A 70,559-nucleotide genomic window follows, 5' to 3' on the forward strand; every position below is an offset into this window, starting at 1 on the left:
GAAGTCGTCTCCTCTGATGACTTCTCCGAAGTCATCTCCTATGATGACGTCTCCGAAGTCGTCTCCTCTGATGTCGTCTCCGAAGTCGTCTCCTCTGATGACGTCCCCGAAGTCGTCTCCTCTGATGACGTCTCCGAAGTCGTCTCCTCTGATGACGTCTCCGAAGTCGTCTCCTCTGATGACGTCCCCGAAGTCGTCTCCTCTGATGACGTCCCCGAAGTCGTCTCCTCTGATGACGTCCCCGAAGTCGTCTCCTCTGATGACGTCCCCGAAGTCGTCTCCTCTGATGACGTCCCCGAAGTCGTCTCCTCTGATGACGTCCCCGAAGTCGTCTCCTCTGATGACGTCCCCGAAGTCGTCTCCTCTGATGACGTCCCCGAAGTCGTCTCCTCTGATGACGTCCCCGAAGTCGTCTCCTCTGATGACGTCCCCGAAGTCGTCTCCTCTGATGACGTCCCCGAAGTCGTCTCCTCTGATGACGTCCCCGAAGTCGTCTCCTCTGATGACGTCTCCGAAGTCGTCTCCTCTGAAGTCGGCTCGTCTGATGACGTCGCCGCCACCTCTGAAGTTGGCTCGTCTGATGACGTCGCCTCCTCCTCCGAAGTCGTCTCCTCTGATGACGTCCCTGAAGTCGTCTCCTCTGATGACGTCTCCGAAGTCGTCTCCTCTGAAGTCGTCTTGTCTGATGACGTCGCCGCCACCTCTGAAGTCGGCTCGTCTGATGACGTCGCCGCCACCTCTGAAGTCGGCTCGTCTGATGACGTCCCCGAAGTAGTCTCCTCTGATGACATCCCCGAAGTCATCTCCTCTGATGACGTCCCCGAAGTCGTCTCCTCTGATGACGTCCCCGAAGTCGTCTCCTCTGATGATGTCCCCGAAGTCGTCTCCTCTGATGACGTTCCCGAAGTCGTCTCCTCTGATGACGTCCCCGAAGTCGTCTCCTCTGATGACGTCCCCGAAGTCGCCTCCTCTGATGACGTCTCCTAAGTCGTCTCCTCTGATGACGTCCCCGAAGTCGTCTCCTCTGATGACGTCTCCGAAGTCGTCTCCTCTGAAGTCGGCTCGTCTGATGACGTCGCCGCCACCTCTGAAGTCGGCTCGTCTGATGACGTCGCCGCCACCTCTGAAGTCGGCTCGTCTGATGACGTCGCCTCCTCCTCCGAAGTCGGCTCGTCTGATGACGTCTCCTCCTCCTCCGAAGTCGTCTCCTCTGATGACGTCCCTGAAGTCGTCTCCTCTGATGACGTCTCCGAAGTCGTCTCCTCTGAAGTCGTCTCGTCTGATGACGTCGCCGCCACCTCTGAAGTCGGCTCGTCTGATGACGTCGCCGCCACCTCTGAAGTCGGCTCGTCTGATGACGTCTCCGAAGTCGTCTCCTCTGATGACGTCCCCGAAGTCGTCTCCTCTGATGACGTCCCCGAAGTAGTCTCCTCTGATGACATCCCCGAAGTCGTCTCCTCTGATGACGTCCCCGAAGTCGTCTCCTCTGATGATGTCCCCGAAGTCGTCTCCTCTGATGACGTCCCCGAAGTCGTCTCCTCTGATGACGTCCCCGAAGTCGTCTCCTCTGATGACGTCCCCGAAGTCGCCTCCTCTGATGACGTCTCCTAAGTCGTCTCCTCTGATGACGTCCCCGAAGTCGTCTCCTCTGATGACGTCTCCGAAGTCGTCTCCTCTGAAGTCGGCTCGTCTGATGACGTCGCCGCCACCTCTGAAGTCGGCTCGTCTGATGACGTCGCCGCCACCTCTGAAGTCGGCTCGTCTGATGACGTCGCCGCCCCCTCCGAAGTCGGCTCGTCTGATGACGTCGCCTCCTCCTCCCTGGGAGAAGGGAAATCAACAACCTGTGGAAACCCCAAATAGTTGTCAAATTATCATATTTAATTATTTTCTTCCCAGCTGTGGACATTTTCTCTTTTTAGACATAAACTGTTCAACTGTTACTGGCAGCTCGTTCAAACAGGGGCCAGCTCTAGGCTGAAAGGTTCTTTTCTCATCTAGGCACATGTTCCATTTGCCGATTGGTTCTTTAATTGTTCTCCTCTATTTTCCGTTTTCTGATTGGATTTTTGTTACTGTCACTTTCCATTGACATTTTTTATTATTCCACAAAAATGTTGATCAATAATCATCATCATTTAGCCTTTATTGTAGAATAAAATAGCTTAATTAATTTAAATCTCATTTCATTTATATTTGTTTCATTTATATCTGCATATTTTCACTCAAAAACGAAAATTTCGTCAACAAAATTATGGATGTGGTTTCTCAGCATTTTCCAGCTCAGTATATTGAAAGTTTCTTGCAGCTTTTAAAAATAAAACATCTGTCAGCAGTGCTGCGTTTGACCAGATGATCGACCTCATTTTCCCCTCCCAAGACATTTACCTCAGACATGTGAGTCTGATAATCTATAATTGGAGGTAAAGAGCGTTTATTGCAGCATCTCCCATCATGGATCCACGTCCCCCAGCTGCATGCATCCTTTGCCCGCTCTGACGGCCCTAGATGGGAGCTCGTTGAGCCTATTGCACCCGCCACCTCTTGGCCACCGGCGCTGCAGCATGAGACAGCTGAGCGCTGATTGGTCAGAAACGCTCGAATGATCGGTCCAGAGTTTGTTCTGTCTGAGAGGATGAATGAGACGATGACTGCAGCCTATGAGGAAAGCCAGTTGAAGGATGGGATTTAATGTGCTTCTATTTGAATCGAGTCAAAACCGAACTGGAGCTCAGAATGAGTGTGTTCATGTGACAACAGCCGAGTTACCGAGATAAAACCAGGATTATGTAAGTTTGTAAACATGAAAACTATTCAAAATGTATTTTTATTAGATAAAACATTGTTTAATCAATGAGCTCATTTGATTTGTTAATGATTTCATTAATTTTGCTTCTTACAGTTCGCTGGATGTCGGATTTCAGCATTAAATATTAATACATTGCTGCACTTGTGTTTCTTTTTAATTCAGTGAGTCACGCTGAAAGCTTCGCCCAATACTTTCTGCAGACGGTTTGAGGCGCGTTTTGTTGCACCAAGGTGTGAGACTTTGGAGCGGACAGGTCCTTTTAGAGCGCAGAGATCCGGAGAGGATGGGGGGTGGAGGTCAGCAGAATGACCCGGATGAACCGGGCAGCGCGAAGGGGACAGGTGTTTACACCTGGGAGGAGGTCCAGAGACACTGCAGCAGGAACGACCAGTGGCTGGTCATCAACAGGAAGGTGTATAACATCACTCAGTGGGCCAGAAGGCATCCAGGAGGGGCTCGGGTCATCAGTCACTACTCTGGAGAAGATGCTACGGTAATTAAATTTAATTGTTTAAAAAGAGAAACCTAATGCTATTAATTTGCATCATGCATATTTTTTCTTTTCAAGTTTTACACCTGAAATAACAACTAGAACTCCAGTGAGTCATTATTTAGTTAACAAAACATCTGCAGGTCTTTAACCTGCAGTTGCGCTACGGAGTGAACTAAACAGAAAAATACCAACAAATCTAAAATTTGTGGTAAAGTTTGAATAAAAGGTTGGACATTATTATCACATCATTATTACTTTATCGTTGTTGGTATTGGCACAAATGAATAACTAATACAAGGATGAAGAACATGGACATATGAGGGTTAAAAAAGACAAACAAAAAAAAAACCTCTGTGGGGTTTTTTCAGCACCTCTCAGCCTCCCACCAAACTTTAGGAGGAACACTGGTGTTTTCTTACAGGTTTGTTGCCACCTGCAGCCATTCATTTATGAACAGATGTCAATCCGTTTTTCTTCCAAGGAAAACATCTGGCTGAAGTTTCAGACAGATGAAACTCACACACAACTGTCATTGTTGGCGTTTGTGTTGTGCGACTCTTTGCTTGTGGTCCACCTGGTCATGTTAGTCTGAAGTTTATTATGGTGCTTGTGGCCGTGCTGGTGTTATTGTGTACAATGTTCATACATCCATATACCGTCGTCATGGTTCTAATGAGCTGATGTGATGAGGATCAGGTGTGTTGGATCAGCAATGCCTCACCAGGCTCCTCATCATTTGAGAGCATGAAGGTCATTCTTTGTTTTGCACACACAGCTTCTGCATCTTAACTTTCTGTTAAATAAATGATGAAAGTGTAAAATATCATGTGTTGCCGTTCAGCCAAGGCTATTGACCTAATTCTTAAAGCAAAGGATCTTATTTGAGAACCTCTAAGATGTTGTGTGTGATATTGTTATTAATAGACACTTTTGAACTGGGCTGCAATTTAATTAAACAAAGAAAATACAGATATAATATAAAATATTATTTGTATTCACTTATACAACTGATGTTAACTGGACAAGTGTGATCTTTGACCAGTCTTTACGTGTAACTTGAGTGTGACCTGTAATAAACAGATCACCCCATAGCACAATATTATCTCTAAATGTCATGATTTATTTCTACTCCTGTTTATTGTCTTTCTGGATAAGAATAATGCACATTCTGGTATTTATATCTTAAAATAAAACCAGGGGATGTTTTAAATTTTAAAATAGTGCCATAAGAACCTGGTGAAAAGGCACAAAGTGCACACCATGTCCACTTTTACAGGTTTAATCGGTTAAATGTTGCTAGAATTTTAGTTAGTTCAATGAAAATAAAATGAAAATTGTAAAAAAAAATCATGCATGAAGCCTGTATTTTTTTCCAGATGTTTTTCTGTATTTCTAAAATTACTGAGATTTTTTATGTTTCACAGGAGGCTTTCACTGCTTTTCACCCTGAACTGAGGTTTGTGCAAAAGTTTCTGAAGCCTCTGCTGGTTGGAGAGTTGGCAGTGACCGAGCCAAACCAGGATCGGAATAAAGATGTGAGTTTTTGCACTCATCTCCTACGTAGACAGGAAGTCAGATAGTTTGCTTAACCCTCTGGAGGCAGGCGTTGCAGATTTGCGACGTAACAACCTACCTACCAGGTTACTCCACATACGTATTTAATGAGCATTTTTAAACTCAGAAGTACCCCTGAAGGACTTAGTTGTTCGTCCTTTTATCAAAACTTATTTTGAGCCTGAGAGGGTTAAACCACAGGATCCTGCCTTTGGTGAATAATTGTGAATGACCTGGTGACATTTAAACATGCAGAAACAGGCTTAATTGTAAAAAACTTGACATGTTGTTCAGACACTTTGTTTAAAATAGTAACAACAAAATCTACACAATTGTGATAAAAATGATCACAATTTGTTAAAAGTTACATTTGGCCTATGTGTTCCTTTAGTTCCAATCAGGAAGTTTTCAGCTTTAGTTTGTTTCTTCTTCTCTGCTTCCAGGCAACAATCATAGAGGATTTTGAACATTTACGAGCTCAGGTGGAGAAGGAGGGTCTGCTTCAGTCCAAGCCTCTGTTCTTCTGCCTCCATCTGGGTCACATCCTGCTGCTGGAAGTCCTCGCCTGGCTGATGGTCTCCTACTGGGGGACAAGCTGGACGCTGACATTACTGTGTGCAGTGATGCTGGCAACTGCTCAGGTAGCATAAATAAAATTCATGTTACTCAAAAAACATCAAAAAATGTCATTAAAAATGTCTAATGATCCTTCATCGTCTGCTTCATCAGTCGCAGGCCGGATGGTTGCAGCATGACTTCGGTCACCTTTCTGTCTTCAAGAAGTCCAAATGGAATCACCTGGTGCACAAGTTTGTCATCGGGCATTTAAAGGTAACCCTTCTAGATTTCTGAAAGTCTGTTTTTATGTCAAACAAAAACTGATTATTTTTCAGGGAGCTTCAGCCAACTGGTGGAACCATCGACATTTCCAGCATCACGCCAAGCCAAACATCTTCAGGAAGGACCCTGATGTCAACATGTTGCATGTTTTTGTGCTTGGAAACACCCAACCTGTGGAGGTGAGTAGCACAGGCATCTTTACCATTACACACAGCTCACCTGCTGATCTAACTCTGAACTCTCTGTTACAGTACGGCATTAAAAAGATCAAACACATGCCCTATAATCACCAACATAAATACTTCTTTCTCGGTAAGTCTGCTTGAAGTGAAAGATAAAAGCACTAAAATAAAAGTAAAGGATTTCTTGGAATAAATCACATTTCCTTTGCAGTGGGACCGCCGCTGCTCATCCCAGTTTACTTTCACATTCAGATCATGCAAACCATGATTACTCACCGTCACTGGGCGGTAAGATTCCAGTTCAGATGCAACAAAACCTTGATGCTGGTTATTATTTCAGATTAGCATTTGATGCACTTATAATTGTTTAAATATAAAATGACTGTGACTAAATGAACTCAAAACTGTATTTATTTTTTATTTATTTTGAAGGATTTGGTTTGTTCCCTGTCGTATTACTTCCGCTATTTCTACTGTTACACTCCACTGTACGGCTTCTTCGGCTCGTTGGCGCTCATGACCTTTGTCAGGTAAATAAGTAAAGGAATTATACTCTTTTTATATTGCCTCACTATCATTTAAGACCATTGATGTGCTATAATAAAATAATACTTATATTTGATTTTGGGCCTGTACTTTTCAGTCACCTGATGTATTTGTTGAATGATTGTTTTTGTTTCTTCAACAGGTTTTTAGAAAGTCACTGGTTTGTATGGGTGACTCAGATGAACCACATCCCAATGGAGATTGAGTACGAGAAGCGTCAGGACTGGCTGACCATGCAGGTACCTGCTTCAGTCTGGTAAAAGTTAGACTTGTTGGTCATGAAACAGTTCATTCAGCTGCTCCAAAGAGAAACGTTCAGTTGGATTGAAGATTGATTCAGCATCGGTTACTTTGTTCTTTTGAGCTCTACGTTCCTGTCTTATCTCCATTTAGCTGACTGCCTGGGTCTTGTGTTTGCTTTAATGTTCATCTTTTTATTATTTTCTTTGGGTGATTTAGGTCAAAATAAAGTTTGGTGATTTTATTTTAAAATGTTCTGGATCTGTTTTTTGCAAATCAACCCTTCATGCATCCCCACATTTGCACTACTTTGTTCTTTTTCAGCTACAAGCCACATGTAACATTGAGCAGTCCTTCTTCAACGACTGGTTCAGCGGACACCTCAACTTTCAAATCGAACACCAGTAAGTTTTCCTGAAGCGCATTGCATTTGTGGTGGAATATTTTGGCCATCTGGTGACTTTAGAGTTGGAGTAATCCCCTTAGTGGAATTATCAACTTTATTTGATGGAAGGGTTTGAATATCACCTTGATCCTGGGTGTTGTCTGGGGTGGCAGCCCCTGGTGGAGTCTTCTATGGCAAGGATAATAAATGAGTCAAAACCTTTGATGAAGCCACGGCACAGTTCAGTAAAGTGATGGTGTCCCTGGCGATAGCGGGCAGTAAATACCTAAATCATTGCAAGTAAGCTGTATATCTGTATTAGAGTAAGACCTTACCAACATTAGGTCGGGGGCCATTAGGGTCAAAAATCCCAGGAGCACAATTTTTGGGTTTGGGTTAGGGTCAGATCACTCTACCTCCAGGACAGCAATGAGTGAAAGATAAATGTGTAAAACAACAACTTTTATGAATGACAACGTTTTGTAACAGCTTGCTACAAATCAGTAAATGTGTTTTGTCCTCACGGGCTCCCGTAGAAGGAAACATGGTGTTTAATTTGGCGTCGCCCAGAGACTTAGAGCCGCTCTCTATTTTAGGCCCTGTTTTTATGGTTATATGTTACGAAGCCACCAATATTTTTCAACAACTGGGCATCGTTTCATTAATTTTCAACAACATTTTGATGGATATTTCCAGATATTAACAGTAAAAACTACATATTGTCACTTTAAGGTGGAGTGCAGAGTACATCAGGATGAAGATAATGTTACATGGAAGGGTTTGATTATGAGGAAAAGCCTTGAACATATAAGTCCATGTCTGAAATTAATACCAGAGGTTGTTGAACTAGATATTAGTTATAATTTGTCTAATAAAACATACAGGATAATACCAAAAAGAGCTGTAAGATGTAAGCTGCTAGAACAAGAATTCATAAAAACGTGAACCGTAAGATCTACTTTTCAACATAAATCCCAAGGAAAATTGACTGGTGTTACATTTACGTAAAACACATTTGATTTTTTTTTCTCCCTGTCAAGTTTGTTTCCCATGATGCCGCGCCACAACTACCACCTGGTGGCCCAGAGGGTCCGTGCCCTGTGTGAGAAACACGGCGTTTCTTACGAGATCAAAAGTTTGTGGCGAGGAATGGCTGATGTTGTCAGGTACTAACTCACTGGCAGATCGAGAAACAGAAAGGAAAAATACACGAGTTAACATAAGCTGAAGTCTATTTATACAAACAAGGATAAAGATGTTGTTTCATCGTCAGATTGTGCAGTTAACTGATATTTTATCCACTTTTGCTTGCTTATTTTTCAGTTCATTGAAAAAATCGGGGGATCTTTGGCTTGACGCGTATCTCCACAAGTGATCAGCTGCAGAGCAAACATCTGATTCTTCTTCCTCCGTTCTGAATGAAAACTGATTGTACTGTACCTGTGTGCCTCCAATCATATGAAATGTATAAATTCTTTGTTTGTTGAGTTGATTTCATTCATTTATAGAGTAAAAAAAATTAAAAGTAGCATCATGGTTCGAATAAAACTGACAAATATGGTAAAATATTTATTTAACTGGCTGTTTTTCTTTTATTGTGACAGAATTCTAAAACTAAGTATGTTAACAATCATAAATTATCTGTTTACCATAAGTTTATTTTATTATTATTTTTTTCTGTTTATGTATGAAATGTCAATCTTCATGCACCCTACAAACTGGGGGTTTCTGGACAAAACATGATGCTATAAAATATTATATAGACCAAAGGGTTTTAACCATGGTAATGTATTTTATTTTATTGAAAGGTCCTGATTTAGCAACTTTTGCCTGAACATCATCCTTGTTTCTGTGCATTTTTGTATTTGAAGTAAAATTATAAATATTTTATTGCTATCATAGTTTGAGCGTCATAAAAAATAATGCTGCATACATTTTATTGATAGCATCTTTACTTAAAATGACCCAATTTCACAAAATGTTGCATTGCAGGTTTTTATGAATGTCTACAATCTGTTAAAAAAAATCTACACATTTGCTACTTTTTACAAAATGCATTGAGGCTTTTCTGATATTTGCTCTCAGTAAACACATTTAGTTCTGAGTTTTGATTCAATGAATTGAAGCAAAAAGCTGAGAAGTAACAACAACAAGAACATCATCCACAGTACTTGTACAGATTTAATGTGTTTGGTTAGATGAAACTACGGGGTATTTCTTTAAGCTTAAACATAAAAAGTAATAAATAAAGTGACAACCATGTGTAGTTGCTGTATAATGACATTTCATCCATTAAATTAATTATCCAGGTTGATCCTGCGTGACTTTTATTACTCTTAGATCACCAACTCTATCTTTTTTACATGAACGTTTTCTTGTTTGACGTTAGCTTGAAGCATCATCTTGCTACATGAAAAAGTTGTGACCTAATTACGTTTTTAAAGGTACAGCGTGAACTCACCCTAGCTCAGTTAGTCATTAGTATACATTTTCCGATAGAAAACAGCCTCAGGCTGTGGTTTAAAAGCACAAGTATGTTTACTGTAGTTTTGTTGTTTTCTTTGATCAATGAAAAAAAAATTGTACTCCAATAAAATATATTTTTGATCTCTGAATATTTTGATGTCAGACTGATTTTTTTAGTGTTCGGAGGCTGGATGAAAACCCTCACACACTTTTCTTGCATGTCTTGAGGTGCAGAAATTATTCAGACTCCCGTCAATTTTTCACTATGTTATGTTGCAGCCATTTGCTAAAATAGATTAAATTATTTTTTTCCCTCGTTAACGTACACACAGCACCCCATGTTGACAGAAAAACACAGACTTGTAGAAATTTTTGCAGATTTATTAGAGAAGACCCTTTGCTTTTACACTATATTTAACTCAGGTGTTTCTTCCTGAAGATAGTCAAACACCTTCATTGGAGTTCAGCTGTGTTTGATTTAAATGGTTGGACTTGATTAGGAAATCCACACATCTGTCCATATAAGACTTTACAGCTCACAATGCATATGAGAGCAAATGAGAATCATGAGGTCAAAGGAGCTGACTGAAGAGCTCAGAGACAGAATTGTGGAAAGGCACAGATCTGGCCAAGGTTACAAAAAACATCTGCTGTACTTAAGGTTCCTATAAGAGCACAGTGGCCTTCATGATCCCTAAACCGAAGACGTTTGGGATGACTACAATCCTATCAGGCTGTCTAGCCAACCCTCCTTCATTAGCCATGGTTAATAGGCAGCTAGTGATGTCCATCTCCGCCGTGGCTCACACCAGCTAGGAGCCACAATTAGCTGATGGCTAAATCAGCATTGTTTACTTGATCTCCACGGTGTGTCCCCGACTCGCCAACCCTCCTTTGCTAGCCTTGGCTAACATGCAGCCAGTGATCACTTCATATCCGTTAGCTGGTAACGGCAGTCAGCTTGTTTACAACTCTGCTCTCAGATCCACGTGAAACAGGTGTTGTGGGAAATTATGTTCCCCTGAAATATTCTGTTTTCCTCAGGCAATCAAGAGCAAATATTTCCTAATTCACACAACTTATTGTCCATTATGAGGACTAAACAATCTCAAATAAAAAATGGTTCAACTGAGTGAGATTACATCCTTTTACATAACTCTCAAAAATTATAAGAAAAGAGTGAACAAGAATGTTTTTACTGTACCTTTTATTGTTTTTAGGAGGACATATAGCTAAAAAATACATCACAAGTATGACATTATTACATTACATAATTTTCCCATAAAAGTCGATCACAAATGTTGTGAAGATAGCCTGAAGTGTGACCTCCCGACACAGGGGAACAGAATATTTCACATGACCTCCCGGCTGACGTCACCCCTCCTCCGTGTGTGAATCGTGACAGCTTCAAGGTCAAAAAGAACTGTTTGGGTAGTACTGTTTAAAGGCGTGGTTAACTGAAAAAAAACATTTTGTAATCATTATTAGGCCAGAGCAGATTGCAGCTGTGAAGGCCTATTGTTTCTGCTTATTTATGGTTACCATGAAAATAGTCTCCTACACCTGTCTCCTGCATTAGCTTCTGATAGAAAATAAATGATGAACCTAGGATTAGAAACACTGTCGCTTAACAGTCATGGACTCACCCATCTTGACTTGTGACTGGGAAGGCTGTTGTTGGTTTAGGCATCCAGGAAACAGCAGAGAGCGTATCGACTGGTAGAAGCTTACAAAAAAGTTTGCATTAACAACTCCACCACACGGCAGAACTCCTCCAGGCTTATTTCTGAAGATAAAACAGCAACGTTGCAGACAGTGGTGGCTCATCCATGGGGGGTGCTAGGGCACCGCCCCACCAGTCTCACAGGTAGAAGAAGAAAAGAACCACTAGATATATTTAAAAAACAAACAAACATTAGAATTAAGATAAACGATCTACACATCGTACAAACTATAAGTGCTGCATGTAATCTGCATTTAAGTGTAGTTTAAAAATGTTGTCTCACACTCTGAAGACAACTGAAACGTCCCATTATGTATTTTCTGTTCCTTTTCTGTCATAGCAATCTTTAACATAGACCTATGCTAGAACTGGTGCATTCGTGCTGGATCCCCCCTCCATTACAAAGATTAGGATAGTCTTTGTTTGTAGAGGTTTGCAACCGAAACCGGGCAAAGTCTCAGCTCAGCTCTGGATCTTCACCTGAAGCTCTCCACAGTTCATCTCTCTCTCTTTTTTTTTTTTAGCTCACTGTTCTTTGTTTGTTTTAGAGCAGCTGAGTACACCTCGTGGAGATTTTTATTACGGAGAACCACAAAATGATGGAATGTGGTATCAGAGATTTGTTAACTCTCTCCGGGAGATAAAAACACCCAAGAATCTGCTTAATGTGACGTTGGGACAAAGGATTACACAAACCGAGGAGATTTTTTTTTACTATAACACAGATTATAATGACCATAAACCAGCAAAGTTCAGACTGAATTTACCCTTTTGGCTTCATGATCTTAGCTTTGTTTTACTTTTCATTTGGCAGCTTATTGTTGGCATTTGGTGTTGAGGAAGAAAATGTGGATTCTATTGTTAAGATACGCCTCTTCCCATTAAGTACGTGTGCAGTTTGCATACATCAGAGAATATTAAGCAAGTATTTGGAAATACTTTGCTGCTGGAAATTCTCGTGGACCTGCTACCAGATCCGTCGGGTTCACTGTGTGATGCATGAGAATGGTCACGTATGTTCCACCCTCTAGTGGTGATATGTGGTTAGCACATCTGAAAACAGACGGGAAACATTAGCCCAACCCAAAAAAAGTTTACTAGCCACCACTTGTTGCAGAGCAAACAGAGTCAGTTGTAGAGTCGCATTGCTGTTAGCCAGTCTGAGAAAATATGTCCAAATATCGGGACGTAAGACTCCAGTCCAAATCCTGCAGCCGGAAGCTCTCCTCTGATCTGAAAATTTGCTAGTGCCTGAAAATGGTGCACCATGGCTTTTTCCCTCCAGATTCCCACTAGAGACCACGACAAAAGATGTGATTAAACGAGTGTCTCACACCTTTAAGATGTTTATAGAAAGAGAGCTAAGCTACAAACCAATGTGTTAGATTCCTTTACCAGTAAGTAGCAGAATATTTTATCCTCCTGAGTTTCTGTTCGAGTTGGTAGCTTTTGTCTGAGTTCTGCATAAATCTTTAGTTTGTATTCTTTCTTTTCTCCTCATTAGGGTTAGGGTTAGCCACAGATAGAAGCCTATAAAGGTTACATGCTAATCTGCTGCCATATGCATGCTGTTTGACAGGCATCATAGCTGCTTTAAATAAACTTTCCTCTACTTTCATCGAAACTACTGGATAAAAGCCAAAAAAGCCCCTGACCTTTGAACACAGGATGTGAATGCAGAGTAAGATTCGCTGGCGTGTTTTTACCACACGTGGTGAGGGGTAAGCCAGGTCATCCCAGCTCTAATGCTGTGGCCATGGATGGCGCCGTTGTTTTCACAGCTGTGTTGATAAGCGATAGTGTCTCTTCTCAGAGTTTTACTTGTTATCTCTGGAGGTTGTGTGAACTTAAATGTTTTAGACAAGACTGTCTCTTTTTCCCAGTCTTAAGCACCGATTTTACTGCAATACATTTCTTGGATTTGGTCTCAGTTTTTGAGCTGATGGACAAGGCGGCCCAAACATAAGTGCACACCCTGTCATGAGAACGCATGACAATAAGATGGTGATACGAAAGTGCCAAAAAAAATTGAAGGAAAATTATCAACAAGAAAGAAGGACTAATAAAATCTCCACCGTGGACAAAAAACACCAGAGGATTGAAAACAATAAGCTGCTGTTCTGACAGAAGTCTTTGCTTTCTAAGGAACCACCAGCATCTCCCTCCTAAACCTGGTGAGTTATTTGTCCTCCAGCTGGTTGTTTCCTTTTGGTTGCTCAGACAACCTTGTGATGCTCAGATGGGAAGCTCACTGAGCCTATCTCATCACCACCAGTGGTCCAAATATGAGACAGCTGAGTGCCGATTGGTCAGAAACGCCCAAACGGCTTGATGGGAGTTTGTTTTGTCTAAGAGGATGAAAGCAGCCTGGAAGACAGACAAAGGAAGAGTTATACGATGCTTGAAGCTGGTCTGTGGTGAGCAGCAGCATACAGAGGTCACAAGGGAGAGTTACCAAGGCAACACCTGGTTTATGTAAGTGAGAAATATCAGTGCCTTTTATTTACTTTATACATGTCACCTATTTCCTTTAGTTTTCAGTTTGTTCCAGCTGCTTAATTTCCTGGCTGTTGGATTTCATAGTTAATGTCTAATTTAATTTTTAATAAATCTGTGTTCTGTGCCTCCTCTTTTTTTCAGATCATGTTCACAGATTTAAGGACATTTCTCTTTTGTCACATCCAAGCGTGAGATTTGGGAGCATACTAGTTAATTGGAGCACAGGCAGATCCAGGGATCAGAGAGGATGGGAGGTGGAGGTCAGCAGACTGAGCAGGGAGAACCAGTGAGCAGGAAGGGGACAGGTGTTTACACCTGGGAGGAGGTCCAGAAACACTGCAGCAGGAACGACCAGTGGCTGGTCATCAACAGGAAGGTGTATAACATCACTCAGTGGGCCAGAAGGCATCCGGGAGGGGCTCGGGTCATCAGTCACTACGCTGGAGAGGATGCTACGGTGAATATACAACTTTTACACACAGAGCTACACAAAATCTAGATCCTCAAAAGAACATTATTAATTTATCTAAAACAAAGTAAAAATGCATTAGTATATGCAATAAATATTTACAAGTGGCTCGAGCAGGCTGTTTTGTTTTTAAAGAAAGGTTTCCTTCTGATAACCTTTGATTTCAACAAATCATTCATACAAATTGTGAATTATGTGCTATAATAAAACTTTAATGCATAAAATGCAGATTAAGGCCTGTAAAAGTGAACAAATGTTGGATATTCTGTAACTCGCCGTAAATCCTCCGGAACATCCACTTGCAACTTTATTGAGTTGGATTATGATTTTTCAGATGCCAACTTAGTCATATTAAAGATCTTCATTCATTTAAAAACTGCCTTATAATTCTTCTCAGTGTGATTTAATGGATATAAGATATTCACACATAGTGAAATCTTCATATGAAACCATCAGTCAGCCACAAGCCTCAGTTTGAGTTGATGGGATGAAGATCCAGCAGGATTTCTGGATAATGGCCTGAGTCATTTGGGACCAAAGAGGTCATTCTTCGCTTTACACACACACACACACACACACACACACACACACACACACACACACACACACACACACACACACACACACACACACACACACACACACACAAAGCTTCTGCATCTTAACTTTACATAAACAATGGGTGAGTATAAGATATGTTAATCTGAGTTGTGTTGACCTTTAAACATCAAGAAGATGTTTGTGGTGTTCTTCTGTATAGTCTGTGAGTTAAAGAGCGGATTCTATTCATTCTACTTTGAAAAAAAAATTAAAAATCATGAATTATGGATGTTGATCATTATTATTATTACCTCACATGATATTTCTGTCGTAGGAACCAGAGTTTCTGATGTTAGGTGGATGAGGGTGACCTTTGACCAGGAGGCTTTACGTGTAACTGGCTGTGACCTGTAATCAGATCACTCCATGTGATTATCTCAATGTCATTCTGACCACATACGGTTTATTTATGCTCATGTTTATGGCTGTTCTGGTTAATAAGAATAGTTTAGACACAAGAGATACGTTTTATGAACATCTAAAATTTTCTTTTCATGAATATTTATCTTTGAAGTGTTTTGGGTTTATTTATCTAAGGACGCCAGCTGATGTGATTGCTGGGTGGTAGTTACTGTGGTGTTCTTTTATTCAGATGAGTAGATACTGAAGCTTTTCGAAGGTCTTCCAAAGATTTCCATGCAATTTATTATCTGATCTGTCCTTGAATCTGCTCAAGTTTTATGTTTGTGAACCTACTTCCCACTGATGCATAAACAAATCGGATTAAAATACAGCTGACATCATGAGGTTAATCAGTTTGACAGATTAGTAAATGTTTTAAACACTCAGCTTTTTACATCTTTGGTGTGTTCCTGCTGTGTTGAGTTTCAAATTCCATCTTTCTGTTCTTTTTAAAACACAGAAAAGGTTTATTTACCTGCAACGTTTCGTTTGCGGCTGCAAACGTCATCAGGCTGGCGCCGATGGTGGCATCACTTCCTTCATTTATCCATGTGCAGTACGTCCTCTGCTGCCCACGGATAAACGAAGGAAGTGATGCTACCATCGGCGCCAGCCTGACGATGTTTGCAGCCGCAAACAAAATGTTGCAGGTAAATAAACATTTTCTGTGTTTTAAAAAGAACTGAAAGATGGAACAATCAGCTTTTTGATTAAAAGTAACGGTGACATTTTTGTTGCAACAATGCAAAATTCTAATAATCCTAATGATCTTTCTAAATAAAAAAAATTATGTATGAATATTTTTATTTTCCAGGAGCCTTTCAGTGCTTTTCATCCAGACCTGAGGTTTGTACAGAAGTTTCTGAAGCCTCTGTTGGTTGGAGAGTTGGCAACGACAGAACCGAGCCAGGATGGGACTAAAAATGTGAGTTTTCTTAAATTCACATAAAAAGTTAGAAATTTCACTTGCAGGAGAGATTTCTGAAAATCTAGATTAGTTTTATCATTTCAGCTTAAAAATGTTCCTTTTATTTTACTTCCAGGAAAAAATCATGGAAGATTTTGAACATTTAAGAGCTCAGGTGGAGAAGGAGGGTCTGTTTCAGTCCAAGCCTCTGTTCTTCTGCCTCCAACTGGGTCACATCCTTCTGCTAGAGGTCCTCGCCTGGCTGATGGTCTCCTACTGGGGGACGAGTTGGACTCTGACTCTACTTTCCTCCTTGTTTCTGGGAATAGCTCAGGTGATTTCATCAAATGAACTCATTAAATGGGTATTTATGCTTATTTAAACTTTCCAATGCACAGTTATTTCTTCCCCATCAGTCACAGGCTGGATGGTTGCAGCATGACTTTGGTCACCTTTCCGTCTTCAAGAAGTCCAAGTGGAATCATCTGGTGCACAAGTTTGTTATGGGGCATATAAAGGTAATCTTTACAGGTTCCAGATGTGCCTTTTTACAAAGTTTATGTAGACGATCTCTGTTTTACAGGGAGCTTCAGCCAACTGGTGGAACCATCGACATTTCCAGCATCACGCCAAACCAAATGTCTTCAGGAAGGATCCTGATGTCAACATGTTGCATGTTTTTGTCCTTGGAAACACTCAACCTGTGGAGGTGAGAAGTTGATAGAAACCCAGATTTTAAATCCTTTAATTCAGAAATATCAAAACTGAGGATTTGAGTCGGTCAATATTTATGTTTATATTATTAAAGATGAACTGAACTTTTCTAAAGGCATCTCATAGAAATGTCAGAATAAAACAATTTTAGAGATAAATTTTGAAACGAATGACACAAATATTAATTTATTAGGCCTTCCCATTTATTTCTAAAGAAAATGCTATCAGTGCTTCACTAAAGATGAATTATTCCAATAAAATAGTTTTAGTTTCAGTTATTGACATACTGTCAGGAAATTAAAGTTAAAAGCTGGAATGAAGAATGTGATCACGTAAAAAATCAAAGCAGCAGTAGCCTTGACGTGATCCGACAGAAGCTTGTTGGGCTCTAAGCCAATGATAACTTTCTTAATGAATGTGAAAAATATTTGATCAGTCATGGATATCTCTTTGATTGTCCTCAGTATGAAGAAACAGAGATTAGTTCTGACTGGAGAAGTGAGCTTCTACTGCTAATCACCATGAATGTAAATAACCTAACTCTCTGTTACAGTACGGCACTAAAAAGATCAAATACCTGCCCTATAATCACCAACACCAATACTTCTTTCTTGGTATGTTTGACTTCAATCTTTTCAAATCATTCAAACAAAATCAACAACCTAAAACTTTCCAGTAATGAAACATATTTCCTTTTGCAGTCGGACCACCTCTGCTGATGCCTTTCTACTTCCAGTTTGAGATCATGAGGGCCATGTTTTCCCAGCGTGACTGGGTGGTAAGATTCGAGTCCCTGTGTGGCACTATGATTGTATAAATAAACCCTCCATTCCATTCCACCATTCCAGTTACAAAAATATTCATCCCTTCAGAGATGTCATGATGGTAAACTTGACCAATTAAACCTGAACAGTTTTTTTATCAGACTTAAAAACATGTTTACTTCTGCTGTGAAGTTGGGATTTTTAACATGGGAGTCAATGGAAACTTGCCTCATTTTGGAGCCAGCCCCTAGTGGATGAGGGGGGAACAGCAATTTTTGTCAACTGCATTGGCTTCACTCTAGCAGTTTCCACCTGTGTGGCACAGTGAAATTTATAATTATTATTTTTTATAGGACTTCTAAAAATGTTTAAATGTTAATTTAGTAAAATAAAAATTGAAATGATTCTCCTTTCTTTTTTAAGGATGTGGCTTGGTCCTTTTCGTACTACTTTCGCTTCTTCTGCTCTTATTGTCCACTGTATGGCTTCTTTGGCTCATTGGCACTTTTGACCTTTGTCAGGTAATTGTGCTAAAACCATCATGTGAATTTCATCTTTATTTTGGTTGTAATAACTGATCAGTTCAATCAAGATAGACGATTAGCATAAAATAATCATTCACAAAACATTTTCTGCATACTGTTAAAAGATCAAACACTTGGATTGATTATTTTGGTCTAACATTTTACAGATTTATAGACAGTCAATGTTTTGTGTGGGTGACTCAGATGAACCACATCCCAATGGAGATCGAGTATGAGAAGCGCCAGGACTGGCTGACCATGCAGGTACCTGCTACAACATAAACATATGATTTTTTTTTACTCTTTAATGAGAGTCTCACAGATGAAGTCATGGTTACAAATGTGTGCAAACAAGTACACTGTAAGAAATGAAATGCTGGATTTAAATGGTAAATGGCCTGTATTTGATATAGTGCCCTCTAGAGTCCTGGAACCCCCCAAGGCACTTTACAGCACAATCAGTCATTCACCCATTCACACACACATTCACACACTGGTGGGGATGAGCTGCGATGTAGCCACAGCTGCCCTGGGGTGCACTGACAGAGGCGAGGCTGCCGAGCACTGGTGCCACTGGTCCCTCCGACCACCACCAACAGGAAACGTGGGTTAAGTGTCTTGCCCAAGGACACAACGACAGCGACATGCTGAGCGGGGCTCGAACCTGCAACCTTACGATTACGGGGCGAGCACTTAACTCCTGTGCCACCGTCGCCCACTTACTTAACCAAGCTGGTCAACTGGCTCTACAAAACCTAGTTGCCTTAATGTAAAAAATAATATCCATTTACTTTAAACATAACAGCATATAACAATGTATTTTACTCTTTGCTCTCAGCTAGGTTTAGTGGAACCAGATGACACAACTTGTTTAGGTAAATTCAACATTTCATTTCTTACAGTGTATGTTTGGTTGGTCGTCATTGGTCCTCTGTGCAGTTGACTGCTCCAGTGTGACACAGTTATGTGCCACTTTCTCTGCAGTCAGTTCAAGGCCATCAGCAACAGTCTTTAAGTGCTCAGCTCTGAGCTCTGATTTATCAACCATCAAAGATAAAACCTTATCCTCTATAACAATAACAAATTTGCCTCCTTTTGAATTTCAGTTGAAAGCTACATGTAATATTGAGCAGTCGGCGTTCAACGACTGGTTCTGTGGACACCTCAACTTTCAAATCGAACACCAGTGAGTCTGATAGTTTAGATGAGAACCCATAAACGTCCATGTTTTCTGACAAAACTGTCTTTAAGTTTAAAGTCAGGAAGTAATTTTCAGCTCGCAGCAGTGACACATGCTTTATTTTCTCTTGCCTAAGTTTGTTTCCCACGATGCCGCGCCACAACTACCACCTAGTGTCACAGAGGGTCCACGCTCTGTGTGAGAAGCATGGAGTTTCATACGAGATGAAAAATTTGTGGAGAGGCATGACTGATGTTGTCAGGTAATAGCTGTTAGGATGAGAAAAACAAAACCTAAATCCAAGGTGTAATAAATAAAAAAACAGAAGTTTAAGAACATATTTTAGAACCAGATTAGGTTATTTACTTTCCACTTTTCTCCTGGCTTCCCTTTTCAGGTCACTGAAAACCTCGGGGGATCTTTGGCTTGATGCGTATCTCCACAAATGATCAGCTGGACACCAAAAATGTGATATCTCTCTTCACTTTCCAGCAAAGACTGATCGTATCTGTGAGATTTTATACTTCCATGTTGGTTTTGATTTCACATTAGAAAGTCAAAAAGGATGTAAGAGTGTTTTGATCAACAGTAAGATGATTATTTTTTGTTAAATTCAGTGGAATGCTAGAATATTTTTCATTTTAAATGTGAGGTGTGAACAACAAGCTAGAAAAACAAAATTAAACGTGTTCAAAGTGTATAATGTTGATTGAATTACCCTCTGAGTAACGTTTTGTACTGCAGTGCTGCATTTCTTTCAGGTTTTTAATAAATTGTTGACTGTTTGTGCACCTCTGGCTCTGTTGATCTAGATTTTAACAAAATAAAGAACGTTTACCAAAGTTTTTCTTTATTATAATGTTTTCCATAAATACTCTACATTTAGAGTAACTTTAATTTCTACTAGAGTAGTTTCTTACTTCATCACAATGCAGCTTGAAACAGAAAGAATCGTTTTATTTCTGAAAACAACCTCATTCAGCTGAACTGTTGCTCGCTAAGATGTAATAACTGTTGAAGTCTGATAAGAAGTATCAAGAAAATGTATATTTTATCTGAGACTGATAAGAACGTCTGAACCAGGCCGAGACCTCACCTGATTTATGTTATCTAACTCATTGTGTTTTAGTATTATTCCCATTAAATAAAGAGAATAGGTGCTGAAATATGCAGAAAAACACACGGATTCTTTCTATTAAACTTCTGCTAAATGAGACAGTGAGAATGTTTGTTGTCAGATCAAATGTCCTAAAAACCTGAATAAATGTTATAAATCTTGATAAATGAAGTGGACTTCACATGTAGTGTAAGTGCTTCCATAAAAACGTTCCACAAGGATCAGGTGATGGTCTGACTGATTGTACAGCAGCCTTATCTTTTGCCTTCCCAGAGGATTGTACACACACAGACGTGGCTGAAGTCATCATCTGGCTGCATGACTACATCTCTAAAGTTGCAACATGATGCTGCAGGATAGTTTAAAGCGCCTGAGGTGGGTCTGTCTTGGACTTTGTAAAGGACTTTGTAAAGTTCACCAACAAGCTCCACTTAACGGATCACTTTGAACCACTTTGCTGTTGGGCTTTCTACGTTAATTTCGATGTTTGACATGTTTCTTTAATTGGTGTGGGCATTGAATAGATTTTTTGTGTTTAAAGAGCTTCAAACACATTAAATTGAATGAAAAAAGAAGTGCGTGTGATGAAGAGCTTAAAGGACATTTGAAATGGATTTTATTTTGTAAACGAAGCCCAAATTGCAGCGGCTAAGAATGCAGAGTGCAAGAAAGGCTGATTACACCCCATCATGGCCAGTTCTCTGTTTCACGTGACGTTTTTTCTGCACAACAAATGGGATTTCGCGCGTGGAAAGGAGCGGCAGGAGTTGCTAGAACAAAAGTTATTTACTTGTCTTTTACTATTATTTATTTTCTCTGAGCGCCACTCTCCTCCTGATGATCGCTCAGACAAGACTAGACTGGTGAGCAGCTCCTGCGGCCACCAGCACCCCGAAATCCCCACTGCTGCGCTCTGATTGGTCGGAAACTCTCGAATGATCTGTTCGAAGTCCGTGCGCTCGGAAGAGGTGAATGCTCAGAGCCTATCAGAGGCGTCAGGGTGAGGATGGCTTTTATGGTCTGCTCTTTTTCAAACCGGTCTTCACGGCGACAGAGAACAGCATCATCCGGTCTGCTGCTCTGACTGAAGCCCGGAGAGATCATGTAAGTAGAACTGTACCGGAAGTAGGTATTTATTTCTCATATTTGTGTTGCATTTACTGCTGGATGATGGATTCCAGCATCAGTGTTGTTTTGCTCATTTTTATTCTACTGGCTGAATAGACTAAACTCTGTTTCTGCAGATTCAGACACGTTCCTTGCATCTTGTGTGAGATCTGAGACAGGAGCATTCCTTTAGAGTTGAATCGGAGACAAGCAGCAGAGAGGATGGGAGGTGGAGGTCGGCAGACGGATCTGGTAGAACCAGGAAGCGAGAAGGAGACAGGTGTTTACACCTGGGAGGAGGTCCAGAGACACTGCAGCAAGAACGATCGATGGCTAGTCATCAACAGGAAGGTGTATAACATCACCCAGTGGGCCAGAAGGCATCCAGGAGGCTCTCACGTCATCGGACATTATGCTGGAGAAGATGCCACGGTATCAATAAGCTTCTTGTCTTTATTAATAAGCTTGTTTTCTCTTCCCACATGGGTTTCTGGGTTTAAAACATGTCTATGTACCTCAAACTAGATGCAAGAAAATGTTTTTGTTATGAGACTCGTGCAGTTTTAACTCTGGTGTGTTTATAGATGCCTTTGAATAGATAATTAAAATTGACAACAGGCACACACTTGTATTATTTTAGCATCTCAGATGCGTCATCCATCTGATTTTCAGATTGATTCCTTTCAGTCCAATGTGCTTTATCCATGGAAGTACTTATTCTGTTTTCAGACAGAGACTCAAAACTCCTGTTTTTGATCTTATTAAACCATCCATCTAAGCCCCTCCCCCCACCCCACCCCCACTTCAAAGCTTCAAAGATGGAAAAAGCATTGTGACATTTGACCATATTATGTGGCCAGTAATAAAAACATCACCTCATACCGCTATATCACAAATCTACATACCGTACATCTTTCTCATCACCAAACAGTTTAAAGTGATGATTTGTGTTTTTACTGACTGTTGCAAACAGGCACAAATTATTTATAATACATCAAATGTTTCTTTTTGAATCAAACCTTTAAGGTCATGGTGTATGTTAAAATATTGTCTTTTATGTGTAATTTTAATGAATTTGTTGCTAAACAATTTATTTAGATATTTTTGTGCATCATGGAGTTTATTATCTATAAATGCATTTAGCTGAATCAATACTTTCTTTATGTGTCACAGGAGGCTTTTACTGCTTTCCATCCAGATCAAAAGTTGGTGCAAAAGTTTCTGAAACCTCTGCTGATTGGAGAGTTGACAGCAACAGAGCCGAACCAGGACCGCGACAAAAATGTGAGTTCTTATATAAATCTCTTTTGTACGTTCTTGCTGTGTTTGTCTTCAAATTCCATTTTTGGTTCTTTTTTAAACACAGAGAAGGTTTTTTTTTTTTTACCTAGCTGATGTTTCGTTTGCGGCTGCAAACATCCTCAGAGCTGAAGCTGATGGTGGCGTCACTTCCTACTCCGTTTATTCGCGAGCAGCAGAGGACGTTGTCGCCCTCTGCTGCTCGCTCTCCCCTCTCCGATGATGCAGTCCCATGCGCGATCCAAAGAGTAAACTCCATGGTCTCTGTTCATGGTCCCACATCCACGTCTCCTTATCTCTACAGCTTCCTTCCAGTATACAAACAACTGGAAGGTGTCAAGACGTGCTGGTGAGTGGAGCGGAGGTAAGGATCCAAACGCTGGGGAGGAAGCAGGCTGGCAGACAAACTAGAAAACTCAAATGGTTCTTTAATGATAACTGGACACAGGACATGGAAACAATGAGGCAACAAGAGACACAGAACTGGAGGGGTTTAAATACAGGAGGGCTGGGAGCTTGGGTGATTGGGAAACGAGAGGCAGGTGGAAGCAATCAACAGAGACACAGGCTGAACCAAATGGGGAGACAGGACAGGGTGTGACAGTACCCCCCCCCCCCAAAGGGCGGCTCCCAGACGCGCACAGGAACACAGAGCAGGGCGGGAGGAGGGGGACCCAGAGGGAGGGCCAAGAGGGACCGAGGGGCCGATGGAGAGGAGGCAGGGACCAGCAGAGTCCGGGGGCCTGCGTCTAGGGCAGAGGAGGCGATGACGACGGGCTCTTGGGGGCCTGCGTCTGTGGCAGAGGAGGCGGCGACGACGGGCTCTTGGGGGCCTGCGTCTGTGGCAGAGGAGGAGGTAACAACAGGCTCTTGGGGGCCTGCATCTGCGGCAGAGGAGGAGGGGAGGACAGGACACAGGGTACTGAAACACATGGGGCACTGGAGACTCTTGAGAGGACGGAGACTCTTGAGACTGGAACTCTTGAGAGGAGGGGAAGACGTCATCTTCTTGGACTGGAGATGTCGACCCTTTGGATGGATCTATGGGCATTGTCTCTGTAGGCTGGACCGGGGACAAAGTCTGCCGGCTGGACCGGGGACAAAGTCTCTGCAGGCTGGACCGGGGACAAAGTCTCTGCAGGCTGGACCGGGGACAAAGTCTCTTGGACAGGGGACAAAGTCTAGTGGACAGACTGGACCAGGGACAAAGCCTCTTGGACAGGGGACAAAGTCTCTTGGACAGGGGACAAAGTCTAGTGGACAGACTGGACCAGGGACAAAGCCTCTTGGACAGGAGACAAAGTTTCTTGGACGGGCTGGACCGGGGACAAAGCCTCTTGGACGGGCTGGACCGGAGACAAAGCCTCTTGGACGGGCTGGACCGGATCCTCGTGGACGGGCTGGACCAGAGCCTCGTGGAAGGGCTGGACCGGAGCCCCGTGGAAGGGCTGGACCAGATACGGTGCAACCTCCGGAACCACCGCTGGAACTGGAACTGGACATGGTGCGACCTCGGGGACCACCGCTGGAACTGGACACGGAGCGACCTCGGGGACCACTACTGGAACTGGCCCGGTGGCGTCGACCTATGGCCCGGGGGCGTCGACCTCTGGCCTGGGGGGTGTCGACTTCTGGCCTGGGGGCATCAACCTCTGGCCTGGGGGCATCAACTTCTGGCCTTGGGGCGTCAACTTTGGGCCTGGAGTTGTCGACTTCGGGCCTGGAGGCATCAACTTCGGGCCTGGAGGCGTCGACTTCGGGCCTGGGGGCGTCGACTTCTGGACTGGGGGCATCGACTTCTGGACTGGGGGCATCGACCTCCATCGACTTCTGGTCCGCCGGCTTCTGGACCGCCGGCTTCTGGACCGCTGACTTCTAGACCGCCAGCTTCTGGACCGCCGGCTTCTGGACCGCTGACTTCTAGACCGCCAGCTTCTGGACCGCCGGCTTCTGGAGTGGAGGAGGAGTTGCTGCAGACTGGACCACTTGGACAGGCTGGACTGAACGCGGTGCACCTCTGGGACCACCGCTGGAACAGGATGCGGCGCGACCTATGGGACCACCGCTGGAACTGGCGCTGACTGGACTGGTGGCGCGGGACCTGGTGGAGCCGGTAACTGGAAAAGCAGGGAGGATAGATTGTCCAACTGGAACTCCAGGAGACTGAGGATCTGACGGAGCCAAGCCAGCTCAGCTCGGAGACCAGCGAGCTCTGTTGGGTGGACTGCAGGCTTGCTCCTCTGGTTCTGAGACAAGGGAGACGCTGGCTGGAATGGAGGCGGGGCCGCTGGCTGGACAGAAACCCTCTCCTGGAGATACGGAGAGGATAGGGTGTCCAGCTGGAACTCCCGGAGGCTGACGAGCTGACGGATCCGGCCAAGCTCCGCCTGGAGATCGGCGAGCTCTGTCAGCTGGGCTGTAAGCGTGGTTCCTCTGCCTGCAGATGACGGAGGCGCTGATTGGACCAGAGATGGGACAGCTGATCCGACTGGGGGCGGGTCCAAACCGGCGCGCCGAGCCGGGGCAGCTGCGAGCTCGCGGCTCCGTCCGGGGACAAGGGGTGACGGTGGAGCCCGGTATCCTTCCAAACGCTGTGGGTCAACTCCGGGGGAGCACACAGCCAGTCTGGTGCCCACATAGCAGGAGCGGTCCATCTGCGCCTCCCCGTCCAACTCTCCTTCCGGCTCCGGGAGGGTGGAGAGGATCGCCGAAGCCCGGGTTCAGCGGCGGCGTCCGCGGCGAGGCGATGCCGGAGGAAGAGGAGCCGGCCGGTGGTCTGAAGGTAAAAACTGGAGCAGGCACTCCCAAGGGAGAACCTCCCTGCTGGATCCTTTACTGGGTTGCCTCATTCTGTCAGGACGCGCTGGTGAGTGGAGCAGAGGTAAGGATCCAAAAGCTGGGGAGGAAGCAGGCTGACAGACAAACTAGAAAACTCAAAAGGTTCTTTAATGATATCTGGACACAGGACATGGAAACAATGAGGCAACAAGAGACACAGAACTGGAGGGGTTTAAATACAGGAGGGCTGGGAGCTTGGGTGATTGGGAAACGAGAGGCAGGTGGAAGCAATCAACAGAGACACAGGCCAAATGGGGAGACAGGACAGGGTGTGACAGAAGGCTTCGCCATGGGTAACCCGTTATCAGCCACCCTGTGCAAGTTTTTCGTGGAAGATCTAGAACAAAAAGCCATAGCCACTGCCCCCCAAATTGCTAAATTAAATTATGGAAACGTTACGTAGACGACATACTGGAAATCATACCAAAAGGACAAACAGAAACACTAACACAACACTTGAATAACACTGACAACACAGGCAACATAAAGTTCACGTGTGAGTCAGAAACAGAAGGAAGTAAAGCATTTATAGACATGAAAATAACCAGGCAGGCCGACAGGACCCTAAACATGAACACATATAAGAAACCAACACACACAGACCAATACTTATTATGGACATCAGAACACCCTACCATACACAAAATGTCAGTAATCAGAACATTATATCACCAAGCAAACATGGTAACAGAAGAAAGAGACTGTAAACAAGAGGACAAACACATACAACACGCTTTAAAGACCTGCGGATACCCGACATGGGCAAAAAACAAAGGAAAACAACAAACAACAACAGAAAGAAAAGAACAGCCTAAGCAAAGAACCAGAAACCCAGAAAGACAAGAACCAAAACCAGTGATAACCTTACCATACATCAAAGGCATAACAGAAAAAATAATAGCAACAATGAAAAAACACAACATAAACACACCAACAAAACCATACACAACAGTTAGAAACAGACTAGTGCACCCGAAAGACAAGATACCAGCTGGACTTAAATGTGGAGTCGTTTACGAAATCCCATGCAAACTCTGCAATAAAACACACATAGGAGAAACCGGACGCCAACTCAACACACGAACAATAGAACATAGAAAGGAGTGTGAGAAAGAGGCAAGTCGAAAACACACAAGAGCAGCAAAACAAGAAGCAGAAAGCACAATAAAGAAGTCAGCCGTAACCAGGGACGAAATTTTGATTTCAGAAGTGGGGGGGACACAGCAGGCTTGTGCGGATTTGGGGTGGGGGGTGTTATGTAAAGACCCCTTGACACGTCACATGCCCATCTCAATAATTTTTCCATCCTCTATATATATATATCAAAGTTAAAAAATGTACAACTCTATTATTATTTTTATTTATTATCATTATTGAAGTGCAGTTTTGGCTGTTGACAATGGATAGGCCATTGTATTTATTGTTTTGGGTCTTTTTTATTGTTTTTGGTGCAACATTTTCTAACAGGGAGTGAGATTCCTTTTTTATTCAATTTTTGTTTGTTATTTTTATTCATTTAGAAGTTCTGGTTCTGGACATTTCAATGTTAAATTAAGTTTTATTTGTTGCATTTTAAAGGGTGTACTTGCATTATTATGATATATTAACATTATATTAGTGGTTATTTTGGTCTAGATAATGTTGACAATATCGTTTATCATCAACAATTTGTTGGACAAAATATCGTCCAGCAAAATTTGTTACTTTCCCAGGCCTAGTCAAAAGTATAAAAATTATTTATACATAAATGGTCCTCCTGAGATCTGGCCGTTTGTTCATTTGCTGTGTTAGAGGACATGCTGAACTAATGTTTTACACATGATCATCACCCTAACATTTGAGTGTATAAAAACATATTAAATATGTTATTTCCCTTAAAAGTGTTTAAACAGTTATTGCATTTCAACACACAAAAAATAAATGGAAAAAATAAGATAAATCTAATGAAAAGTGTACATCTTTGACATTAAGCTTAAAAAAATCTGTTGACGATGATGATACTGTTCATTTTTCAGAGCTTTTTAATGTGAAAATATACATTGCAATAGATAAGTTTACAATAAAGTTAAATGATAAAAGTTTTGAAGTTACACTTCTACTACTAGTAGTAATAATAATTATGATGATAATAGTAATAATAAAAAAATAATTATTATAATAATACGAACAAATTGTGTCTGAGGAGTCAGTTATGTGGAGGAGATGAGTTTGTAAAAGTTAGTTTTGAGTATGTTTGTGAAGGAGGAGGTGAGTCTGAGCTTAATGCAGGTCTGTCACATGTTCCAACTTACGTTTTGACTTTGAAAGAAGTCTCTTATATCCACTTTTCGTTTTCTTGACATGCTGCCTCCTGGCTGTGCCTAACTACCAAAGACTCACAAATGAACACTTATTCTAATGTTATGTAATGGAAGCTGAGCTGAGCTCTGATATTACACAGCGTCTAGTTGACGATGTGACTCAGTACCGGTGTTCCCTAGCGGCTCCAAACTAGCAAAACAATGTGAGCACGTTCTGACTGTTTACAACTTGAGTGACAGCAGCAACAGCCAATAATACGTTAGCAAGTATCAGCAGAGCCAATAGATTAGCTTTTGGGCGGGTCTAATAGGAAACCGGTTTCCGTTTCGGTCCTAGTGCTCAACCAAATCCATTTAATGGAGCGTAACATTGTTTTTGGACGGAAAAAAGTGCAGGGGACCAAAACTGCCTTTTGAAAAAGTGGGGGGGACATGTCCCACCCGTTCCCCCCCAAAATTACGTCCCAGGCCGTAACCGATCACTGCACAAGAGAAAACCATATAATGGACTGGGACAACACAAGGATCATAAACACCGAACAACAGAAATACAAAAAATGGATAAAGGAAGCTATAGAGATAAGGAGACGTGGATGTGGGACCATGAACAGGGACGATGGAGTTTACTCATTGGATCGCTCATGGGACTGCATCATCGGAGAGGGGAGAGCGGGAAGCAGAGGGTGACAACGTCCTTTGCTGCCGACGGATAAACGGTGTAGGAAGTGACGCCACCATCAGCGTCAGCTCTGAAGATGTTTGCAGCTGCAAATGAAACCGTCAGCAAGGTAAAGAAAAAATCTTATCTGTGTTTAAAAAGAACCAAAAATGGAATTTTATATAAATGTTGCAAAAGGTGGAAAGTTTGTTTATTCATGTACTTGGTATGCATGAACAGAAAAAAAATCATCATACTTTTATTTAGTTTCCTAAATCTTACTTTTACTTTGCCAACAGGCAACAATCATAGAGGATTTTGACCATTTACGAGCTCAGGTGGAGAAGGAGGGTCTGTTTCAGTCCAGGCCTCTGTTCTTCTGCCTCCATCTGGGTCACATCTTGCTGCTGGAGCTCCTCGCCTGGCTGATGGTCTCCTACTGGGGGACAAGCTGGACGCTGACATTACTGTGTGCAGTGATGCTGGCAACCTCTCAAGTGATTTGAACAGAACTCATTTGGTTGTCGTATTCCTTTTTAATCTATATATTGTTGAACTGCAGAAAACCTCCTCTCTAAATCTATGCTGATGAAGGCTCACAGTCATCCAGGTCATGGTGATCCAAAGGGTTCAACAGAAGGCAACTGGACTTCTTTGATTAATTAAAACAACCATTTAACACAATAGGTCATAATGACTTTAATGACTCAATGGGGGTAGGGAGGAGGGGTATTCATAGGCAGTTTCAACTCGTTAAGAAACAACTGACAGCTACAGTTTATAAGCTTGACTCTTCTATGTCACAGTCAGAACTGACAAAGCTCTTTGGATGAGAAGCAAAACATTTTTAAGAAACCAACAAGGTCCAGTTGCCTTCATTTGAACCTTTTGGGTCTCTAAATCTAACTAAATCTTTTCTTCATCAGTCACAGGCCGGGTGGCTGCAGCATGACTTCGGTCACCTTTCTGTCTTCAAGAAGTCCAAGTGGAATCACCTGGTGCACAAGTTTGTCATCGGACATTTAAAGGTAACCCTTCTAGATTTTAGATGTTTGTTTTCACGCTAAATGTCTTTCAGATCTTAAAAGCCGTTTTTCATAGGGCGCTTCAGCGAGCTGGTGGAATCATCTGCATTTCAACCATCACTCCAAACCAAATGTCCTGAGTAAGGATCCTGATGTCAACATGTCGGGAATCTTTGTCCTCGGAAACGTTCAACCTGTGGAGGCGAGTTAAACTGAAAGAAAAGGTGTTTCCAAACCCAACCGGATCACTGACTTTGTTCTGTTCTGCTTGTTTCTTACAGTACGGCATAAAAAAGATCAAACACTTGCCTTATAATCACCAACATCAGTACTTCTTTCTCTGTAAGTTTTGTTAGAGTGATTGATTAAAGGAAAGTGAACTTTTCCGGGTTAATCAGAGCATCTTTCTGTTTCAGTGGGACCACCGCTGCTCATTCCAATCGTCTTCAACCTGCAAGTACTAAACGTTATGATTTCTCGTCGCAACTGGGTGGTAAGAAGCCAGTCTCTGCTTTCTACATAAAGTTACCTTTCCTGGTTTGGGATTGTGTTGTAGTTTAAAATCTGAAATAAGGAATGGGATTTTCAAACACTGACGCTGAGCTTGTTGTTGTTTAAAGGACCTGTCTTGGTATTTGTCTTTCTATGTTCGTTACTTCTACTGTTACGTCCCTCTGTATGGCCTGTTTGGCTCTCTGGCACTCATCCTATTTGTTAGGTAAAACATTTGCAAGCATATAAACACAAAAACAATACCTGTTGCTCTCAGGCACACAGTTTAACAATCTTTTTTTCCAGGTTTTTGGAGAGTCACTGGTTTGTGTGGGTGACTCAGATGAACCATATTCCAATGAACATTGATTATGAGCGGCACCAAGACTGGCTGACCATGCAGGTATCTGATTTAGGATCAGAGTTTCTCTGCTGTGACACAGGCGTGTCACGGTTATGAGTTTATTCTGTTTTCATCAATAAGTCTCCTCCCCTTCCGGTCCGCTCAAGGGTCCCCGGAACAACGAAAAAAGGAATGCAAGTGAATGAGGCCATAAAAGCTATTTTATAATCCGTTTTGACTTACTCTCTGAATTAAATGAAAAGAGATTATGTGAGTTTCGACTTATGTCTCACGTATTTTGAGATTTGTTAGCTTGTAAAAGTTTGTAAAAAAAATTACTACGAATGAGACGTCGCTTATGACTTCACCCAGACTCGGGGAAGTCAAGGGGAGGTGGCGTGTGTTTAATGGTGAACAGCTGCTGGTGCAACAACGTGAGCGTTGTTCCTCTTACACATTCCTGCACACCAAATCTGGAACTACTGTCCATCCTGTGTCATCCTTTTTATCTTCCCCGGGAGTTCACATCGGTCATAATAAGTGCTGTTTACATTCCACCACAAGCGGACACGGACGCTGCCTTATGCGAGCTGCATGAGGCATTTACACAGCAGCAGACACAGCAGCAGGACGCTGCGCTTATCGTGGCGAGACTTTAATAGTGCCAACCTCAAACGCGCAGAGCTGAACTTCTACCAGCACATCACCTGCTCCACCAGGGGTGAAAGGAGACTGGATCACTGCTACACTACAGTCAAAGACTGTAAGTGTAGGCATAAGGCACAATTTCGTCCACCGTTTGATAAATCCGACCATGCCGCCATATTCCTCATGCTGAAATACAAACAAAGGCTGAAACAGGAAGTTCCGGTTTAGAGGGAGGTCGCGCGCTGGACGGACTCGAGGAAGCAGACTGGGACATGTTCAGAAACAGCTCCGATGATGTTAGTGTGTTTACAGAAGAGGACATTCATTGGATTCATTGGGAAACTAACGGATTATACAGTGGAGAAAAAGACTATCAGAACGTTTCCCAACCAGAAGCCGTGGGTGGATAAAACCATCCGCGACGCTCTGAGATCTCGCACTGCTGCCTATAACACGGGACTTGTGTCGGGGGACATGGAACCGTACAAGGCTGCGTCTTATAACGTCCGGAAGGCGGTAAAAGAGGTGAAGCAGCGCTATGGGAGGAAACTAGAGTCACAGCTTCAACAGAGTGACTCTAGGAGCCTGTGGCAGGGATTAAGGATAATCACAGACTATAAAACACCAACAACCAGCATGATGAACGAGGATGCGACTCTGGTGGACGAGCTGAACACCTTCTATGCTCGCTTCAAGGCTGCAGCTAAAGACGCTAGTGATGCTAATGCTAGCGGTGGTAACAGCTGCAGACAGGAAGGAACTGCCGGCACCGGGAACATGCTCATCATCACCGAGCATGACGTGAGGAGAGCCTTTAAGAGATTGAACACCAGCAAAGCAGCAGGACCAGATGGCATCTTAGACCGTATTCTCAAAGCCTGTGCAGACCAGCTAGCACCTGTGTTCACAGAGATATTCAACATTTCTTTATCTCACTCCCTAAATCAACCTTCCTGTTGATGACCAGCCACATGTGATCCCTACATGCTTTAAAGAGTCCATCATCGTTCCTATTCCAAAGAAACCACATCCTGCTTCTCTCAATGACTATCGCCATGTAGCCCTCACGTCAGTGGTGATGAAGTGCTTTGAGCGCTTCATCACTACTGCAGTCTCATGCGCATCATCGGAGAGGGGAGACATCGTCCTCTGCTGCCTGCGAATAAATGGAGTAGGAAGTGACGCCACCATCAGCGTCAGCTCTGAGGAAGTTCGCAGGCGCGAACGAAACTGTCCGCAGCAAGGTAAAAAAGAAAACTTTTTTGTGTTTTAAAAAAGAACCAACAATGAATGAGCGGACATGTCTCAGCCTCACTCACTCTCAGCACTGGAGCTCCCCAGGGTTGTGATCTGAGCACCCTGCTGTACTCTTTGTACACCCACGACTGCGTAGCCACTAGCGACTCCACCGCCATCATCAAGTTTGCTGACGACACTCGTGGTGGGCCTGATCACCAACAACGATCAGTTGGCCTACTTAGAGGAGATTGGAAATTTGGAGAACTGGTGCCAGAAGAACAATCTCCTCCTAAACGTCAGCAAGACAAAGGAGCTAATTGTGAACTTTAGTACAAAGCAGGAGATGAACTACCAGACCCCCGTCATCAACGGGAGCCCAGTGGAGAGAGTGGACAGCTTCTGATACCTCTGTGTTCACATCACGTAGGACCTGTCATGGTCCTGTCACATCAACACTGTGGTTAAAAAGGCCCGACAGCATCTCTACCATCTCAGATGCATGAGAGACTTCAGACTGTCCTCCAGGGTGCTCAGGAATTTCTACTCCTGCACCGTAGAGAGCATCCTGACGGTAAATATCTCTACCTGTTTGGAAACAGCACCATGCAGGACAGACGAGCTCTACAGAGGGTGGTACGATCAGCTGAGCGCGTCATCCGCACCTGCACTTGATCTACAGCAAGCGGTGCTGGACCAGAGCCAGGAAGATCATGAAGGACCCCAGCCATCCCAACAATGGACTGTTCTCTCTGCTGCGGTCTGGGAAGCGATTCCGCTTCCTGAAGGCCAACACAGAGAGACTGAGAAGGAGCTTCTTCCTTCAGGTGATAAGGTCTCTCAGTCACACCACCGCACAGGTCTAATAATATCTTTTTAAAGTTCTAACGTTGAAATTGACTGGACAATCATGGACACATTCATACACACTTGCACTATATTTTTATATATTTGGACCATTGCATAAGTCACTTTAATAAGTTGCTTTTCATGTATGTTTTCACAAACCACTGCCACTTTCAAATCTTATATATATACATTTTATTTATCTTCTTCTATATTTTCATATTTGTAATATTTTTATCATGCCCTTATTGTACAGTTTAATTTACAAGTTAAACTGGTTGTCTGTAGTATTTCTCTTTTTTAAAGTCACTGGCGGTCGTATAAGCATTTCACTGCATTTCTTACTGTGTTTGACTATGTATGTGACAAATAAAATTAGAATTTAGTAAATTTTTTATTTTTGAATCTCACTTACCACATGGCCAGATTGTTTGCTTTGGTTTTCCCCACATTTAATGCTCCTTCTGTCATCCTGGAAGAAAGATTCAAAGCTGGCAAAAAATCTCTGTCATTTTGTTCTCTGTGTCTGGTTTAATTGCATCAATATGATGAGACGAACATTTGTAGTCCTGTACATCTTTTCACACAGAACCTAGAATAACTTTCATCACCCTTTGAAAATAAGCACTTTCTTGGCATCAAAATGTGTCTTTAAAATTCACGGACATCATACAAAATCCATGGCACATAACAAACAGGATTATAAACTAGCTTTTATAGCCCCATTGACTTGCATTCATTTTTATCTTATTTCTGGGGCCCCATGGTCCAGAAGTAGATGGGTCTGTGTGTGTGTGTGTGTGTGTGTGTGTGTGTGTGTGTGTGTGTGTGTGTGTGTGTGTGTGTGTGTGTGTGTGTGTGTGTGTGTGTATTGATACATAACTTATGTGTATTTCTTCCACTTATGACTATCAGAATCTTTTTTCTTATAAAAAACAAAAATGTACTTTTAAAGGTAATGTGATTACTGGAGATCAGTTCTAAACCCTACTTGTTTTTTCATAACTGAAATTGGAATCCCATTCCCAACATTTGGAACCAATGTCCCAGATTATAAATTTGAACATTCACTCAAACGCATCTGATCAATGTCATTCACTCCACTTTGTGAAAAGTTAAGTGGAGCAAACTTATAAAATATAGATCATTTACAAAAACAGAAACATACTGTTACCGTTTACCATCTTCTCTTCCAGCTACAAGCCACATGTAACATTGAGCAGTCCTTCTTCAACGACTGGTTCAGCGGACACCTCAACTTTCAAATCGAACACCAGTAAGTCTGATGGTTGCTTCTGAAAATTACGAAACAGCAAAACATAAACAGTAAAACAACAACAAATCTTATTTTCTAACTAATAAATATGTCATGTTTATGGTTTTTGAATAAATACAGAATAAAACAACTGATTTTTGAATTTCTGCTTACAAGCTAAAAATATTCTGGGAAAAGAATAACTGCTCTAGAAATCAGTGCACTCATTATCAGCTCTATCAGAGTTAGAGGTCAGTGGCTATTGATCCTGTGATTCCTGGGAGGAGGAACCATCTATCAAGGCTTCCCCTGAAAAACCATGATCTCATACATAACTGATACTTTGATAGGGTAACCTGTTCCTCGTGACCCTGGATGGATGGTACTTATAAGAGCCTGAATAATAAGGAGACTCATACTAACTCACTGAAGCGACTTGCCCCCATTCGTTTTACTGGTGACCCTTTACCTCGTGGATGAAACTACTGGCAAAAACAGATTGGTACCAAGTCCAGCAGGGAAGCTTCACCGTCCTATAGGTGCTTTTCTATTTATTTATAGCTTTCAGCAAACTTGACATGTTTTTAGGCCATAGAAAAAAGTGAACCTGTATATAATACAAACACCAGAATAAAAATGCAACATGGTTAGTCAAAAAAAAGCAAATGTAATGAAATGATGGCAAAACTGTAACATCGTATGATTTAGGAACCACACAAATCCATTATTTTACTTCAAGTAGTTTAGGTGTAAATTCATTATTTAAAGGTTCCATATCATGCTATTTTAAACCTCTGAACATAAGTAGACACAGTATATGATAAAATACTACTGTTGGCTCTACTGAGATGTCATTTATCTTAAATACAAGTTATTTCGTCAGCCTGAATTTATACCTGAAAATAAAATGCTTCATTTCAGGGAAACTCCACCTATGGTCGCTCCGTCAAAATGTGCCTACAACAGCGTGTTAGGCAGGTACATAATATTGGCTATGCTAGTCCAGAAATTAAGATATCTGCCTGGTGACTACTGGACTACGAAGTCTTCTACACTACACAAGTCGCTTAAGTATCTTTTACTGGCAAGGGAAGACAGGTTTAAGACCAGAGACTAGCTTCCAGGAGATGAGCAGGGCCAGATGACAAGATTAGTTTCCATTGACGCTTGACAAGATTTTCAAAATTAAACTCAACATTTGCAGCTGAAATGGAAAAAAAATATGAATGCAGCAAAAAAAGGGTATATTATTTTTTTCATGAGGAAATAACAATATCACATGGTAAAACGCTCCAAAAGGTGGATTTTCCATTATATGGCCCCTTTAACTCTTGAATTTTTATGATTTCTCATTTTTACTGTATTCTTTATTTATTTCCATTAGCATATTTTGATTATTATGTGTTTTTTTTATTATTTTTTTTACTTTCTTTTCACATGTTTGAAATAAAGGCTCAATAGTGAGAAAAAAAGAGGCTCTTTCTTTCTTAGCAAACTGCTGTGGCACTAGTTTTGGGCTCAAATGATAACTTTGATCTCTTTTCTTTGTAGTTTGTTTCCCAGGATGCCGCGCCATAACTACCACCTGGTGGCTCCGCGGGTCCGTGCTCTGTGTGAGAAACACAGGATCCCCTACCAGCTGAAAACCTTGTGGCAAGCCATGACTGATGTTGTCAGGTGATAACTCCGAGGCACATTTAAAACTCCTTAATCCAACCAGGCTGAGAAAAGAAAACATTCATTTCGTTAAGACATGAATACAACTTTCTCATGAGGTAGTTTGTCTTCTGTCATTCCAGATGAACTGACTGTTGATAACCTATGTGTTTGTTTTTCATTTGTCCTTTCAGCTCACTGAAATCCTCGGGGGATCTCTGGCTTGATGCGTATCTCCATAAATGATTAGCTGTGATGAATTCTAGGTTGCATCAAAACAAGACTGATTTATTTTACTTTGAAAATCTATTTAGAAACTTTTGAGCTAGAAACTCTTTTGAGCTCTCGGTTTTTGAAGTAAAACTGGTGCATGATTTGTTTTAAGAAATTTGTCCAGTTAAAACATTTCAATAATAATGCCCTTTTTAAATGCTGATAAAGAAAAACTGTAAATGAGTACTAAAAACGTTGTTTTTTCTGCATTATAATAAAAAACTAACTGATTGTTTTGCATTATTGGTTATACTGAAGCAGTCACAATAAATTTTCATAAAATGTGACATAAACCCTTACAAATTTGATCTTGGAGTCTTGGAAAGTAGAGGATGATGGAGGATTAGTTTGACAGGTGAGAGTCCAGAAGATGCGGGAGTGTTTCTGGTAGAGCTTGTTTTACTTTTCCATGGGGGATGGAGGCAGTGTGGCAGACAGGTACCGTAATTGGATCCAGCACCTCCTGACTCTTGTTGTAATGATGAAGACTGGGAAGGTGGAATTCCATGTGTGACCCAAAAAAGGCAGAAAAATATCAAATACTTTTATATTTTTTTGAAGCTGTAACTAATTTCCACTTAGTGAATAAAATCAGAATCGAAATTCTGTGACATGAGCTTTGGAGACAAAGTTGTTCAAAAGAAAAGAATAAGAGCAGTCTTCAGGTTATCTGCATTGTTGGGTCAGATGTCTCTCGTCTTCCACAAGTGACTAAAACTGCGGCTTTTGTCCCTGATAGCCTAATCCTTCAGATGAACCTGTAGAAACCTGATGTTTGACTGAAGAAAGATTATGTTTAGACAACACAAAGCAGAGAAGAGCAAACCTTTCTGTTCGATGCAACACCGGCAACCTTTCATTTCTGCAGCACCTAAATGTTTTTATCTTGCAGCGCTTTAGTGAAAAGAACAGGACAAAAACTCCCAAAGGAATGTTTGCTGCAGGAATTTAGGTCATGCTGCTGCTGACTCCAAAAGTCCCGCTGACTGTAAACTTCTCCTCTTACCAACTCAAGAAACAGTTACTGCTCAGAATGTTTAAAACTTTATAAAAGCAACTGATCCCCTTCTCTGACAAGGGTTTTACTTTCTAAAAACATGTTTAGAACTTGTCATGTAAGATAAGTGTGGATCTAAATATCACAGTAAAACGTATGAAGGAGAAAGTCCTGTTTGTGTTGATGCAGCATGAAAATCACAGACTTAGGAGACTTATAGATCAGATATCTAAATAAGAAGTTGATAAAGTGCTATAAAAGCTCTGTTGTGCACAAGACAAGAGTGAGAAGTGACTAAAGAGTAAAACACAAACAGCTCAAAATGGACCTAAAGTTACTTTAATAAACCAAAGACACAGCTACACTATATGCAAAAAGTTACCATGATGCAAACAAGAGACACAAAGTTGCATCAAAGCAGCATGCAGTTCCCACAGAAATGTTTCGTAACCGGAGAGAAAACAGATACTTCCTATCTGTACATGACACACAAATTTAGGAAGTAAAACAGCAGAATCTGGTAGATAAACTGAGGAAAATTAATTGAAAGTCAAGAAATGATTGAAAAAATCCTATGGTCAAATTTGAATATCTCTCACAAAACTAAATTTTTAAATGAATAAAAACAGCAAAGAAAGAGAATTACCATGAAAACAAGAAAAATACTGACAAAAAGTGGTCATAAATGTGAGGTGATTTTAAATAACACACACATACACACACACACACACACACACACACACACACACACACACACACACCTACACACACACACACACACACACACACACACACACACACACACACACACACACACACACACACACACACACACACACACAGAAAATTGAGAGGATATTCCATTCAAAATTAAAATTATGTCTGTTGACATATTTCCCAGCATTAGATAAGTCAATTAAAAAAATAGTTTTAACCAGCCCAGTCAATTCTCCTGAACCGGCTCCTTTAGCTTTCAATTCTCCTGAACCGGCTCCTTTAGCTTAGCATAAAACACAGTAAGTGAATGGATCCAACTAGCATTCAGTAAAAAGTCCTTAAAATCACCCAGTAGTGATCCCAAGTCTGCATGCTGTGGTGACCTGAATAATCAGACTGACCGCAGGTGAAAATAATTAGTAACATAAAGGAATCACAGGTGCCATTTTCGACTTAGGACTACATTATGATGAAACACAGCTGTAAGCCTTGGCTGAAAGATGCCAGGAAAGAAACCTGATTTCATGGACAGATGCACAAGTTGTTAGCAAACCGCTATAAACACATTTCCCTTTAAGACAACTTAGTGACACTGAATGATTAAATGTGGTCTCTGAATGCCAAAGAGGTCATGTCTGATACTCATGTAAGATCTTTGTCTCATTAACAAGATTAGTACTTTCCTCAAAAACCTGTTGGATGCAAAAACTACAAATGTATTCTGCCCTCTAGTGGAGGAGATTGGTGCTGCAGATTGCAAGCGCAAATGTGTGCCCCTTACATAACTAATCAATAAATTACTTTCTCTGTAGGAATCTGTTTGGGTCCCAAGTTACCTGTGATTTATTTTTACACAAACCAGTACAGCTGAAAATAAATAAATAAATAAATAAATAAATAAATAAATAAATAAATAAATAAATAAATAACTCTATTACGTGGTAGTGGGTGCTAAATGAAAACGTGGCTGTCAAAAGGTGAAAAGTGTCATCAGCTCAGAAGCAAGCTGTAATCTGCATCTTATGTAAGAGGAAGCAAACGTTCAGAACAGCATTTCCTTCTCTAAGAGTGTTCTGCTACAATCCTGTAGGTTCTGATCAAGTAAAAAATCAAGTCTAAAATAATCTGTGTAAAATCAGCAGAATAAATGGTGTCAGGAGCAGCTGGAGCAGAGCAGCTGAACTCTAGTGACCCATTGTTCCTCTAATGTGACCTGCTTCCTTCTCTCTGAAACCAGAAGCACTTTTTAATCTGTAGGCGGGCTCTACAGACTGCTTCCCGTTTGATTAATATTCAGATAAAGCATCTTGTCCAGCAGAGGCTGCAGTCCAAAAAGCCAGACCTGCTGCTCGCTGATTGGCCAGAAATCCTCGAAAGATCCGCTCGAAGTTCGACGGGACGGAGGGGGCGAACCGACGAGGCCTATCAGGGAGGTAGGGTTTTATGAGAGCCTGCTTGGTTTTTATAAAGGGTCCGAACCGAGCCAAGAACGACCGCGACCCGAGCTGTATGAGACGGAAGTCCAAGGAGAGGAGTCCGAGTCTGGATGCTGTAAGTGTGAAATGTTTGCGTCACAAAGAGCAGCCAGCCCTTTGTCTCATTTTACAGCTGATTCCTACAGCTCGGGTTTCACTGATGTATGATCACTCCTTTGCATGAAATAATTCGTGCAACATTCACGAGAAGCAGACTTGTTTTCAGTTCCGTGTTTTTGCATCCAGGTTTGCGTCTTTGGAACGGACTGGATTAGAGTGCGCGCGGATCCAGACAGGGACCAGAGAGGATGGGAGGTGGAGGTCAGCTGAATGACCCGGTTGAACCGGGCAGCGCGAAGGGGACAGGTGTTTACACCTGGGAGGAGGTCCAGAGACACTGCAGCAAGAACGATCAGTGGCTGGTCATCAACAGGAAGGTGTATAACATCAGTCAGTGGGCCAGAAGGCATCCAGGAGGGTTCCGGGTCATCAGTCACTACTCTGGAGAGGATGCTACGGTGAATATAGTCCCACTCTCTAAATAAATGTCCTGATACAGCTTTAAAAATGCATTTATTCCTTTTATTGTAGTTTTGTTGATAAAACTGATTGTCCTGCTGTTTTACCACATGCGCATGTTTGGCTTAAGTTTAAACATACATTAAATACTATATAAATACTGCATCTAAAATATCAGCACATTCTACCTCATTAAGATTTCTAAATCTTTCTCCACAATTCCCATGAAGGTTCCAGCCAGATGTGTGGCAAGCCATTTCAACACTTATTAGCCAGACTGCTCATGCATTATTATGGTGAATAATTCAAACTTTTCCTTACCAAACATATCACAGAATAAGTGTTTAATGTCTCACATCCTAAACTTATTTTTTACTAGACAAATCACATTTATCAGCTGTGTAAAGCAACCTTTGAACAGGTTTATTTGCAGTTTAGACTATTATACTCAATACATTAGTACTCAGAATCTATCACTCTACATAGATTTTGCATATATGGAAGTAAACGTAAGAATAAGTTATACATAATTTTATGTCTAATAGCAAAGTCATAATAGATATCTGAAACTGCACTGTGACCTTTGACTGGCATTTTTACATGTAATTGACCTTCAATAAACACATCGCTTTCTGCAGTGCATGGCAGAAATCTTTAAAGTAACTCTGATAACTACTTTCTGAATAAAAAGAACATATTTTTGACAAAAACAGATATTTGAAATGTGACTAGATTTTGTAAAAATGTTGTCCTAAAACTAAATATAATTAAGTAAATGTTAAATAATGTCTGTACATGGCCATCTTTCTGTGTTTATTCTTGACTTTATTATTGAATGAGAGTATTTGGATTTGTGTAGTAACAGCTTGTATAGTGATAGCAATCCCAAGTGGGTATTTTTGTGTGTCCAAAAAAAAAAGATTCAGTTGTGTTTCTTTGCTAATATTATGCCAAAAAACAAAGAAAATCTGACTGAAAATGTATTTATTTTTGACATTTTTCTTTTATTTTTAGATTCATTGATTGTTTTGTGTTTCAAACCACCAGAAACCACAAAATGACCCAAGTAGGTATGCTCCATTTTACACAGACTCAACTTTGATTCAATACAACAGCAAAATGCAACTTATAAAATAAAAAAATCATCAAAACATTCAATAATCAGATAGGAAACTTTAAAGGAACACTTGTACCGTACATACCGTTTCCTCACTTGGTAAAGTTTTGCTTCCTAATTATTTGAATAGCTCAGAAAGCACTTTAACAGCTCACTGTGACACATAATAAACCCCCTCAGTGAAATAGTAGAGTAAATTAATTTGTGTAATGGTAGAATGAAAATGAAATGAAAATGAAAGAATGAATGAAAAGCTTTATTTGTCCCAGGGAAGGGAAATTAGAGTTTCAGTACACACAATTCAGAGATCAGACATACTGGGCAAGACACATGACAAGAATTGGTGACTGTGGTCATTCGCAACTGAGTCGCGCTACCTTAATAGAGAGAGAAAAGGATAACACGAGGAATGGATTCGGGAGGAGGGGGGAAAAAGGCACTTCACAGCTACTCTCCCCCCAGGAGGGCAGCTTTGCTCTGCGGAAAAAAAAAACCCACCTCAACAGACAAGCAACAGATAACACAACACAACATCACAAGAGGAAGGCAGGGGGGGGCTGGGATCCTGGTTCCCCCAGCGAGAGCAGCCATGTACGGCATGTACGGCGCTCAACCACTGTAGACCACAGGTGGGAGGGAGATCTTGGGAGGAACGCAGAGCACATTGACCCTGCAGGTTGATGACCTCGCTAGGCAGAAGTCCACAATCTGAAGGCGGGTGGGTTTCACATCATCTGTGCATTCCTTCCTTCGTGGGGGTTGTTGTTGTTGGCATCTTGAAGGCTGCCTTGGCATCAGATTTGGATAGCAAGACTTTGTTTGGGTCAGGCAGAGATAATTTTCCTCTCTGCCTTCAGTCTGTAACTGGTCATTCCAGTCCTTCAGTGAAGCCAATTTAGGTTTTAAACATCTCCACACCGTCCGGTGACCCTCTCCGAAATGACATCCGTTTTGCGCACTAACACCGGTAACGCAGCTAGGACATTGTCCAGCTTACGATTCACCTTGAGTAACGTCCCAGTCTGTGAGGTCGCCGCCCGTGTGGTGCTTCCCATGGTTGCGGGTCGCCCTCCAATCGCTCCCGTCTTCCCAAATTTCCAGAAAACCAGATATCCTCCCACTCCAATCAGAAGAAATCCAGTCATCATCAGGCCAAATATCCACATATCTTCTACGTCCTCAATGGACAGCTGAGAGAGACATACGATCCTCCACACCTTCCAGGAATCGAGCGCATATCCCGCTGCGTGTGTCCCTTGCGGGCAATTGGGAGCCCCCTCCTCCGTTCTCATCGTAGAAAAAAATCGTATCAATCACGTTGAATGACCAATTAATTAAATCCATTTCTAAAAAATAGGGATTTCCAGAAGAAATGCAGAGAAGCGCTCTGTAGGCCGACAGGACAAAGAGCCTTGGGAAAAAAGATAAGGGAGCAAAAGCAGAAGCGTCTGTACTCTACGAGTGCCGGAAGAAGAGAGCTACTAATTATAGCAGACAGGTTAGCCCAAACCTGGTTCTTCTGCAGAGGCCGTTTGTATTAACCATATGGGCAACTGGGCAATTGCCCAGGCGTCCACAAACTCTAAAGGGCCCAGGCCCAGGGCAGCAAGGGCACGAGCAAAATACTGTATCTGTAATCTCCATCTTAATGTAGGGTGACCATACGTCCTCTTTTCCCCGGACATGTCCACTTTTCACTCTCTGTCCGGGGCGTCCAGGGGGGTTCTTGTATTGATGAAAATGTCATCCATGAAATTTTTCATCCAGGAGCAGGGATCGAATTATGGGGGAGCTGGATATCCTACACATCCAGGGAGAGCTGGAAAAAACGTTTCTACCTATATTACATCATTTATGGACTCTCAGCTACCAGGGGTTCTTTTGAGCGGAGAGCACAGAGAGCGGCAGAGCTCTGTTCGTTGGTGCACTCCAGGCAGCTGCATCCAGCGCACGGTCCATAAAGTGGCGCAACCCAAAAACTATAATTAACACACGATTGTTCATGTCCGCACATGTTCTCTACTTTCTGTCATATTTGTGCCTGAAGCGCTTTGCTACTGCGGAGCTCATCACCTGTGCTGCGGTGATGTCACCTCACTGACGCAGCATCAAAACACGCTCTCCGCTTTGCGGTCAGGAGATCCCTTTGATCTGCTCAAAAGTAACTGATGAGGTGAAAAAGTAAGAATCCAGGCAGAAGATTTTCTGGAGAGTTTAGAGGAGATGCAGGAAGATGAGGGACAGACAGGACAGGAAATTGTTAAATAAAAACAAGAAAACTAAACAAAGTTTTGAAAAGTAAAATGTAGGTAGATTTATCTCCACTACACGTTTTTACTCGTATAAAAACAACAAGTTATAAACATGTAATATTTATACATTTGATACAACTAAGATCACCTTCAAAACTCAGTCACACAGCCAGGGCCGTTTCAAGGCATTTTGGGGGACAAGGCATAAAACACCCCCCACCCCTAAAACTGAGCCCCCAGAAGCCTCTGTAATTCCTACCCTGTCCAGGAGTATTAGTTATACAGTGTTTGTAAAAGCCCCTCAGACATCACCGACATGTTCTAATATTATCAGATGAAAAACTAAATGATCAGACATGCTGTCTCATCTGCTGCTTTTCTAAACTTGCAAAAAATAACAAAACCATTTGAAAGCCACTATTTGTGTATTCTCTGAAAGTTTCCATGGAGTCTGTGACAACTTTTTTCATCATTGACCCTATCGTCTAATCTCACAGCTGAAACAAGCTTCCTTAATAATCTGTGCACAGGAAGCTTACCAATGCTGTGGTAAAACAAAAGGTATAATAATTTATTATTAATAAAACCTTGTTGCAGCACCAAAGCAGAAAAAGTAGATTTTGCAAAAAATATGCTAAATATTTACATATGAATTGTTTTAGAACCCTTTTATTGGCAGAAGCTGATATTAATTTTAGTTCTTACAAAAAAATGGGTCTCAACGTGGTTTGTGTGGCGTTGCCATAGTGTGACATCATAGGCACAGATCCCCTGTCACCTTTTTTGGAAATGGAAATATGATCACCCTATATTAAACAAACTGTCCACCCAGGCTTTTGCGCTGCACAGAGACACTTTGCTGCCTATGACTTTGAACGTCAGCTGAGAGTCAGTCTCATGCAGACCAACCAATGAAGAAAGGGCCTCAAGTTAAGACCCTCTCCTCATTGGTCAGTCCACACGAGGTGGGTCAAAGGTTACCCTGAGCGGGTTACGTGACGTCAGGCATTCAAGTATTGCGCATATTTACTGCATATTACAGTAAAATATTCTGTATGTGACCATATTATGGTGATCCTTGGGTCGTGTTGATGGGGCCCTTGAATACTGTTGCCCAGGGTACAACAGTGTTAATCTTGACTTCCGGACGGAGCGGACACTGTCGTAAATGGCTGCTGCTGCTCACCGGACCCTTTGAGCTTTGATTGTACTGGCTCCTAGATGTTGTGAGTCCACAATAAATCTTCAGTGTCAGGATCGACTCTACGACTCTACCACCTGGACTATCTGGCTTTTAACATTGATTTTACAACCTTCCCACGTTGTAACTCAGCCACCTGCTCTACCACACCCGTGGACCCTGGAGACACAGTGATCAGCCTACCTGCTGCCCACCCAGACTCCAACCGTCTGTCGGATCGAGCCAACCGTAATGTGGGCCATCAAGAACGCCGTTCTGTATGTCCTCCTCTTTGCCCTCCTTCCTGACTGTTTTCGTCCGGTGACTGGCCTGTATCAATACGTTCCCCCTGAGTTCTTCCGACTCCGGGCCTCCCACGCCGGGCCTCCACCACCTGTATTGCTTCAGTGCCCCGACATTGTCCTACCTCCCCGGCGGAGATACATACACCGGGGCACCCGCAGAAGTCACAACCTCAACGGTCATAATCCTCCTCACTCTTTCTGGTCTGCAACCCATCGCCCTCCAAGGAGGCCTCCCCGCTGCGTCAACCACTCTGCGTTAGCCTACCCAGCTAGGACGGCTAATGCTCCAGCTGGCCTGCAGCCCTCCTCCGCCGCCAACTTTGGCCTGCTCAATATCCGCTCCCTGACGAACAAAGGCCATCATATCCACGATCTCCTCTCGGACAACAATCTGGATTTTCTCTGTTTGGTCGAAACGTGGCAACATCCCGACGACTTCTCCTCACTGAACGACACTACTCCACCAGGCTATGTTTACATTTCTAAGTCCCGCAGATCACGAGGAGGTGGTCTCGCGGTTATACACCGTGAGACTTGGAAAGTCCTCCCTGTGCCTGTTCCTGCGCTCAGCTCTATGGAATGCCTGGCGTTCCAGCTCCCTGGACCAATTCCCACCATTTTGCTGTTATTTACCGTCCACCTAAACCCTATCCTGACTTTCTGTCCCAGTTAGCTTCTCTACTCATCCATCTCTCCACTCTATCTTCCAAATTAATGTTGCTGGGAGACTTCAATATCCACATGGACAATTACACTCTCCCCATCACCAAAGACTTTTCTTCTTGTCTCCACAGCCATGGACTTCTCCAACACATCGACACACCGACCCATACTAAAGGACCTATTGTGAATTTAATCTGCTGTTCCGGTCTCACTCCTCTCGACTTCTCAGTTACTGATCTCCATTTATCTGATCACTTCTTTCTTTCCCTTTCTGTTCAACTCCCTCTCTGTCATACCAAGACTACCCATCTTATTCACTTTAGGAAAATTAAGGACATTAATCTGGACACTCTCTCATCCCAACTCTTATCCCTTAGCTTTTCTGATAAACTTCCCTGTCCTGATGAACTGACTGACCACCAGAACTCCAGTCTACTTAACATCCTTGACACCTTGGCTCCATTAAAAACCCGTTCTGTCAGTTTCTCTACCTCTGCCCCCTGGTTAACCCCTGATCTTAGGACTTTGAAAGCTGAAGGCCGACGGCTGGAGCGTTTCTACAGGAGAACGGGACTTTTTGTTCACAAAGACATGCACACTGCCCACTTAACCCGCTAAAAGGATTCTATCACCTTCTCTAAGTCAGCTTACTACTCTGGTCTCATCTACTCCAACAGTGGAAATTCTACAACTCTTTTTTCTCCCCTCCACAAAATCTTTCAGTCTCCTCCTCCCCACCTCCCACCCAACCCCACTTTTATTCTACTGACACCTGTAACAGCATTCTTTCCTTCTTTAACCAGAAAATATACAAAATCCACCAGAGTCTTAGTCTAACCAACCTCCACTCACTTCTCTCTGATGATTGGACCTTCACTGAATCATTTTCCTGTTTTTCAGTACCTGATGCCTCCACTATCTCAGACTTAATTTGCAAATCCAAGCCTTCCACCTGTCAGCTCAACCCACTCCCATCCATCCTGGTTAAATCTTGCCTCCCATCCTTGCTACCCTTGATCTGCTCCATCATCCACGCCTCCCTCCAGACCGGAATTGTACCCTCAGCCTTTAAAACCGCAGCTGTCACTCCATTTCTCAAAAAAGCCAGGTTCAGATCCTAACAATTTCAATAACCTCTGCCCCATCTCCAACCTACCATTCATTTCCAAAATTCTTGAGAAAGTTGTCGCCAACTAACTTCATTCTCATTTATCCCGAAATTGTCTCTATGAAGTCTTCAAGTCTGGTTTTCGTCTTCAACATAGCACCAAGACAGCTCTGATAAAAATCAGTAATGATCTCCTACTAGCCGCTGATTCTTGCCAAATCTCCATTCTCATCCTACTTGATCTTAGCGCAGCATTTGACACCATTTCACATCCAGTCTTACTCCATAGGCTCTCTGCAATCGGCATTTCCAAACCTCCCCTAACCTGGTTCAAATCATATTTATCAGATCGCACTCAATTTGTCCAGCTACGCACCTTCCGCTCCAACCCCTCCCCAGTCACATCTGGTGTTCCTCAAGGGTCAGTCTTAGGCCCCCTTCTCTTCATAATTTACCTACTTCCACTCAGCAAAATCTTCCATAAATTCAACTTCAATTTCCACTGCTACGCCGACGATACCCAGCTCTATTTCTCTACCAAACCCAACACTCCGCTCCCCCTTTCGTTTCTTCTCGGTTGTCTCTCTGAAGTTAAATCCTGGTTCTCTTCCAACTTCCTTCAGCTTAACAGTGACAAGTCAGAAATCCTCCTCACTGGCACCAAGTCCTCCCTCTCCAAGATGAGTTCATTCTCACTTAGCTTCGATAACACCACACCTTACCATTAAAGGCAAGAGCTTGGGCGTCATTTTGGACAACAACTTATCATTGATCCCTCACATCAACAATATTACAAAAACTGCTTACTTCAATCTCTGCAATATCAATCGACTCCGCCCCTCCCTCAGCCAACACTCTGCTGCTATTTTGATTCACAGTCTTGTCACCAGCCGCATGGACTACTGTAATGCCCTCCTCTCCGGTCTCCCCCCAAAGTCACTCAATAAACTTCAGCTAGTCCATAATTCCACTGTCCGTATTGTGGCAGAGTGAGCGTCCTGTCACAGTGTCCCAATTGATCATGCGCCCTGGCTACTTGGCCAAGGAGATGTCCCTTTGGCTGACTGGTAAACACGCATGACTCTCACCCGGGAGTCTGGGGATCGAATCCCACCCAGGCCCTCGTTTCTCCACCTTGCCACATTTGGCGTTGTCGGCAAGATCCATGTAGTACTGTCAAGTAGGTCAATGGATGTGAAGTTTGTGGCACCCTGCGTGGGAGCACGAGGACGTGCTTGTAGAAAGAGCGGGGAAGATGTGGCAGAGTGAGCATCCTGTCACAGTGTCCTGATTGATCCTGTGCCCTGGCTACTTGGCCAAGGGGATGTCCCTTTGGCTGACTGGTTAGCGCACATGACTCTCACCCGGGAGTCTGGGGATTGAATCCCGCCCGGGCCCTCGTTTCTCCACCTTGCCACAGTATAATCACCAAGACCTCCATCTACAATCACATCTCTCCTGCTTTGCACCAACTTCACTGGCTCCCTGTTAAATACCGAATTGACTTTAAAATTCTTCTGTACACTTTCAAAGCCATCCACAATCTTGCTCCTCCATACATTTCTAATCTCATCCATGTTGTCACTCCCGCTCGCTCGCTTCGATCATCATCCTCCATTTCCTTATCTGTTCCCCGTATTCACCTCAGTAACACTGGAGCGAGAGCCTTCAGTTTCTCAGCCCCTAAACTTTGGAACACTCTCCCGTCTGACATCCGCAATATGAACTCATTTTCAACCTTTAAGTCCCAACTCAAAACTCATATGTTCCGATCGGCTTATCCACCATAACTATGCTCCTTCCTCTACCCTTCTCTGGCCTATAGCAACCGAAATGCCCCGATCCTACATTTTTATTTAGTCTTAGCTCCTTTATTTTATCTTGATTATTTTATGTATTTATTTGTATTGGTGTTTTTTTTCTTGTATGTACCTGCACTTGTAAAGTGACCTTGAGAGTCTTGAAAGGCGCTTGAAATAAAATGTATTATTATTATTATTATTATTATTATTATTATTATTAATCTGGCCCTGGTAATAAAGGAAACTGAAGAGCGTCTTTTGTAAGTTCATTCTGTAAATTTCACAGCTGTCACTCTCGTTCTTTAACGTGAAACAACGTTGTGTTTTTATTCCAAGTAGGATCACGCAAGATGAATGGTTTTACTTCTGTAATGTTTCTTTTGCTGCATTATTTGTTTCTTTTTCATCCCACAGGAGGCGTTCACTGCTTTTCATCCAGAACAAAAGTTTGTGCAAAAGTTTTTGAAGCCTCTGCTGGTTGGAGAGCTGGCATCAACAGAACCGAATCAAGACCAAGACAAAAATGTGAGTCTTTTCATATAATTTACACATCTGCTGGGTTCAGCGGAGGCTCTAGACTAACATTAGTGGGGCGGCAGGGCTGGGGCCGGCTGCTCTGTTCGAGAGAGTTTGGAAGAAAACTCTACAAACATTATCTTTAGGTAATTAAAATTTTATTTTGTAACTACAATAATACAATAATCATTTATTTACAGTTGCCTTACATACAAAAGCTTTTCAATAATGTTCAAAACTTAAATATTTTGCAAAAATTGTTTTATCGAAGTTATTTATCTCAGAGACAATATTAAAATATTTATCTCAGCATCTTTTTTCTATTTCAGCTAAATTCACTCTTAATTCATTTCACATTTGGCTAAATTATCACAGAATTCAGTACTTATTAAAGTTTAGGATCTGGCCTCAGCAGGGGTAGCACGGGGGGTCCAAGCTTGCTATCAGGGTAGCACTGACCCACCATGGACCCTCTCCTAGCACCTACCCTGGTTTTGGCTTTGTTGGTTAGTTAAAAAAATCAAATAAAAACACTGAGAACATTAATAATATTTTGTTTCTTCTTCCAGGCTACAATCGTAGAGGATTTTGAAAATTTACGAGCTCAGGTGGAGAAGGAGGGTCTGTTTCAGTCCAAGCCTCTGTTCTTCTGCCTTCATTTGGGTCACATCCTGCTATTGGAGGTCCTTGCCTGGCTGATGCTTTCCTACTGGGGGACAAGTTGGACAATGACTTTACTGTGTGCAGTGATGCTGGCAACTGCTCAGGTAATTTAAAAAAATAAATGTTACTCTGTCATAGAGAGGAGCCAGTTTAGGTGGCTCCGGCATCTAGGATGCCTCCTGGACGCCTCCCTGGTGAGGTTTCCAGGCGCGTCCAACCGGGAGGAGACCCAAAGGAAGACCAAGGACACGCTGGAGGGACTATGATTCTCGGCTGACCAGGGAACACCTTGGGGATTTCCCTGGAGGAGCTGGCCCAAGTGCCTGGAGAGACGGAAGTCTGGTCCTCCCTGCTTAGGCTGCTGCCCCCGCGACCCGACACCGGATGGATGTTGTTCCTAATGTGCTTGAGGATATAAAGTACTTTTAAAACACTAATTCATCCTTTTCTTCATCAGTCGCAGGCTGGATGGCTGCAGCATGACTTCGGTCACCTTTCTGTCTTCAAGAAGTCCAAGTGGAATCACCTGGTGCACAAGTTTGTCATCGGACATTTAAAGGTAACCGTTGTTCATTTAGTATGATATATTTTCCATAAAATATACACAGACAGTAATAATAAAAAAATTAAAAAAATACATTTTCTCAGGGAGCTTCAGCCAACTGGTGGAACCACCGACATTTCCAACATCATGCCAAACCGAACATTTTCATGAAGGATCCTGATATTTACATGTTAGACATCTTTGTACTTGGAAACACTCAACCTGTGGAGGTGAGTAGCTCATAAAAAATAATAATCTCCACAACCATATTACTCTCATTGTTCTGTTCGGTGTGTTCTTGCAGTACGGCATTAAGAAGATCAAATACATGCCCTACAATCACCAGCATCAGTACTTCTTTCTCGGTACGTCTGGTTAAAATAGTAAAAACAAAACAGAAATAGGAACTTTTTGACAGTAACTCAAATGTATTTCTATTACAGTGGCACCACCACTACTTATTCCAGTTTTTTACAACTTTAATATAATGAAGACCATGATTACCCATCGTGACTGGGTGGTAAGATACAGTTCTTTCTAAAGATTCATGCTGCAGAACTATATTATATATAAAAAATCAAGCTAAATTACGATACTTTTGCCTAAAGAGATATTGAAATGGTTTATGTTTTATTTTGAAGGATCTGGCTTGGGCCTCAACGTACTACATCCGTTACTTCTATTGTTATACACCATTCTATGGCTTTTTGGGCTCATTAGCTCTCATGATGTTTGTCAGGTAAACGTGCCAACAGGAGATTTACTCAGACTTGAATTTGTTTCATAATGCAGTGATAGAGCTGACACAATTGTGGAGATTTGTTGCTAAAATAAGATTTGATGTTTAACTGTTTTTAAATTCCAATTAGTGCATCTTATTGGATTGTTGCCTCTTTTACAGGTTTTTAGAAAGTCACTGGTTTGTGTGGGTGACTCAGATGAACCATCTGCCAATGGAGATCGAGTATGAGAGGCGTCAAGACTGGCTAACTACGCAGGTGCCTTGTTTTCTTTTTATAAAGTATTACTGTCTCATAAGCTAAAAGGGTGTGTGCAGCCACAGGTCGCTTGCTGCCTGAGAGCTGAATCGCCCCTGGGTGGGTCTGAGTGAGGGCCTGGTGGCTTGGGATATGGGGGCGGTCGTTCTCAGGCAGGGATCTGAGTGGGGATCTAGGCTGGTTGTGGAATGGTTGTGCCCTCTGTGCAGTAGTACCCGTACCTGAGCGAGTATGGTATGGGCAGCATGAGTAGGTGTATGATGTACATTCTTGTTTGTCTTTAGGTTGCATGTGTTTGTGTGTGAGCATGATGGTGGGGGTATGTGACTGTATCTGTCAGGTGGGGTCTTGGACTCCTCCCTTCTCCTGGGACATCTTGTGGTGCTACAATATCTAGGCCTACCCTCCCCCTGCTACATTTTCTGCCGGTGGGTAGTGCCTCAGTCTGCCTGCATATTTGCAGCTCTTGTGTCTGGGACTGGAAGTTTTTGGCACCTCTTTGCTTGATCCTGGTGGCTGCCTGGTGGGGTCTAGATCCTTGGGCTCTATTGGGTCTCCGCCACGATTAGGCGCCCTTGGGTCCCGGGCCACTGAGTTCTGAGCTCGGCCTGGCCTGGAGTGGGCGGCTGCGGATGGGCTTGGGGCTTGCCGTTATTATCTCCTAGGCCTGTTGGTTGGCCCCTCTTGGGTGATCCTTCGCGCCTCTCGGGAGGGGGGTTGGGGCTTTTCAATCAATCAATCAATCAATCAAATTTTATTTGTATAGCACCTTCTACAACATTATCCGAAGCCCAAGGTGCTGAACAACATCATTAAAAGAAAAACATTCCCAATACATGGGCATAAAAGCAGGATAAAACATAAAATCGTAAAATAGCAAGCAAACAGCATTACAGATAAGAGATATTGGAATAAGACCAATCGATAAAAAAAAAACAAATGTCGGACAAAATAAAATCAAGCATCCGGTTTAAAAAGAAGAATAGTTAAAACCATAATGTTAGGGCAATTCAAGTGACCCTAGTGCTGAAACGCAATCAGATAAAAATGAGTCTTTAAATGACACTTAAAGACTTGAAGGGATGGTGCCTGCCTAATGCTCAGTGGCAATTCGTTCCACAGAGTTGGAGCCAAAATAGAAAAAACACGACTACCCCTCGATCGAAATTTCGACCGGGGGACCACCAGAAGTTCCTGCTCGGCTGAGCGAAGAGACCGAGATGGGGTATACCTGTTCAAAAGCGCAGTAATGTATGAGGGGGCACTGCCCTGGAGGGCCTTATAAACGAGAGTTAAGATTTTAAACTGAGGTCGATATTTTACCGGAAGCCAGTGCAGAGCAGCCAGCACTGGCCAGCACTGGCTTCCGACCTGACGGCAGTCTCCCTGGGGTCTCTGCGCTCTGTGGTAGACCTCTGGATCACTGGGGCTTGGAACTCCTCCATCTTCCACGTGTCTTTGGGGGCAGGTCTGTGTCCCCTCACACTCACTATTGGACACTCCTATAGAGAAACCTTACATATACAAGCGTGTGTACGCACACAGGTGCTCACATGGTGCTTTCACAAGTATGGACTTGGGCATTTTTAACGCATAACCAATGGCTGTGGTTGGCAATAAAGGCACTATGAATTATTACTGTGGGCTTTTCAGCAAAAATTGTTACTGTAATATATCAGGATACAGGAAAAATAAATAAATAAAAAAATGAAAAAAATTAAAAATAAAAAGGTTGTGTAATAGCTGTCATTTTGATCCATTTTGTCTTTTAGTTGCTGTCTACGTGTAACATTGAGCAGTCCTTCTTCAACGACTGGTTCAGTGGACACCTCAACTTTCAAATCGAACACCAGTAAGTGTGATGGTTTTATCTTAACCCATAACAATTTTCAGCTTCTCACACTTAAATCATTGCAGTTAAACTCACTTTTGACTGGTATCCGATATACTGATATACCAATATACTCTTAACTTTTAATGGGAATGGATGATATGACTTTAAATCTATACCACATTCTAATCTGAAGGTTGTGTGGTTACTAGGGATGCAGATCGATATAAGCTTTTTAACCAATATCCGATGTACCAATACTGTGAACTATTAACTACCAATACTATTATATGCTGTGTACACCCTCTGTTCAAAAAATAAAAACTAAACAAATTTATATATAAGCAGAACTTATCTCCTGTCATGCATGCTTAAATTTTAAAAAAGTTCTTTGTAAAATGACAACTACTTCAATTTAAGTTAGTAATAGGAAAAGTGCCTTATTTATTTTGTGTCCAACGGCAGCTGAAACACATTCTCTCTAAGCGTGATGGTAAGAAATTAGTGTTAAGTTGGGTTATTAAAAGACTGAAAACCAATACCGATATTTTCTGATATTAAATTTGAATGCAGATATTGGACCGATATTAATGGCAGACCAATAATATCAAACATCCCTAGCGGTAACAATATATATCGTGATTCAATATGTTCTTTTCTTCTGTTTAAATATGTCCAAATGTCTGTTTATGAACATTCTTACATACCTGCTGGTGAAGGTTCTCAGTCATCCAGGTCACGGTAATCTAAAAAGGTTCAAGTGAAAGCAACTGGACTTCTTTGGTTTCTTGAAGACATTTAGCTTCCCATCCGAGGAGCTTGGTCAATTCTGACTAGAATATGGAAGAGTCAAGCTTTTAAGCTGTAGCTTCTGTTGTTATTTAATGAGCAGAAACTACTCTGAATACACTCCCTCACAATAGAGGCTAACGACTCAGGGACAGAGAGGAGGGGTAAGTCCAGTTACCTTCATTTGAACCTTTTTGGATTCTTACATTCCAGATGAATCGCAGCACAAACAAATATTTCTAAAAAAGTATAGAATACCATTTAAAAAGCATTTAAATTTCAAACCTTATTTTAATAAATACAAACAATTTCAAATATTTTTTATATTGTGTTTAAGACCAATTTTCCAAACTATGCAACATAGAAATTCTTATAAAACGAATAAAGATAAAGATATTTTAAAGGTAAAATTATGCTTTGCTGTGCTTTTTGTCAACGATATAAAAATAAGGTTGGAGGTTTATGGTTCCCCTGCCTTTAGTTGAGCAGGGCTCTGATTATTGAATTTGACTTCTGCACACACAGGCAGCACAAAGCGAAAGATGGAGGAGCTGCTTTCACACTCAAGATTTATTAGTAAATGAGAGAAACCATTCATATCATCTTAACGGCACCATGCATTACTAAATTACAAAATAATTATAATAAATAACTTTTTTTCAAATGGTCATTTTTGATCATATATATTTAAAAATCCTTTCAAAGATTTTCGTTATAAACTATTCATAATATTCTGAGATGAGAAAGATTCATATAATTTCATATAAAATAAATGTCTTGTCTTTTTTTCCCAAGCTTGTTTCCCAGAATGCCACGCCACAACTACCGCCTGGTGGCCCCACGAGTCAAAGAGCTATGTGAGAAACACGGTGTTCCTTACGGGATGAAAACACTGTGGAGAGGCATGGTTGACGTTGTCAGGTAATAATCCACAGGTGTATAAGTCAGGGTTCCAATATGAAAAAGATAACAGCTTCTTGTTTTACTAACATTTTCCCCTTTTTCAGGTCACTGAAAACTTCAGGAGATCTCTGGCTTGATGCATATCTTCATAAATAACAAACTATGCAAACAAATGGTGATTTTTCCTCTTCTGTCACATAAAAAACCTGATAAAAATCTAATTAACTAGAGGTAAATAATCTGCCTTGTTTTCAGAAAGTTGCAAGATTGCAATAATCATTAGTCTGTGAACTTTTTTTAATTTGAATATCAACTGATGTTTTAGGTCAAATTAGAACAACAGATTGTCTATCATTTCTAATTTTAACCACTTTTTTTTTACCTTGTAGCACAGCTTCAGTAATGCAACTTGGCAGAAATGATGTCAGGAAATAAAAACTGTGAAATCTGACTTTACCGTGTTGTTTTAATTTTGTCCTCAGCAGGAAAAAAGTTTCAAGCTAATATGTTGTGTAGTCTACTGTCTGTCTTGTGTATTCTAAGATTAAACAACAAATACTGTTTAATAATGATACATCTGATTTTCTAAAACACATTTTAATTGGATTTCCTATGTTTGTATGGTTTCTGGTCTGAGACCAGCCTTCAGATTTAATCCAGTTCAGACTCATTGGAAGGTGAGCTAGATTCAAGTAAAAGCTCATTTATACGTGAGCTGCAGTAGCTGTTGAATTTTTCTGAAGAAAAGAACAAAAAATAAATAAATAAATTTGGCCTTTCCAAAGGTGATAAAGAAAACAAGAAGGTTTATAAAGAATACGGTGCCGTCTGACATATTAATATCATATTTATGTTGAATATAACATATCAGTGCAAAGTTGTGCATTAACCTCTAATTATTGACAAAGTACAGTAAATTTAACCTCGACCAAATAGAGGCGAAGATGGGAGGAGGAGGTAAAATGAACAAAAAACAACAAAAGTGGCAGAAAGATGACATAGCCACCTGTAAGTTATTCAGGTGCAGCACCAAAACGTTTTTCCAGATCGCAGACACTTTCTGTCTGAAGCTATGTGTCTCCAAAAGTAGGCTGCTTAAAGCTGTGGAACACTCGATTATTAATTACATTTGCAGTGGTTTCCAGTAGGAATGAGTGCTTTGTAAGTCATACTCTCATATTAATCTGCATCAGGAAGTACAAGTCAGCTGGAGGAGAAAGTAGTGTAATGAATCAAAAGGGTCAATTTTCACCATCAAATTGACACAGTAACCTTTCATACACGCCAGAGCTGCAAAGTCAAGGTTACATCAGCTGGAAGATCCAGACGCACAGATCAACCTTTTGCTCACTTAACGTTCTTCAACGCAGACATAAATAAACTGTCAAGGTCTCCCGCAAAAGCCCTTCTCTCTCTGCCCCGACTGCTGGGTTCCTCACTCTGAATAAAAGTACTAAATAAAAACTAAATAAAATACTACAAGGCTTTACAAGTTCTAAGTTAATTAATCATATGGTTGAATGAACAAGATATTTAAATGAAATGTTTGAATAATCTGTGCTTAAATAAATGAAGTTGAAATGAATACTGCTCTTACAATGATCCATTGCAGATCTTATGATCAGTATGTGTTTGATTTAACAAGTTAATCATTATCTACACTCATACACATCTTCATAAGATGCAAATTAAGGTTAAGGTTAACCTCACATAAGTGTTTTAAACCATCCTCATTCACAGTGATTAAAACATTTTTGTATCTGAGGAGGACGTGGCTTTCTGAGGGATGTTGGTAAATACTCAGAAACGTGTCAAATTCTGATTGGCCAAATTTGGCCAGAAATCATAACAAGTAGTTTAATAAAACAAGAATTACTTCCCGAGTAATTCAGTTTCTAGCGGAGTTCCGAACCGGCCAATTCGGAACAAGCATCCTTGAGACATCTCTTTTGACATACACTCAAAACCTGTTTGCACGCTGCAAACTGACACAGCCAGACTGCTCCCTACGAGCCACATCCACTTTGGACTCAAACAGCATTCCAGCTACTGTTGTGACCTGGAGACATCGCAAGGCTGGACGGGTCACATCAAAATTAATCTACGAAATCCCTGCGCCGTGAGGTCCACTAGACTTCTGACAGTCCGGATCAGCATGGGGTCTCCGCCAGGGTTTGTAGACACAACAGATTGCGTCTGATGCTGTTTTGTTAATAATCACCTCTTTAGTTTATAGCAGACAACTGTTGGGGTTATTAGGAGCGAACAATTAGTAAGCTTCAACTTACTTTTGGATTCTTCAATAAATTCTGTAAATATGGGAATATTTACTGATTTATTAATTAATTAAGATATTCTTAGATATCCCGGGGCACCACCCCGTTCTACCGGGGAAAAATTGAATCCAAAACTCTTATCAGTCTTTGTTGAAGTTCGTAGAATCCTCGGAGCAGAGACTTCTCTTCGACACAACAAAGGTACTGGACACAAAAATCTGAATTTTATGACATTTAATTAAACAATTTGTTAAATGAATAAACAATGAAATAAATGAATGATAACCATGTGATATAATAAGATGGATGTGTTTGCGTGTGATGGAGGATGTATGAATGGGGTCCTTTGTTCTCACAAAGGAGTAGAGTGTGTGTGTGTGCGTGTGTATGGATTAAAAATGGAGTCTTGAATACAAGATGGCTGACCCCTTTGTCTGGCTAAAGTGTGGGTGGCAACTTGCACTTTAACTTCCAAGGCACTTAGAATCAGAAGTAACTTAACCTTAAAATCACTCAAAACATTTCAAAGGATCATGAAACAACACACAAGATTAATCACAAATTAATATCTTTTAGTTTCACCACTTGGCCATAGTAGAAAACATTTAAAGATATTCAAACAATGATAAATAAGCAGTTTATTCTTTCAAAATGACCCGATGGACGTATTTGGGAGCGAAAGAGAAACTCGTCTGGTAATTTGAAGCAATAGCGCGGTTTTATTGCTTATTCTGGACTATAGAGGAAACGGAAGAAGAAGGAGAGAGAGAAAGAGATGAGTTTCTGATCACCAGAAGAGCGAGGCGTCCCTCACTCTTTGAGTTGACGGTTCTCCGTGTTTCTCCGCAGTTTGGCGTCGTCCGTCGGTTCGATGCTTTCTCCGTTGTTTGGCGTTCTCCGTGAGTTTGACGAAGTTGCGGATTTCCCTTCACGGTTCTGTGTGTTCTTCCTTTCAGCAGCTAGAGCAGCGAGCGGTTGAACAGACCTGATGGCTTGTAGTTTAGCTTCCAGCGGTTCCGTGAGCTCAACTTGGGCACTTAGAGCTTCCGCGTGCTCAAGGGAGTCGGAGCGTTCGACAAGCGTGTCCTTACCGCCAGGTATCCTGGGCAAAAGAACGAAGTTCCTTTGTCTTTGCTGATGATTTATAGTCTGAGTTCGCGGGAAAAGCTCCATGGCCTCCCACACACACAGAACGTGTTTCTGGTATTAGGCGGTGACATCATCCCAATGCTTCCGTGTGCAAAGCATCATGGGAAATGAAGTTTCTTGGCGCTGATGTGATTATTTGCTTTTCAGAGCAATTTAAGCACAGTCATTTTGGAGAAAATCACTGCATAGTAATTTCCTCATGAGGTCAGACCCTCAACATTCCCCCTTTTGGTTTCGGGGATCGCGCCCAAAGCTCGATCGTCGGAAGCACAGATGGGTTTGTCCCTCATGAACGTAGGTCGACGGTTGTCGGTCGACTTGATTGTCAGAAGCACAGGTGGGTTTGTCCCTTAGGACGTTGGTCTCCCTGGACGCCTTTGTCTTTGGTCTTTGTCTTGGATCCTGGCGCCTTTGGTCTTTGATCCTGGTCAGGCACAAAGAGGATAGGAAACGGGATAGTCCCCAACGCGCATAACGAGAAGAAGCCACTCACGCAGGTGGTACGCAATGATGATGTCGTCCATGCGAGAGGTAGTAGTGTAGAAGGAGGAAGGTCGGTGGGCGGTTAACTCCACGAGGGGACACAAAGGCATCTCACCGCCGGCCATACAGTTCAGTTTATGGAGCACGCGGTGATGTACGAGGTCCATAGTTCGCAAACGCGCATTGACCTATGTGGTCCCAAGATTCCCCCCCTTTTTGGTCCAAAGGGTGGATCAGGACAGTCTTTGGGCTAAAACAAGGACCATAAAACTAAGAGGTACTACAATGTGCTGGTGCGTCAGACAGAGTCATTGACAGACTGAGCTGGGCCGGCACATAACCACTAGTTAATATGTGACCAAGTAAGAAACAAAAATACAGAAAACCCAAAAAAAAAAAAAAAAAACATATAACATCCAAGAAAATTCATAGCAACCTTGAGGTCTCATAAAATACATTCTTAGGTCATACATTCAGTGTGTAGCTTATAAAGAATGTGACATACTGCAACACTCAGATAAATAAGTGAGGTAGACTAAAGAGAGAACTACTCTTCGGGTTACAGAATAACAAAGAAAATGTTGCTCACCCCCTTTAGACAGGTGTGGTACATTCACGCTTGGAGTCTCCCCGAACGCGGTCACGAGGCACACCGTAGGTGAGCAAGTGCATCTTATCTTGGAGTTTCTTAACACGCCTGTAGGTGGAATAAGCTATCACGGCCGTGATGAGCCATCCCATCCCCAGGGCGACCAATGTGCAGATTAAGGTGGTATAATCTGTGTCTATGTAGCGTCTTGGGTATCTATTAATGGGCGTCAAAGTAAGTTCACGCGGGGTTTGTGTGAACTTAACAAATTTGGTTCCTTCAATCAGTAATTGTTGGTCAATTTCTAAATCGAAGGCAAAGTTATAACCCTGGAAAGCGTCCATGATATCAATCTCTGAGTCATGCTGTTCGAGGTTGAGATGATGGAGTGCCAGGTTTCTAGTTCAAGGTGAAAATGCCTACCGTCCTTTCAAATACCAAAGTTTAGAATAGACTTAAGCCTATAGATGTGAGGTGTCTCAATTATGGGAACGTTTAACAGGAAACCGAGCTCTAATTTTTTTTTTATCAACGTGAATGGGCATTGCACTACCTAGGCTGTACGCTAGGTGGATTTGTGAAAGGTGCACAGTAGAGGGGTAAGTACGGGGAAATACGACTTTCAACCAAGCTGTCTAGCGTGGAACTTACTTCCCTGAGCAGGTCCTGCATCAAATCTCTCACCACTCGTGTGTACACAATATCCTGATGTATGGTTTCAGACAAAGTCTTGATTGCACGTAGAGATTCATTAATCAGAGCAGAATGTAGGTTGACAGTAACATGAGTACCCTGTAAGGTTTTAGTGAGTACATCCTGTTAGAGGTCTAGGAGGAGTTTCTCTTGGTTAGTGAAAGTGACGGCGGGGGTGGGGGGGGGGCCTGGTTCTTTGTCGGTTAGTACATGTTAGTGGGTTAAACGTGCACTTTCCCCCCTTTCCATTTCCATGAATAGAACTATGTAGAGACTACGTCTACCTCCTGCGGGGAGTCTGGTCTCTGTACCCGCGGGGATGGTTTGACTTAGGGTTTGATTTGGTTCGCATGCACCCATTTGTAGACAGGCTCCTGTCTTGCTTTGGTGATGCGTAACCTGTATGCAACTGGAGAGAGTTTTGCCACGATCTCAAATGGTCCTGACCAGCAGGGCAGGAACTTCTTAGCTTTGCGTGCCGGTTGGGCGAACCGAAAGTAGAATACTTTGTCACCCACCTCGTATTCGTGGCTGGTTGTCTTTTGGTCGTAGTAGGCTTTAGCGCCTTCTACGTTGGTCTCCAGTTTCTTCTGAGCGTGCGCGAACGTAGCTCTGAGGTGTGTTTTCAAGTCTGCCACATACTGATGAGCGGTATAGGCAGTGGCAACACTGACATCCTCTGGGTGATACAGGAGGTGCAGTGGTAGAGTCATCAGTCTGCCGGTCATCATCTCAAAGGGCGTAACCCCCGTGGATCGCTGGGGAGTGGACCGTATGGCCATCAGGACCAGAGGGAGCTTAACGTCCCAGTCCTTCCCAGTGGAGAAGACGTACTTTTTGAGCATGGAGACGACCGTGCGGTTCATCCGTTCGACCTGTCCGGATGACTGTGGGTGATAGGGAAGGTGGAATCTCACTTCCACTCCCAGAAGTTCAAACAGGGACGTCATTACACTGGATGTGAAATGAGTTCCCCGGTCAGAGTCAATGCAGAGTGGAAGTCCCCATCGACTGAAAACGTGGTTAATCAGCAGTACAGCGGTTGTGACGGCTGTATCGTTTGGCGCTGGAAGGCATTCCACCCACTTTGTGAAACTGCAAGTTACAGTTAGCATATATTTGTTTCCCTTTTGCCGATTTGGGAACCGGTCCAACCCAGTCGATCTGCAGGTGGGACCAAGGGAAGGTTATTCCCCTGCGTTGCAGTGGTGCTCTAGCAAGCGGCTGGGAGGGTTGAAACTGGGCACAGATGAGGCAGCCTTGGACATAGCTGTGTACGTCCTTGGACATCGACGGCCAATATGCTACTTCTGTCAGTGACGCGAGGGTAGCTTTTGTTCCGCGGTGACCTCCAACCGGAGCGTCGTGGGCATAGGCAAGCATTACTCCTCTGTGGTCGAGTGGAACAACCCAGCGCGGCGGGCTGTGATCGTCACGCATGTAAACTAACAAATCGTTTTGTAGTTTCAGGTGCGCAAGTTGACGATGCAGGTTTACCAAATCTCGGCTTGCGCCAGTAGGTGGTGAGGGTTGTTTAGACATCGGGCCCTTTTGGAGAAGCTCGCGGATGAGCTTCAGGTCAGGATCTTGTTCCTGCATGGTGACTAGGTCCGCGTCCTGTGGTTTTCTGCCTAGAAACACGTGTACCCCAACGGTCCGAGGTTCGTCTGCCTGTTTAGCATGGCGACGAGTAATCGCGCAGACCTCGTGAACGGCCTTGGGTGGAAGCCACTCGTCTTTGAATTCCCAGCAGGTTCCCTGGTCAGCACCGAGCTTAGCAAGGCGGTCAGCTTCGTCATTACCATCTTTCTCCGGACCTAGGGTCCTGGAGTGACCTTTGACCTTTTTCCAGTAGACCATTATGCCTTTCTCAGTGGTGAGCAGATCACACGCTAGGAATAACTCCGAGTGTTTCACGTCTCTGTTCCTGGCGTTTTTCATGTGGTTCTCCTTCCACATGGGGAAGTGAGAAATGAAGCTGTGTCTAGCGTAGTTTGAATCAGAGCAAAGGACGATTTGAGTGATGTCCAAGGCTGCCGCCTGCTGGAGGGTTATCAACACTGCAGCAATTTCGGCGTACTGACTAGACTTTTGGCCCAACCGGTAGTGAATTGGTTGCTTAGTATCACAGTCCACCCAAACAACTCCAACCCCAGCACGGAGCTGGCCTTCGTGAAGGTAGGCGCATCCGTCAGTGTAAACTTTCGGAAGCCCTTGGCAAACATTCTCATCAAAGTAGCGATGATTGGATGCGGTTGGGTAGACTGCGGCAGGTGTGTCCAGGGGGCCCATGACGGAGTCAGAGTCACAGTGCTGGCAGCCAGCTAGCCCTTGTCCTAGCACTAGCTTGGTGTTCTGACCATACTTGACCTCAATGTTGTATCCTTGGAGCACCATCATCCACGTCGCAATGCGGCTGTTTGACACTCTTCCTTTGCGCAGACGCTGGCTGTTTAGGAAGGTGACAGGCTGATGACACGTTTCAATGATCACTTTCTGTCCACCGATGTAACTACGAAAGTGTTCGACAGCCCAGACTGTAGAGAGGAGGGCTCTCTCGCAGTCTGAGAACTGGAGTTCCACCTTGCTCAGAGGCTTGCTGGTGTATGCCACAACTCTCATGTCCTGGTCGTGTTTCTGCTTCAAAGCAGCGCTCAGGCAGTGAGAGGAGAAAGTAGCCTCTATGTAGAACTCTTTATCCTTGTCTGGGTAAGCCAGACAGGGTGCGGACGCCAACTTCTGTTTTAGGAACTGGAAGGAGTGTTCTTTGGGTCTGTCCCACACGAAAGGTGTGTCGTTCCGAAGCAGCTCAGTGAGGGGCCTCGCTATTTCAGCGTACTCCTCAATGAACTGTCTGGAGTAGTTGCAGACTCCGAGGAAGCTCCTGAGTTCGGCCAGATTAGCTGGGGCTTTGATGTCCTGAATGGCCCTAATGCGTCCTGCTTGGGGCTCGACTCCATTAGGGCCCACCAGCAGTCCAACATACTCCACTTTGGTTCGACACCACTGTCCCTTGAGAATCGCCAATTTAGCTCCGGCGTCAGCGAGCTGTTGCAGCACGTGACGGAGTTCGGCCAGGTGCTCCTCGAAGGTTCGACTCCTCATCAAGATGTCATTGACATATATGAGGTTCCCTCTGGAAGCAGCATCTGACATGGCTTTGTGGAGGAAGATGTTGAACTCGGCTGGTGAGTTAGAGTAGCCAAAGGGGCAGCGGTTCCAAGTATATTGGCGATTTCCAAAGGAGAAAGCCAGTTTATACTGGTCCGCCGGCTCAACCTTCATGGTCCAGAAGCCGTTGGCTACGTCAACCGTAGAGAAGAAACGAGCATCTCTGACTCTGGCTAGCTCTTGATCTAAATGGATCATAGGCCACCTGGAGAGAGGTACTTGTTTGTTCAGTGCACGATAGTCTATGGTGAGACGCCATTTTCCAGTCGGTTTCAGAACCGGCCAGATGGGAGAGTTGTAAGTGGAGTTAGAAAAACACTCTATGATGATGTTTTTCTCCTTCAGCTGATCGAGGATCTCCTGGATCGACTCATAAGCAGCGAGGGGAATCTTGTACTGGCGTACAAAAGTAGGAGGGGCATTCGGGTTCATTGGAATGCGAACCGTGTGCAGATTTGTGAGTCCACAGTCCAGGGAGTCCCTGGATAAGATGGACTGAAACTCATAGAACAGGCTTCTAAGCGCTGCTCTCTGCTCCTCTGATTCCAGCGCATCCGCTTTGTCAAGCTGCTGGCTGACTTCGGCCTCGAAGCCGGCATAAGGTTCAGAGGAGGAGGGTCTCTGGTGTTCCGGGCTTTCAACTGGTGACTCAGAGGGTTGAGTATTTATTGCAAAAACCGTTAGACACTGACCGCCGTCAGCATCTAAGGTTGCACTGCAAATGGGTTCCTCAGGAAGGGCTTCATGCCGCTTGATGGTAATCATTTGTGAGGGGAAAGTACTGAATGTGTCTGCACCAACCTGTCTGTCGTTCAAGAACAACGGAAGTTGTCCGATCACGGGGACTGAAAGTTCGAAGTCATGGAATGAGCTATCTATCAGCATGCCCAAGGGCTTTCCTGCAGGCATGTAGATAGGACTCCGGGTCGGATTTTCGACCAACAAGTAGGCAGAACGATTGTTCAGCTCCTAGAGTGGCGTGCCACAGACGGCTAAGTTGAGCTCCAAGAAGTGTGGTGATGGCTGGAAGAAGGCCTGTGTGCCTGGCAGCTTCTGATGCTTCATCAGAGTCAGACGAACAGGCACCCCTTTGACCAGTGGGGGCAGAACCGTGCTGGCCTCAACCACTGCACGGCAGGCCTGTGGAATGGTCTGACCGGACAGCAAGTGTTCAGGGCCTTCTGAGCGAGGCTCAGAGGATGGTGTGGCCCGGGCCCAAAGGACTTGATTGCAAGTGTCCAGCTGGGCACCTAGTCGAACCAGCAGGTCTGCTCCAATGAGTGCAGGTGGATCAAGCTGTGGTATGATGCTGAATGTATGTGTGAGCTGTCTTGCTCCAAGCTGGATAGTCAGGGAGCAGACCTCTGGCGCTTTCAGGAGCCTCTGCGGCCAAGTAGGTGACAAGAGCCGATGGCTACGTGTCACACTGACCAGAAGGGGGTCCTTCTGACGCAGGTGTTCAAACGTCTGCTGGCTGATGGCTGACTTTTCCGACCAAAGAGCAAGGCGAGCATCTGAGATGTGGGTGCAGTTGATGGTGAGACCACCAACTATGTGTGGTGCATATGGCTGCAGGCTGACGTTCTTTAGCGAGCAGAGAAAAGATGAATGTGTGCAGAAAAGAGTTCCAGGAGCGGTTTTGTGCCTTTGCAGGCGGTCATCGTCTGTGGGAGCCGTAGGGAGGGGCATGACCTTGGAACAAGGGTTTTGCGGCTCACTTAGGCTGACTTCAAGAATGGAGGATGGTCGGCTGCTATCTGGGTTCCAGGGCTTAGGTGTGTCCACCTGAGCCCAAAGTTGACCCTTCTGGCAGTCGATGAGGGGAGCTAGACGTTCAAGCAGGTCCTGACCAATGAGAAATGGTCCAGTATCTAGCTGGCAGACATAAAACGGGTGAACCAGAGTCATGTCTGGGAAGGTGATGTCCAGCCACGCCCGGTGAGTGATACACTCCGGGGTCTGGGTGTAGCTGGTGATTTTCAGGTCACAGGGTTCTACCTGGACTGGTTTCCCGAATGACCGCATGGTGTCAGACACGCGATGGAACAGTGTGGAGCACATCAGGGTGATTTCTGAGCCGGTATCGAGCAGAGCATCAACCTGTATGCATCCACCTACGTTTGTGCTACAGTACAAACAGCGAGCATGATCATGGTTTGTTAAGTCACCAAGGAACTTCAGAAATTTAGTATCAGGTTTCTCTGGGGGGTAGATTTCAGGAGACTCCTGTGGTCTACCAGTAATGTTCCCCCAGCTAATCAGGTAGGTCCTGGCCACGCTGGGAGGTTGAGCCACGCCTAGTCATGTGGACGTTGGCTCTGGGTCTGGCTTCTTAGAAGAAGACTTTGGTGCAGGAGTCTCATCTGCAGATCTCAGCTGTTCCTTCTGTTTAGCTAGGAACTGCTGAAACATTTCCTGGAGGTTGGTTTTGGTCAAGTACTCACCTGCGGACTCGTGTTCAGGACCTACCTGTGGGCGGCGCTCCTTAAACCTTCCACTGTTCCGACCTGCCTGCCGTTGATTTTGGTTGGGCCACTTCCTGTCTGATTGTCCAGACCTAGGCGGCCAATCAGCACCCCCCTTCCCCTGTTGAGGAGATTGGGACTGCTCTCGCGGTTTAGCAGGTCTAGGTTTAGCAGATTTTGGCTTAGTGGGTGGAGCTTCTGTGCCTTCGAGCTCCAAACGCGGCTCGGCATCGGGAGCTAGGTGCATGACGCGGTGATGTGCGTCGGGCTTTTGGGGCTTTCCGCCGGCTTCCCAAGCCTGTTGAGCGTATCTCCTAATCTCCTGAGTTGTCAGTTTTTTCATCCGACAATACATTGAGACTTCGGATCGAACACACTCGTGCAGGTTGTGAATGAACAGGGATCTGAAGGCAGGGTCTTCCTCGAGCCCAGGGCCGTTTCGACCTTGGAAATAAGCACTTTTGAGTCGGCGATAATACTCTCTGGGGGTTCGTTTCTCCCGTGTTTGATGGAGAAGGCCCCCATTGTAGCAGACGCAGAGTCTGCATACGTGGTGTAGCGTTATGGATTTATGCTCTTTTATGAAAGAGAAACCATGCTACGTATTAATTCGGAATATTAATTTTAATAAATCAATAACCAAATTTTATATTGTTCAGAAGACTCAAAGGTTGTTTTCATCCATAAACTGCCGATAATATCTGAGTGTCTGTGTTTCAGTTCAATGAGGAAACCAGTTTGACGTTTAAAAGTTTTAATTCTTCAAATTAAACTAATGATTTTGAAATTGACAAACAGGAAATACAATCAACATTGATAACTTTGTGGGACAATCTTTTTAACAGTTGATATGCTGTTAATGCTCAAATAGACCTTCTGTAGGTGAATGAAGATTGAGAGTGATATGATGTGATTATGGATGCGTGTGGGTGCCAAGTGTAGTGAGAATTGAACATGAGATGAGATGAATGCATGTGTGCATCTGATGTTGCTTCAGGAAGAAACAGGTGTCTGAGTGAAGTGATGGTTTGAATAAACTTAGGTTTAGTGGAAAAGATGCATCAAAACGCTATCTGTCGTGTTTTGCCTCACCGAAAATCGGACCCTCTGTTGGACCCGGGACGTCACCTTAGGATGTTTCATCCAGGTCACCTTGGCTGGCAAAGAAGACAAAGATGCGCTGCGACCCGGTCCAGAGTTGCCCCTCGGTACACGTTGATGGTAAAGCGTTTTGTCGACGCGCTTTCTTAAGTTAATTCACTCAGAAATCAAAAGACTCGGTAATGAGTCTGCGTTAGAAGTTGCGGTTCAGCTATTCTGCCTGGCGTGGCAGAAACAGCGTGAGAGAAGGGGGGGGGGGGGGGGGGGATTGAGCCCATGGGCTCCGTTCCCCGTTAGCAGTTGTTCACAAGTCCTCTCTCTCTCGTGGCCCAACACGAACTGCCTCATAAGACTGAAAACTTACCAAAAACCTTTCTCTTCTCAAAGCAAACGTGCGTCATCAAATGTCTGGAGTTTACTGTGAGCAGGTGTGTGTGGATGTGTGTGAATGTTTGTGCTTGAGTGTGTGTGAAGGTCAGTAACAAACATTCTCAACATTATTTAAGAATGGATTCATTAAACCATTATAATTACCCCAAAGCTAAATAGTCATTCATTTGATTAATCACATTTATAATGAGCAAAATGATAATGGTTACTTTAACATTAAAATCAAGAAAAAGAAGTTTAAACTTTATGTTTTGACTTGGTCTGGGTACAACTCATGGAAACACATCTTCTGGTAGACTGCAGGTGGCAGATGTTATGGTTTCCTCCCAGACTCGCTGGCGTTCAGGTCTTAATCTGTGGGTGAAAGTTCTCAGCGACCCAGCTTTGACACAGCTGAGTCCAACACCACCTTTGTGATAGAAAACCCATATTTCCTCACGTTACATACCCCCCCTTTTTGTGACGACATGGTGGTCAAGCACAGGCCACCTGCCGTTACAAACACAATAACGTGATGTACTCGTGAAGGTAGACATCCCAGATGAAGGCAGGAACGATGAAGCGTCTCCACAGGTCTCGTGTAGAAGGGAGTCTATCCTGATCAGATGATTAAGGCCAAAACTGTTGCAATCATTGTAAAGTAATCCACTTAGGAAATCTTGAAAGCAGAGCTATTTCAATAGCAGTTAATTTCATCAGCAATAATGCAAAGGTATGCAAAGGATAAGCAGCTCGTGTGCCACACGGAGCTGGGCAGATGAAGTATTCCTCAGGCGTAGTCCAGGCGAAGTCCAGTGACGACCTCGACCCATCTCGAATCACGACCGAAGCCCCATGCGCCAGAAAACCAGTTGAAGGATGGTGAAGACGGCCCCTCTGATGGGATGTAGTCCATACGAGCTCGGAGAAGGAGACAAAGTGAGACAGCCCACACGACAGATAGCATTTGATGCAAAACAAAGAAATCAATCAAAACCTATCTATGGGTGCCTCTGGGAAAATGTGGGTGCCTTTTGTGAATTATCTAAAGAAGAAATGTTCTGCACCCTGTTCTACGTGTCATGTAAAAACGTGATGCAGAGAAAACACAAATAAAAGAAAGTAAATCCTAACTGATATGTGAAACTCAGCAGGCTGCACTAATTAAAGGCATGTATATAAAAGAAATAATAATCATGAAAATGAAGGGCAAATTGGCTTGTGGCCCTTTAAGGGAAATAGCAACAAAATAAAATTAACTTTGTAATCAAATATAAACATGCTACACAAAGCACTAATAAAAAGATAGAGATGTAAATCAGTTCTAAAAATGTAAATCAGTAGGTTAGTAATCTCTAAAGATGTGAGTTAGTAACAGGACCCTGGCTGGAGGCAGGTAACCTGAAAAAAAAAAACTCAAAGGATATCACATTTGTTAAAAATTCATCCCACAAACGAGAGAATTTGTAACGGTCCACCAGTCAGTGGAAAAGAATCCGGTCAGAATAGAGTTTTGAATCTGGTATTGCGGACCCACAGAGACACGAGTTTGGACGTATCTGTGGGAGCAGGCTCATAAGCGATTTGGTTATCAAACTGTTTGTATCTGGTGTTACGAACCCACAGGGAAACTTGTTTGAATTTACCTGAGGGTTCCGTTTGGAACTGGAGCGAAGCTGATGGTTTAGCTGTTAAATCAGAACCTGATTTTACCTGCTCAAAGTTGGGTTGCAGCTTAACGGAGGCGACTTTGTTGTGATCAGAAATGGTAGTGAACTGGAAATGCGAAAATGATGCTCGCAAAGCAGGAGGAGGCTCCCCACCCCCTTTTTGTTTCTCAAACGTATGCCGTGTCTGTGAGACAGGAGAAGCATAACAAAGAACAGTTCTTAAGCTCTTAAAAGCGCTATTACCAAGAAGATGCACATTGTCACCTGAATCGTGCTGAAAGAGTAGGTGTTCAGATGTCCAAAGACCTGGAGGTGTTGGACTTGGAGGTTCTGAAAAGGAGTGATCCAAGGATGGTTGTGTCACGGGTGTCAAAGCAAACCTAGCCATGTTTAGAATCAGATACAGACATGTCGCTAGCTTTAGGAACATGGTCTGTCCTGAAAACTGAAGCCAAGAATACTTTATTCCCAAGAATGATGGAGGTTCCCACACAGAATCAGAAAAACCCGGTTTAACCAGAGTATTTACAGACTGACTAGAACTCCGCCCCGTAGAAGGTGCAGCACCTAACTCCGGGTCGGAGGTCAATGTTGTCAGCTAAATTGGAGGAAGGTCAGTGTCGAGTTCTGCAATGACCCGCCCGCTCGGAGGAGGCGTTCCCCCGAACCGGTTGAAGTCCGCAACGGAAAACTCAGAGCCACTCAGCACCCCCCCTTTGTCAGGAGGGGCCCCGAGCAGAGCATCGCTGCACGCACCTACACCTCCCGGGCCGGGTTGTCTTCCCGAGCCCGTGAGAGAGGTGTGCGCAGCAACCCCCGAGCCACCTTTAATATCGCCACTGACCACAGGACTGCTGGAAACCGCAGGGTTTTCTGCGTCGTCGTGGTCACCTGTAAGAGAAATCACAGGAAAGAGAGCACAGAGGCCCGAGACTAAGTCACACCCCTGTGAAAGGAGAAAAGAATTGGCCACCGTATTAGCAGAGGTCACAAACTGAAAAGTGACAAGGTCATTCACATAAAGGTCAAGATGTCCGGGCACAAACCCCTTAAATGGCATGGCAGCTCCGTCCGGAGACCACAAGCGTTTCACGGCGGCTGACGTTCCCATCACGCCCCGATAAAGAAGCTGGTTTGTGCATGAAGCGGACTGACGAGTAAAACAGACCTCTGACTGAAGCGGTGGGTCACAGCCTGAAGATTTCACACCCATGCTGGAGAGATGTTCAGCCTTTAACATGGATGACAGAGGAGAAGCATCAGGAAACAAAGGGTTAAGCACAACCTGTTTGTCAGAGAGGTTAACCATAGGCTCAAGAGATTTATTCAGCTTAAAAGCAGCAGAGAAAGTGTTGTTTATTTCAAACCTTGATGTTGATGGTGGGTTTTTTACCCCCTGGAAGAAATAAAAGTAAAGAAAAAGCGTTATGACTGTAAACAGCATGCTGCTCGAATTCACGACATGAAGTGCAGACCAGAACCACCTCCGACCCAGTGCAGCTGGCACCGAACCGCAGCCACTAGTCCCCACTGTTCCCGACCGGCGGCACCCGCCTAAAACGGGCCCGTTCGGGCGGGCGGAGGGACCAGCGATGCTCGGCCGGTGAGCAGTCTCCTGCGTCTTGGCATGTTCTGGAAGCAGAACGTCAGAGAACCTTACATCAGGTGTAACAGTGCAAGAAAGATTTTGTCGTGTCTCGTCCATCTCCCATTAAGTTCAGAGCAACTCGCGTTTTTACCTTCTGAGCCGACGTAAAACTCCGGGCAGATTCCTTAATATGTCTCACACAACAAGGACTGACCGTAGCCTACTTAACTTCATGA

At 43.1% G+C, this 70,559-nt stretch overlaps 4 protein-coding genes across 5 annotated transcripts; all 4 read left to right on the top strand.

The window, feature by feature from the left end:
- The first annotated feature begins 2,614 nt into the window (after positions 1-2,614).
- Positions 2,615-9,661, top strand: LOC107388683 (acyl-CoA Delta-4 desaturase). Its single transcript, XM_015964319.3, has 13 exons — positions 2,615-2,789; positions 2,972-3,302; positions 4,727-4,837; positions 5,300-5,497; positions 5,586-5,687; positions 5,750-5,875; positions 5,948-6,008; positions 6,090-6,166; positions 6,311-6,408; positions 6,567-6,663; positions 6,989-7,068; positions 8,090-8,215; positions 8,373-9,661. The coding sequence occupies exons 2-13, from the start codon at positions 3,093-3,095 to the stop codon at positions 8,422-8,424; spliced, it is 1,338 nt and encodes a 445-aa protein (XP_015819805.1). The 5' UTR covers positions 2,615-2,789; positions 2,972-3,092; the 3' UTR covers positions 8,425-9,661.
- Positions 9,662-13,278: 3,617 nt separating this feature from the next.
- On the top strand, positions 13,279-20,139 carry LOC107388686 (acyl-CoA Delta-4 desaturase). The gene is made up of 13 exons (XM_015964322.3): positions 13,279-13,713; positions 13,879-14,194; positions 16,023-16,133; positions 16,252-16,449; positions 16,532-16,633; positions 16,699-16,824; positions 17,383-17,443; positions 17,531-17,607; positions 18,017-18,114; positions 18,285-18,381; positions 19,224-19,303; positions 19,434-19,559; positions 19,695-20,139. The coding sequence occupies exons 2-13, from the start codon at positions 13,985-13,987 to the stop codon at positions 19,744-19,746; spliced, it is 1,338 nt and encodes a 445-aa protein (XP_015819808.1). The 5' UTR covers positions 13,279-13,713; positions 13,879-13,984; the 3' UTR covers positions 19,747-20,139.
- Positions 20,140-21,388: 1,249 nt separating this feature from the next.
- On the top strand, positions 21,389-36,621 carry LOC107388685 (acyl-CoA Delta-6 desaturase). Its single transcript, XM_015964321.3, has 13 exons — positions 21,389-21,518; positions 21,659-21,953; positions 22,695-22,805; positions 28,916-29,113; positions 29,543-29,644; positions 29,718-29,843; positions 29,923-29,983; positions 30,058-30,134; positions 30,262-30,359; positions 30,440-30,536; positions 34,403-34,482; positions 36,013-36,138; positions 36,312-36,621. Exons 2-13 carry the CDS (start codon positions 21,744-21,746, stop codon positions 36,361-36,363), a joined length of 1,338 nt encoding a protein of 445 aa, XP_015819807.1. The 5' UTR covers positions 21,389-21,518; positions 21,659-21,743; the 3' UTR covers positions 36,364-36,621.
- A 2,895-nt stretch (positions 36,622-39,516) lies between these two features.
- LOC107388684 (acyl-CoA Delta-4 desaturase) lies at positions 39,517-55,220 on the top strand. 2 transcript variants are annotated; one of them, XM_015964320.3, is made up of 13 exons: positions 39,517-39,655; positions 39,826-40,097; positions 48,940-49,050; positions 49,611-49,808; positions 50,162-50,263; positions 50,353-50,478; positions 50,553-50,613; positions 50,692-50,768; positions 50,890-50,987; positions 51,150-51,246; positions 53,019-53,098; positions 54,662-54,787; positions 54,874-55,220. In XM_015964320.3, the coding sequence occupies exons 2-13, from the start codon at positions 39,888-39,890 to the stop codon at positions 54,923-54,925; spliced, it is 1,338 nt and encodes a 445-aa protein (XP_015819806.1). In that variant the 5' UTR covers positions 39,517-39,655; positions 39,826-39,887; the 3' UTR covers positions 54,926-55,220. The 2 variants fall into 2 exon arrangements, with proteins under 2 accessions (XP_015819806.1, XP_054588985.1); XM_054733010.2 differs by having other exon boundaries at positions 39,619-39,741.
- The last annotated feature ends 15,339 nt before the right edge of the window (positions 55,221-70,559 follow it).

Source organism: Nothobranchius furzeri, chromosome 4 (assembly GCF_043380555.1).
Source record: "Nothobranchius furzeri strain GRZ-AD chromosome 4, NfurGRZ-RIMD1, whole genome shotgun sequence".
In the NCBI taxonomy this organism is placed as follows: Eukaryota; Metazoa; Chordata; class Actinopteri; order Cyprinodontiformes; family Nothobranchiidae; genus Nothobranchius; species Nothobranchius furzeri.

What these genes read in the sequence shown, in the direction of transcription:
- LOC107388683 (XM_015964319.3), top strand. Translation starts at nt 3,093, where the DNA reads ATGGGGGGTGGAGGTCAGCAGAATGACCCGGATGAACCGGGCAGCGCG. An exon ending in TTACTCACCGTCACTGGGCG is followed by an intron (nt 6,167 to 6,310) that starts GTAAGATTCCAG and finishes TTTATTTTGAAG; the next exon opens with GATTTGGTTTGTTCCCTGTC. An exon ending in AGGACTGGCTGACCATGCAG is followed by an intron (nt 6,664 to 6,988) that starts GTACCTGCTTCA and finishes GTTCTTTTTCAG; the next exon opens with CTACAAGCCACATGTAACAT.
- LOC107388686 (XM_015964322.3), top strand. Translation starts at nt 13,985, where the DNA reads ATGGGAGGTGGAGGTCAGCAGACTGAGCAGGGAGAACCAGTGAGCAGG. An exon ending in GCCAGGATGGGACTAAAAAT is followed by an intron (nt 16,134 to 16,251) that starts GTGAGTTTTCTT and finishes TTTTACTTCCAG; the next exon opens with GAAAAAATCATGGAAGATTT. An exon ending in AGGACTGGCTGACCATGCAG is followed by an intron (nt 18,382 to 19,223) that starts GTACCTGCTACA and finishes TTTGAATTTCAG; the next exon opens with TTGAAAGCTACATGTAATAT.
- LOC107388685 (XM_015964321.3), top strand. Translation starts at nt 21,744, where the DNA reads ATGGGAGGTGGAGGTCGGCAGACGGATCTGGTAGAACCAGGAAGCGAG. An exon ending in ATGCTGGAGAAGATGCCACG is followed by an intron (nt 21,954 to 22,694) that starts GTATCAATAAGC and finishes TATGTGTCACAG; the next exon opens with GAGGCTTTTACTGCTTTCCA. An exon ending in TGATGCTGGCAACCTCTCAA is followed by an intron (nt 29,114 to 29,542) that starts GTGATTTGAACA and finishes TTTCTTCATCAG; the next exon opens with TCACAGGCCGGGTGGCTGCA.
- LOC107388684 (XM_015964320.3), top strand. Translation starts at nt 39,888, where the DNA reads ATGGGAGGTGGAGGTCAGCTGAATGACCCGGTTGAACCGGGCAGCGCG. An exon ending in ACTCTGGAGAGGATGCTACG is followed by an intron (nt 40,098 to 48,939) that starts GTGAATATAGTC and finishes TTCATCCCACAG; the next exon opens with GAGGCGTTCACTGCTTTTCA. An exon ending in GGCATGGTTGACGTTGTCAG is followed by an intron (nt 54,788 to 54,873) that starts GTAATAATCCAC and finishes CCCCTTTTTCAG; the next exon opens with GTCACTGAAAACTTCAGGAG.